This window comes from Nicotiana tomentosiformis, chromosome 1, assembly GCF_000390325.3.
Source record: "Nicotiana tomentosiformis chromosome 1, ASM39032v3, whole genome shotgun sequence".
In the NCBI taxonomy this organism is placed as follows: Eukaryota; Viridiplantae; Streptophyta; class Magnoliopsida; order Solanales; family Solanaceae; genus Nicotiana; species Nicotiana tomentosiformis.
Window position 1 is genome coordinate 70,166,121 of NC_090812.1, and position 72,089 is coordinate 70,238,209.

The 72,089-nt window shown below is 37.5% G+C and overlaps 3 protein-coding genes and 1 long non-coding RNA gene across 4 annotated transcripts; all 4 read right to left on the reverse strand.

The window, feature by feature from the left end:
- Positions 1 to 7,605: 7,605 nt before the first annotated feature.
- On the reverse strand, positions 7,606 to 10,812 carry LOC104088244 (cysteine proteinase mucunain-like). The gene is made up of 5 exons (XM_009592889.3): positions 10,155 to 10,812; positions 9,093 to 9,328; positions 8,834 to 8,974; positions 8,176 to 8,628; positions 7,606 to 7,921 (listed from the first exon to the last, which is right to left on the reverse strand). Exons 1-5 carry the CDS (start codon positions 10,630 to 10,632, stop codon positions 7,823 to 7,825), a joined length of 1,407 nt encoding a protein of 468 aa, XP_009591184.1. The 5' UTR covers positions 10,633 to 10,812; the 3' UTR covers positions 7,606 to 7,822.
- Positions 10,813 to 35,512: 24,700 nt separating this feature from the next.
- LOC138909047 (uncharacterized) lies at positions 35,513 to 40,956 on the reverse strand. The gene is made up of 2 exons (XR_011415559.1): positions 40,868 to 40,956; positions 35,513 to 35,598 (listed from the first exon to the last, which is right to left on the reverse strand). It is a non-coding gene; the product is annotated as an uncharacterized lncRNA (long non-coding RNA).
- A 10,423-nt stretch (positions 40,957 to 51,379) lies between these two features.
- LOC104097705 (scopoletin glucosyltransferase-like) lies at positions 51,380 to 53,334 on the reverse strand. Its single transcript, XM_009604318.4, has one exon. It carries the CDS (start codon positions 53,221 to 53,223, stop codon positions 51,772 to 51,774), a length of 1,452 nt encoding a protein of 483 aa, XP_009602613.1. The 5' UTR covers positions 53,224 to 53,334; the 3' UTR covers positions 51,380 to 51,771.
- A 5,700-nt stretch (positions 53,335 to 59,034) lies between these two features.
- LOC104116450 (scopoletin glucosyltransferase-like) lies at positions 59,035 to 60,887 on the reverse strand. The gene has a single exon (XM_009627309.4). It carries the CDS (start codon positions 60,691 to 60,693, stop codon positions 59,236 to 59,238), a length of 1,458 nt encoding a protein of 485 aa, XP_009625604.1. The 5' UTR covers positions 60,694 to 60,887; the 3' UTR covers positions 59,035 to 59,235.
- Between the last annotated feature and the right edge of the window lie 11,202 nt (positions 60,888 to 72,089).

Below are 72,089 nucleotides of genomic sequence, written 5' to 3' on the forward strand. Positions count from 1 at the left end.
AGGTAATACAACCACAACATAACATATTTTGTCTTTCCCAGTACCAATACACAACCCACACTATGCCTACAGAGCCTCTATAGATAAAGAAGAGTACAATGATAATGTCGGCAATAAGGCCCCGGCTATACCCCAAACAAAATACACAAAGAACAAAGGATTCATGACCCCGTAATGAAGTGGGGCTCACCAAGTCAGTTGGGAAGAAGGTGTACTGCTATCACTGAACAATGTCTCCTACTGTGGAACCACCTGCATCCATTTAAAGGATGCAGCGCCCCCGACAAAAGGGACGTTAGTACCGTCGAATAGTACTAGTATGAAAACTAAACACCAATTTAAGAATTTAGAAATACAAGATAATTATGATGAACTAGTGTGACAATAGAATAATGTAGATAACTGTCTCAACCATAGCAAGCTTATTAAAATCTATTAACAATATTTGTAGGATTTAAGATGAGATCCTATGTAACCATCTTCACACAAAGCGGCCCTGCCGCCTCACCCGATGTATGCAGATGGAGCTGTACGTATAATACCACAACTCTAATCAAGCAGCCCTGCCGCCTCACCCCAATGTATACGGGTGGATATATAACCACAGTACTAAGAACTTACACAAGGCGACTATGCCACCTCACCCCAATGTATGAGGGTGGATATGCATCAACGATATCAATACCAACACAAAGTGGCTATGCCGCCTCACCCCAATGTATGCGGGTGGAAATGCATCAACGATACCAATACCAACACAAAGCGGATATGCCGCCTCACTCCAATGTATGCGGGTTGAAATGCATTAACGATACCAATACCAATACAAAGCAGCTATGCCGCCTCACCCCAATGTATGCGGGTGGAAATGCATCAACAATACCAATACCAACACAAAGCGGCTATGCCGCCTCACCCCAATGTATGTGGGTGGAAGTGCAGTCCCACAATACCATAATCCCTACACAAAGCGGTCATGCCGCCTCACCCCAATGTATGCGGGTAGAGGTGTATCATAATCATAATCTCTATACCATAATCCCCACACAAAGCGGTCATGCCGCCTCACCCCAATGTATGCGGGTGGAGGTATATCACAATCACAATCTCTATACCATAATCCCCACACAAAGCGGTCATGCCGCCTCACCCCAATGTATGCGGGTGGAGGTGTATCACAATCACAATCTCTACACAACTTGACATAATACCTTTTACATAAATCACGACTAGAAATTATAACATGTGGATACGTAATCCATGGTTTGGGACACATCCCCAATTTATAATGCAATATGATAAGAGCATTTAAAATACGAATTTGACATATATCTTCATCACAAAACTTATCGGAATACTCGATTTATAATCAACATCTCGGAACTCACAAGGATAATGAGAATTCCAACTCTTAAAGAAGAGTTTAGCCAACATACCTCAAATTCTTCTCTTAATGATACTACAATGATGCACTACACTAATCAACTTCAATCTACAATAACAACATCTAATGAGACCAATATTAGTAACAAATCCCATAGGTTCAATGTATTCATAAATTTCATCGCCAAGATTACCATTCACCTTCTCCCTTATTTTCTCAAAAGTACTATTCATGCCATGAACTAGATTTTTATAATCCAATCTTTCAACCCTTAAAACTTGTAATAAATGCTTCAAATACTTCTAACTACTCATATTAAATGAGTTTGAAGCATTGGAATTACCTCTAGTAGATCAATCTTGAAAAACTACAACTTTGGTGATTTTTGTGTTCTTGAGGATTTGATGATGAAATCTTGTATTTGAATGTAAGAATGATATTAGAAATCATGTATATTGAGTAATAATCAACGCAAAACATCATTAACAACTTACCTTGGTTGATTGGACTTGATTTGAGCTCAAAATCGTCCCTTCACCTCAAGAACCCTAACCCCCAAATACTCAAAATATCCCCCTTCCCCGACCTTGTATTTATAGGCCCAGATTTCTGCTCCTCTTTGAAGCTCGGATGCGGACCTGGACGCTATGGCAACACTTCACTGCCAGCCTCTCTTTCGGACGCGGCTTCGGATGCTTCGCATCCGCAGGCTCCTCCGCCAGCCTTTGGTAATTTGATCATAACTTCTTGTAGGAATGTCCGAATGACAAACGGTTTGAAGCGTTAGAAACTAGACTCAAAGAGCTTTAATTTTATAGGTAGATCACCTCATAAATAGTTATAATTTGGTAGCATCATACGTTTGAAGTAGGATCTTGTACGAATTGAGACATCCTTTCCACTTAATGTATCCTACTTGTGCTACACGAATTCTTTCCATTCACAAAACTCCTTAGTATTTTTCAACACACCTTAAACATATACGTTTCATTTCGAAATAATGTGGTTCTATCCCATGGGTCTCCTTTAATACTCTAACACGTTATTCCCAAATACCGTTGGCGTACTTTAAAATATTAAATCGTTAGAAAAGTTTTTCGGGGCCTTACACCTTTGACCTGATATCATCATAGTAATTGACAAGTTATTTATAGTGCTTTGATACTAGACACCTATGGCCCTAGGGCGATAGTTAAAAGGATATTGGGTACGATTAAATACTTGTAGAATTAATGATTGATCAAGATGGAATCTGTCAACTCTTGGTAATGAGTTTAAGCTCCATGTTGTCATAAATTATAACCGACCAAATTAAGACCTTGGCCAGGGCGATTGAATGAAAGAAGAAAAGAGTTTCTTAGGTCATTCAATGGTCGATTAATTTTGACATGAACACATAGTCGGCCGCCTATTAGGATTTGACAGTTGAACCATATCCTAGGGTGACCCAGAGCTATAAGGACAGAAGGAATTAATACATTATTCTTCTATAGGTTCTTGAGAGTAAATTGTATACTTCATGCTATCCGGTCGCTAAGGAGTGTTGCTAGACGCCACCCTTGATTAGTATATTGATATATTGATGTGATCAATTTACTATCGGTTTAGTATTGAACCTATGGGATTGCACACTAACGAGTGTTCTAATCTTTGCTAAAGGATTAATTACTTTATTATTTGATAATTAAATTAAAGAATTTAATTAGTCAAATAAATTTAGTTATTAGTCCAAATGAAATATTATTATATTCTATGGTTTTATGTGAACCTTTCTTTTGGATGTTTCAATACTGATGGGTTTGGTTTTACGGTTTGGATTTTTAGTAGTGATACGTGAGTTGCATGAGTAGTCACCGTTAGATTTTAACCTCCAAAAATGCTTAGCTTTAGTAAACATAAGGGACTAAAGGTGCTCGGGGTGATATTTAAAGGATAAAAATATACCTACTCTCAAAGATAAGGGACAATTTTAGTTAAAAACTCAAATCTACTACGCAACATTTATTCCAAAAAGCTCCTACTTCAGTCTCTCCATTTTTTTGCTTTTTTGGGTTTCTCACCCATATCCGTTTTTGGGAGCCAATTAATCCCGAGTTTTATTTTTTGTTCCATTTTTGGGAGTCAGGTTAATCTTGATTCGCATTGAGGATTCTCATTTTAGACGTAAAGTATTTTTTTTTGGTTAAATATTAAAAATAATTTCATTTTCAAAGCTCGAATATAAAATCCTTGATTTAAGTTGGAGGAACACCTATCACCCAACCACAACGGTCCCTTTTTAGTTCAGTCTTCACTAAGGATATGTTCTTTTAAATAGAAAGAAATTGAGAAATGCAACATAATAGTAGAAATAAGAGGAGGTCATGGGATAAATATAGAGAATTATAAAGGTTCGTATTTTAATATAATTATATAGTCAGTAAATAATATATAGAAACATTATTCATAAATTTAGACAAATTGAAGAATGTGAATAATAGAAGGCTTCTTTCTTTAGACTTTTGAATAAATATGATATAATTTTATAATAAACTAGTAGTCGTACCCGCGTGATACGCGATCAGTATTTAAAAATATTCATTAAATTAAATTATAATCGGGTTTGTTTGAACATATTAGATCGTATTGCTTTAATAAATTTCAATTGTCTCTTATTTATCAATACGATACACCCAATAATAAAATCTTTATTAAATTAAATGGAGTTATATAATCATCGAATAACTTTTTTATTCTGTAATTTTCTTTGTTATATTATGCAATGTTTAGTATTATTACATTGTTAATATAAATTTTTATTAGCATATTATTTTGTTTAATATTTTTTCTCCTTACTTTCTTTCTATAATATAATAGAAGATATATATTTTATTACTCTTGAAATATTATTTTATTTTAAATTTTATTATGTTGTTTTCAATAATATTTTCTGAATTTTAAAGGGAGTTGTATAGTCATCGAATAACTTTTTTGTTATGTATTTTTTTTTATTATATTATCCAATGTTTAGTATTACAATATTATTAATAGAAACTTTTATTAGCATATTACTTTATTTAATATTTTTCTCTACTATTTTCTTTTTGTAATATAATAGAATATACATACTTTATTACTCTTAAAATATTTTTTTATTTTAAATTTTATTATGTTGTTCTCACTAATATTAGCTGAATTTTAATGATTAAAATCTATATTAAATTAAAGGGACTTATATAGGCATCGAATAACTTTTTGTTATGTATTTTTTTTTTATATTATCCAATATTTAGTATTATTACATTGTTAATAGAAAATAGAAACTTTTAGTAGCATATTACTTTATTTAATATTTTTCTCTACTATTTTCTTTTTGTAATATAATAGAATATACATATTTTATTACTCTTGAAATATTTTTTTATTTTAAATTTTATTTTGTTGTTCTCAATAATATTATCTGAATTTTAATGATTAAAATTTCTATTAAATTAAAGGGACTTATATAGGCATCGAATAACGTTTTGTTTTGTATTTTTCTTTATTATATTATCTAATATTTAGTATTATTACATTGTTAATAAAAATTTTTATTAGCTTATTACTTATATATATATATATATATATATATATATATATATATATATATATATATATTTATTACTCTTGAAATAATTTTTTATTTTAAATTTTATTCTGTTGTTCTCAACAATATTTTCTGAAATTTAATGAAGAAAATCTCTATTAAATTAAATGGACTTATATAGACATCGAATAACTTTTTTGTTATGTATTTTTCTTTATTATATTATCCAATATTTAGTATTATTGCATTGTTAATAGAAACTTTTATCAGCATATTACTTTATTGAAGTTTTTGTATTTTTTATTTTTAAAAATGAAAACAAAAATTATTTTAAAAAAGAAATTTTAAATTAGCAGTTTTTTATTTTTTGTAATTTTAGTTTTTTATTTTAAAATAATTTAAAAACTCCAACTTGAAACTACTTTTCAATTTGAATGGATAATTTTTTTAAATTTTTGTTTTTATTATAAAATATTTTATTTTATTATTTTATAGATATTTAAATTCAAAAACATTAACCAATAACTAATTATCAACTAAATAACTAATTATTAACTACTTATGCCATGTGACTTTTTTGTAGACTGTCACTTGGCTTAAGGAGAGGGATTTTTCCTCTCCTTTTAATAATATATAGACTATTAAATTAAATGGACTTATATAGGCATCGAATAACTTTTTTGTTCTGTATTTTTCTTTATTATATTATCCAATATTTAGTATTATTGCATTGTTAATAGAAAATTTTATTTGCATATTACTTTATTTAATATTTTTGTCTTCCACTTTATTTTTGTAATGTAATGGAAGATATATATTTTATTACTCTTGAAATATTTTTTATTTTAAATTTTATCCTATTGTTCACAATAATATTATCTGAATTTTAATGAATAAAATTTCTATTAAATTAAAGAGAGTTGTATAGTCATTGAATAACTTTTTTGTTCTGTATTTTTCTTTATTATATTATCAAATATTTAGTATTATTACATTGTTAATAGAAACTTTTATTAGCATATTACTTTGTTTAATATTTTTGTCTACTATTTTATTTTATAATATAATAGAAGATATATATATTTTATTACTCTTGAAATATTTTTTTTATTTTAAAATTTATCCTATTGTTCTCAATAATATTTTCTGAAATTTAATGAATAAAATCTCTATTAAATTAATGAGACTTATATAGGCATCGAATAACTTTTTTGTTCTGTATTTTTCTTTATTATATTTTTCAATATTTAGTATTATTGCATTGTTAATAGAAACTTTTATTAGCATATTACTTTATTTAAATTTTTGTATTTTTTATTTGTAAAAATGAAAACAAAAATTATTTTAAAAAAAGAAATTTTAAATTAGCAGTTTTTTATTTTTTGTAATTTTAGTTTTTTATTTTAAAATAATTTTAAAACTCCAACTTGAAACTACTTTTCAATTTGAATGAACAATTTTTTTTTAATTTTCGTTTTTATTAATTTTTTATTTATTTTATAGATATTTAAATTCAATAACATTAACCAAAACTAATTATTAACTAAATAACTAATTATTAACTACTTATTTCATGTGATTTTTTTTCTAGACTGCCACTTGGCTTAAGAAGAGGGTTTTTTCATCTCCTTTTAATAATATATAGATATAGATATAGATTATAGCTAATTATAAGATATCTATATTTATTAATTCAAATAGAGTAACCAATTAATTCAAGATTTAAAATTCAAAAGATTTTTTTAGTTAGAAAGATTAGTTTATTTTATCTTAATAATGCCACTTGGCTTTTTGTGATTATGCCAATTGTCTAAATATTGTACTTTTACTTCTCCTTTTATTATATATAGATAATGTGACTAGTTAAAATCTTATTAGAGAAAAGACCTCCAAAAAGTTCTTAGTAAAGAAAAAAGGATACATATGTTTAATAATATGTGTTGCTAGCTGATATATTAAAATCTTACTATGGAAGCTCAATAGGACAAACCTTGATTAAATTAAATATATTAGAGATTATTTACGATAATTTATAAATGATCAACTAATCAGCTTTTTCATCCTGACAACAAGGAATATGCAGTATTCAAAGCCCAATGGCTAATAGCATAATACTCACTTGTACAAGGCAAAAGGAAGTCTTATTGACAACTCAAAGTGGGAAAGTGTCAAATTAAGATACTTCACTAGGTATAAACAAAGCAAACTTAATAGGAGTATAAATTAAAAACACATTTTTACAATTAACACCAGTCAAGTAATGCCTGAAATGTTAAACATATTTACAATTAATAAGATATTTATATTTTTTCAGTCATACTTCACCGGATTTTAATACTCGTTTTTTGAGTTTTTAAATCTAAGCTTGCATCAATATTGATAAAGCATGACAATGTTTCTAGAAAAAGTTACTAGTAAATTTGCATTAGGAACAACATTCCGCATTGTGTTAGCACATTTTCCCTTAGTTGTAAATTTAGTTTAATAAAATAAGGCTTTAGATAAAACTTCATTTTGCTCCAAAATACTAAAATTATATTTTATTTCTCGCCTTCCAAATCATCATAAAATAGATTGACTAAAAATCACTTTGTCGTAGACATGAAAGTGCCTTTCAATAAGTAATGATCGTAATTATAAGTAAAACAATACAATATCCACAATCAGTACTTGAATTTTCATTCAGAAATTTAAAGATGAATATTTACATTAAGTAAAATTTGTCCAAAATAAAAAATAAAAATGAAAAAGCGTTACTAACTAAACCAATCAACATATGCCAGAAACAGCCTTTCTCTCTCTCTGTCTCAGCCACACATTGAGCATCTCTTCTAAACACGAGCCTTTGCCTTCAACTCCAGTTCCTAAATTACTCAAACGTAACTCACTTTCCTGTTAGATTTCATCCCTGACCAGTTTACTCTAGCTGGACCTCTCTTCAATGCTTTTACTTTTAATGGATTGTCCTTGCTCTGTCACATAAAAAGAAAAAAGATTGTGATAAGTAGTCTTGCATTGATGATTAAACCTATAAAAGGTTGAATCTGTACGTGGGTCTAGCGGTCAATAAACGAGTGAAGACGAAGGTTTAAATATCTGCCAAAGTTTTGGTAGACAGAGTTATCTAATTAATCCTGTGCTGGTAGAATATTACACGTAATAAGTGAAATTGACGATCATTATTATAAAGGAGAAAAAAGCAGAATGGGAGGGAAAAAATATTTACCATAAGGCAAGTGCCAGCATCAACATCACATACAGGATAATCATGGGGACAGCAGCTGTAGTTATCATCACAACAGGTAGCAGACTCATAAGGACAGCATCCCCAGCCAAAACAGTATTCGCCATATTGATAAATGCAGCAGCAAGTAGTGCCCTGTGGGCAGCTATAGTACTCATCGCAAACAGTTGATGGTGTTACAGGAGTAGGAGGAGATGGACCAGGATTAGGAGGATTTGCGCCAGACTTAAGAGGATAAGATGCCTGCATTGCAATTCCACACTTTCCAGTTGTAGAATTAGCGAAATTGCGCTGAAGCTTGATGTAACCACTTTCTCCCCAGTTAGCACCCCATGAATTCCTCACAATCCAGTAATCTTCGCCATTTTCTGTTCCATAGCCAACTACAACTACACCATGGTCTAGTTGCGTTCCACAATATCCAGTGAAAACACCCTGCATGATTTGATAAAAATTGGAAGGGTAAATGAGTATACTAGCTTTAAGTAGTAAAACAAGGCACAATGCAGCCGTGTTTGCAGATTAGGGACACAGGCATACTAAAATGCAATAACGAATCCAGAATTTAGGGCCAGTGAGTTCAGACACAAATAACATATATATTCAGAAGGATATATTAGTCAAGATCCGCCCACCATACCGAAGAGTAGTGCTGGAAAGCTCTGCCACCACCTTCAATAGCAACACTAACTGGTTGATTTGCCACTGCCTTCATCAACGACTTCTCATCGTTTTCTGGAACATCTTCATACCCTTCAATGGAGACAACACGGGCATTTTTCTGAATGACCAAATTTTGTCAGCAAATACTATTAATTACTTGCTATATAGACTTACATTCTGAAATAGTACATAATTAATATTTGGATGTTTTCTTGATAGTATGGTTAATTACTTACCCTGTATGGATCACAAGTGCCATCTTGAGCATGGTAAGGGTAGTCATCTTCAGTGTCAATGCCACCGTTATTTTTGATGAAATCAAAGGCGTAATCCATGAGACCGCCATTACATCCCTGGTTATAACTCCTATCACAATCAACAAGCTCTTGCTCTGACAGACTAATTAATTCACCCGTTACAATTTTATTTATTCCTTCAACAGCGCCAACCGTTGAGAATGCCCAACAACTCCCTTCATAAGAAAATCTCAAATTTCAAACGAGGATTCTATACATAACATAGATATACTGATATCTAACCAATCGAGATATGGGTTTCGTCATAATCAAAGCAAGATTAAACATCAATTCCCTAGGACACTTGGGTTAAAATTTATAACACCTAGAATAGCCAAATATATCTTCATGGCTTAATCTTAAGTTATACCGCTTTAAATTCTGGTCGATTCCGATTTAGAATGGAGAAAGAAACTGATCAACTTGCAAAAGCAAAATATATACTGTGTCCGTTCAATCTAATCTTTATGCTTTTTGATTACCCCTTATCAGCGTATTAAACAAATTAGGGGAAGCTTAAATAATTTTTTAAAGTTTGTACATGGAATATATTAAGATATACACCAGGTACCTCTAAATTTTAGATCTTTTTATATTTACCCTAGAGAGAGAGAGAGGAAACACTAGCAAAGCAAATAAACATTCCAATTGGAGACACCAAATACTAAATCAGGATGTAAGCTTTAGGTGTATATCATGAAGATTAACTACCAGACAGAGCAGCAATTAATTTATTCTCCAATTTGTTGACTGAAATAAACATGAAAACAGAATCATTAGTTACCCAATAACAGATCATTGACCGTATAAGACGACAACATAGGTCAAAAAACAACCTAAAAATCAAAAACTTTTGACCTACATATGACTCCTTTCAACAATCTATCCATACTCTTCCTCTTGGTCTCACTCCGTAAGCAGACAAAACAAAAGTACATGTTTACGATAAAGAGCAGAGCTTTCCTTTATAGTAGGAAAGTTTTGAAGAAGAAAAAAACTCACCGCATTGGCCTTGATCTTTAACAGGGGCAACGGCGCCTTTCTCTCTCCAATCAACGGATTCCGGCAACTTTTCGCCGGCCTGAAAAGCGTAACGGTTACTTTTAGGGCTCTTCATCAACCTCGTCTTTCTATCCAACCGTCCACCTACGAACATGGCACGGTATTCCTCGTTGGTAAGATCAGAGAATCGATTCAACCCAAGTTTATATGGGCGGTTCTCAGCGTTGTGCTCGTCGATGAATCTTAAATTATCGTTAAAAATCTCAAATCTTCTCTCTTTCTCTCCGATGGCATTGTAATTCTTTCCGTGCTTAACAAGCCACGATTCGTACAATCCTCTGACTTCATCGTCAGTACGATGATGTGTTGTCCCCATCTGGCCGTGCTGTTCGTCGTAACTAATGATGGACTTGTCGAGTGCAGATGAAATAACAAATAAGGTGAGAAGAAAGAATAAGAACGACCTGAAAAAAGCCATGGTGTTTTTGTTCTTGTTTTGATCTTTTTTTGGGTTATTGCAGAGTCTTTATATGTATATATACAGATATTGAGGGAAGCAGAATTTGTGTAGGAGGAGGAAGAGAGGTAGAAATTAGAAAACAAATTGAAGAAGGATGTGAATGGGTAAAATTGATTTTTAAAAAGATGGTGGAATGGTAAAGAGAAGATTGAATGAGGATATGGGGTTGTCTATATACAACCACGGCGTTGAAATAGGGAATTTAACAAGTTTCGTGCAATTCGTGAATTGTGCGAAGCTTTAAATGAGCTACTAATCCTTTCATTAATAGGATTATGAAAATCTTGACCATTCACATTTTTAATTGAATTGTACTTATCCAAGTTTATTTTTGTTAGGATATTTTCCTTTGATTACTTGCTTTGCTTTCACACCAGCGTTACACGAGACTTTGTTTCTATAATTGCTGCATTTATTTTCTTGTTTTTTTTTGTTATTTTGAAAGGGATGATTTATCAAAAGTTTATTATAGCAAGAGAATAGACAGATGAACATTATTTTCTATTTTGGTGTAGTGGGGTATTTTGCTTATCCTATAAGCATACAATTTGATTAAAATGCTTGCGTAATTATTTTACACTAAGAATTTTTAGAAAAATTGAACAAGCTCTACGTGCATATATTGAAAACAATTGCACAATAGAATATGAAAATGAAATAAAAAAACTATGGCGGTATGGGGAAATTCCCTTTTTTAGGAAGTAAGCATTAAAATCGCACTTATCTAATTTGATTTTATTAACATAAGCGGAAAGTAATCGTTATTTTTTGTTGACTTGCTGTATAAAATAGTACAAACCTAATATATTGGATTTAATGATATATCAAGTGACATTTGCTTTAATGGTAATATTATTTTACGATCAATTAATAAGTTAGATGTGCCTGATGGAGAATAAGTGAATACACATTACATAGTGATGACTGATGATCCTCATTTTTTATTTTGCTTCGATTTTCTTATTGATTGTTGATGTTGTTGCTTGTTGTTATTCATTTTTTTTTTGAACCGAAAATTTATCGGAACTGGTTTCTGTATATTCTCAAGGTAGGGTTGGTTTATTGTTGTTGTTAATCCTCTTCTTTGATGAGTACGGGATAAAAAAAGTATGAAATAAATTTTACAAGGTTAAAAAAGACGAGGAAGAATATGGGGGAATAAATTTTCCGTTCTTCACTTTTCTTCTAGCCTACGTATTCCTTTTTATAGGTGAACTGATTCACTTTAGTACGTTCTTTTTCTTTTTATTCTTCTCCTTTACCCTCTTTTCTCAAAAGGAAAAATGTAGTATTTCAATCAGTTTCAAAAATCTTATCCTTTTAAGTTTTAACCATTGTATACTTTTTTCCAGACGTTCATATGTATTTTTAATAAGTTTTTCCCCCCTGATTCAAGAGTTTCCAGAAAAGTTCATATTTTCATTCGTAGGATTTTCTATATTTAGGAATAGGTAATTGCCTATGGATGTTCAGCGTGACTAGTGTCTCGTTGATGAAATTGGTAAGATAATCTCTTTCCTACTCCATAATTTTGTAGCACATAATTCACTTGAACTCATTTTTATTTTGAAGTTATCTTATATGTTTGATACAATCTTACCACTATAATTAAACAAAATTTTATTACTATTAATTTAATAATTTCTTCAACTAACTTTTAATTAAACTTTACGATGTAGCGACAAGAAATTGAGGTAAAAATGTATTTTACTCTTAGTAATTCTTAACGAAATTTTACTTTATTTCACACCGATATAATAAAAGTGATGAAATCCATATAAAAATTAAATATTCATCATCAATCACCTGATTCGTTGAGTAGAGTCTCACGAAATCTTTCGGTTTTTTAGTTACATCACATAATAACTTGTAAACTCAGGTCACGCACTTAACATTTGCAGCAAATCATAGTAATATCACAAAATAACTTGTCAACTCACGCATACTCACATTTGCAACAATTCATAGTATTTTATTTACTATAATTAAGTGATAAACTTAGGTGAAAACATGTATTGATTCATCTTGATTTAGTGATAGTAATTTATGAAAAGACCTATATTATGCATTCATTGGGAGTTGTATAAACACGAGATGTGAGTACAATTTTTCCAAGAGATAGCACATACATAGGATTTTTGTGTTAAATAATTTCCCTCATTTGTCTACTATTCTTATTTTGTGGAAGAAATTATCTCTTACGCTCACAATGACCTATAAATTATAACGATCTCCTTTATTTTATTTATGGATCATTTTACTAATCTCCTGTAAATGAAACATCATATAAAATGGGCTACAAAACAAAGTCGTCTTTTTTTCCTGGACAAAATAATAAAATAGAGTTATTATTTGAGTAAAGGAACATAGATCCAAATTTAGTCATCTACTTTCGAATATTGTCTACATCTAACCTCCGTTATATTATTCGCCCAAATTTATTCCTACCGTTATATTATCCGACCAAATTTACCCCTACCATCAACAAACTTTTAAAAATTGCCACTCAGTCCGTTAGGTGACCCAGAATCTTCGAAATTATTTTAATTAAGTCACTTATTCTTCTTCTTGATCCACTATTTTCGAAGTAGTTGACATTTACCTGCTTTCTTAATTAGAAAAAAAATAAGAGAAAGAAATATTAAAATAATACAACGGTTAGTAAACAAAGTATACTAAACTGAACAATCTAAATTAGGTAGCTTGTCTAAATTTTAAAAGTATTTACAACACCCCAACTTTAATGAATTCGTTGCACCAAAGTTATGGAGACTTTACAAGTATTGGCGATAGAAGTTGAAGTTCTTTGGAGACTATACATTGTCGAATTCAACTTTACTTTAATCAAATACCTACACATTCTGCACTCTATACTAACCAGGCAATAATAAAATTTATTCGAATATACATGTGCATACATGATGAACATCTGTATATAATATACAATAAATAAACCCGCTGAATTCTACGTTGTGTATTTTGAAAAATAAATAAAATTTTAAATCAATTTCTAACTCATCATCACAAGAAGAGAAGTGGGTGCAATGATAATTAAAAATATCCATGAATAATTTCTATAGTGTAGTACCTTTAGCAGTCATATAAATATTAATTTCTAAAAATAGTGGAGCAAGAAGAACAACAAGTGATTTAAATAAAAGAAAATTGGGAGATTTTGCATTACCTAACAGATCAAGGGGATTTTAAAAGTTTGCTGATGGCCGAGATAAGTTTGACCGGATAGTATAAAGGTAGGGATAAATTTGACCAGATAGTATAACGGAGGTTAAATGTATACAATATCCGAAAGTAGAGAGGTATATTTGACCATTTTCCCTTCTTTTTTTGGTATTTATTTTCTTTCTGCTAGTTTGGCAGCAGTTGTATTTTGGCTTGCAACAAAAATTGGTACTCTATTAATATAAATGGTGGAAGACATGGATTCTTCAAATCCAGTAGAGGAATCAAACAGTGGGACCCTTCATCTCCATCTCTCTTTGTTATTGGTGCAGAGTTATTATCTAGATTGTTAAATAATATGTTGGATTCAGGTTTTATTCCTTATTTTTTTAAAAAGAAAGGACCTAACATACTCATTTGTGCTATGCAGATGACACAATCCTTTTCTCATCTTGTGATCCTATGTCCTTAAAGTTGTTAATGGCTAATCTTAGCTTGTATGAACAAGTGTTTGGACAGCTAATTAACAAGAGCAAATTAGGTTTCTATGTATCTTTCAAATAAGATGATCCCAGAGTTGCTGACATGCACAGGATCACTGGTTTCTCCCTTTGCTCCTTCCCTATGATTTATCTGGGATGCCCTATCTATTTGGGAAGGAAGAAGATTGTTTTTTTCAACAATATGGTGGCCAAAATCTCTAATAGATTGCAAGGATGGCATGGTAAACTAATCTCACATGGTGGAAAAGTTGTACTGATCAAATCAGTATTACACTCTATGCCTATTCGCCTTTTGTCAGTGGTTCAACCTCCTAAAAAGTCCTTGGAGCAAATTGATCAGATTGTGGCTAATTTCTTCTGGGGCAAGAATGATAACAGGTGGTATGCATGGAAAGAGTTATGCTTTCCGTTTCTTGAACAAGGAGTTGGTTTTAGAGCTCTACAGGATGTGCGTAAGGCTTTCTCGGCCAAACTTGGGTGGAACTTTAGGACTCATAATAATTTTTTGAAGGAATATTTTGAGGTTAAATACTGAAAAAGATCCCACCATATGGGGAAAAATGGAATTACGACCACTCTCATACTTGGAGGAGGATGATGGACATCAAGAAGGACGTTGAACCTCATATCTTATGAAAGATTGGTACTGGAGATGTGGCATTCTGGTGGGATAATTGGACAAGTTTGGGTGCTCTAGCATTTTTTTTATCCATCTAGAGAGGGCTTCTAAGCATACCAAAGTGAAAAAATTCATTCAGAATGGGACATGGAATTATGACAAACTTCATAATTTACTCCCTATGAATGTTGTCAACACCATTGAAAAGTTGGAGATTAATGGAAGCAGTAAAGACTGCCCTTACTGGCTCCCTGAATCTACTGAATTTTTTTCCACCAAATCTGCTTGGCAACTACTTAGGGAAAGAAAAGGGAGCACTCTTCCTAATAGGAAAATTTGGCATAAAGGCTTCCCCTTTAAAAAAATAAATTCTTTGTGAAAAGGCTTTTACATATAAAAAATTGCTACATATGATGCCCTCAAAAAGTATGGTGGTAATTCCATCCAGATGTTCTTGTTGTTCCATCTATAAGGAAGAAGATGTCGACCACCTTCTTAATGGGAGCCAGATTGCTGATATGGTTTGGTCCTACTTTTGCAAAGCTAGCCATGTTCAACACAACAACCATCACATCAGACATAGACTTATGATGTGGTGGCTGACCAAACCCAAGATGATATCCATGCTAGTATGGTTCAGTGTCTTCTTTTGATAATTTGCTGGGAGATATGAAAAAATAGATGTGCGGCCAGGTTTGATAACAAGAATATGTCTAGTTGGTATATTATCCATCAAGTTACCCACTATATCAACCTTATTCTTAAAAGTCACTTTCCTACCTTACAACTTCCTACTTCATGGCTTGATAAATGTAAAGCTGTTGATAATTTGAAATCTGCGATCCAATCACATATTATTATTTGGGAAAAGCCTTCTCAAGGATGGGTCAAACTTAATGTGGATGGTTGTAGCAAGGGTAATCCTGGATTAGCTGGTGGAGGAGGAATAATCAGAAGTCACAATGGCAATTTGCTCAAGGCTTTCTTTGATTTTTATGGGCAATGTACCAATAATATTGCTGAAGCAAAAGCCATACTACAAGGTCTTCATATGTGCAAGACTATGGGCCTCACAAATGTTATGATTGAATCTGATTCCCTTATAGTTGTTAACATGATCAATAAGATGAGTCAGACTCATTGGCAGATCAAACCCATTGTGGATCAGATCTGGAAGGTCATAACAACTGGCAACTTTTTGTTTGTACATATCTTTAGAGAAGGTAACTCTATTGCGAATTTCTTGGCAAACTTGGGGTAATTACATGAACTCATGATGTCTTCAATGAAGCTATTTCTATGCCTAGTCAAGTTAGAGCTCTTTTGAAGTTTGATCAAGATGGGATGCACATGTTCAGGTTCAAAATAAGAAAGAAGCGATATATCATTACTAATGAAGTCTAACAGTAGTAGTAGTAGTTTTTGGTCCCTTGTTACATATCTATATGTAATTCCTACTTGCAAACTCTCTAAGTTTCCTACGCTTAGGGAAAATACCCTCAATCTTTTGTATATTAACTTCTCTTAGTTTTTACAAAGGCTGGTTTCAATCAACCTTCATCATGTAATAGAGGCCAATGTGTATGTCCTCCTACATGTAATTATGATCTTTTGGAATGAACAGGTTGGAGTCTAGTCTAACTCCTCCATCATAAGGATAGAATTTATTTTTTAAAAAAGTTACTTTATTTTTCAGTTGAAGGGTGGAGAGTGAGGAACTTTTCAAAACTTAGCATCAACAGGAATTGAATGCTGGCCAAGGTTTGTTTATCATTCTTTCAATTGCTGCTGTTTTTACAATTATATTTCTTTATTTTTCTCAGATAAAAAATTATTATTCAGCCTTAATGTATCCACTGTAGATGTAGTCTTTCCACTTAAACAGTGGTTTGTTTTTGCTCCCGTATAAGACTGGATTAGAATCACTTAATCTAGCTGTAAGGCAAATGCATTCAGTATTAGGCCTTTTCTTGTTCCAAAGCCCCATATTAGCAGTATGAACCCAATATCATTTTTTTTCCTGGCTGCATTTCCTTGGGCAAATATGGTCCGAGGATGCTTCATGATGTTCATCAATTTTACGCGCTAGTTGCTCTAGTTCTTATTATGGAACTTAGGAGTTTAAAGAATTTAAGTCTAGGCCTCGCAATAATGGGGACTTTGTAATTCTAGTTTAATGTTGCAAACAGTCACAGAGTAAAGTTTTATCAATGAATCTTCTTTCAGTTTATGAATGATGTAAGTGTATTTCACTTCATACTTAAAATGATAGATTACATCGAGAATATATACACAAAAGCTAGACACATAAGTCAATAATACATCCCTGAGATCATGCCTTCTACCTATAATATTTGACTATCTATCTGACATACAATCTAATATTTGAAATACTCTCTAACAATATCTAACAATCCCTCTCAAGCTGGAGCGTACATGTTATATGCTCCAAGCTTTCTACAAATGTGTTCAATCCGAGCTCCTCTAAGGGACTTAGTAAGCACATCTGCCAATTGGTCATTTGAACCGACGGAGCTGGTGGCAATGCATCCAGACTCGATATTCCGCCGAATAAAATGACAATCCACCTCTATATGTTTCGTTCTTTCATGAAAAACGTGATTAGAAGCAATATGAAGGGCAACCTGATTGTCACATATAAGCTTTCATCTGTTTGAATTCGACACATTTTAACTCTCAGAGGAGTTATTTCAACTAAATAAGCTCACATGTGGCAAGGGCCATAGCTCGATATTCTGCTTCTGTACTAGATCTAGCAACAACGTCTTGCATTTTACTTTTCCAAGAGATTAGATTCCTTCCTATCACGATACAATACCCAAAAGTAGAATGTCTATCTGACGGAGAACCTGCCCAATCTGCATCAGAATATCCAACAATGTTTTTGTGACCTTTGTCTTCATATATCAGTCCTTGTCCTGGAGATCTTTTTATGTATCTCAGAATATGAATTACTGCATCCCAATGATCTTTCACGGAGTTTGGAGAAACTGACTAACCACACTTACTGCAAATTAAATATTCGATCATGTGATAGTGAGATAATTTAGTTTACCGACCAGTCTTCGGTATCTGCTAGGGTCTTCCAATGGCTCCCCCTGTCCAGGCACGAGTTTGATATTTGAATCCATAGGAGTGTCAACAGGTTTATAGTTTAACATGCATGTCTCTTCAAGTATGTCAAAATTGTATTTTCTCTGTGAGATAACAATGCCCGTCTTAGATTGTGCTACCTCGATTCCCAAAAAATACTTTAACTTTCCCAAGTCTTTGTTCTGAAAATATTTGAATAGATGTTGTTTTAGCTGAGATATTCCTTCTTATCATTTCCAGTTATGACAATGTCATCAATATAAACAACCAAATAAATATTCTTTTCTGGACCATTATGTCGATAGAAAACAGAGTGATATGCTTCACTCCGTGACATCCCAAACTGTTGGACAACAGAGCTAAATCTACCAAACCATGCTCTCGGAGATTTCTTGAGGCCATATAGTGAACAATTTAGATGACATACGAAGTCTAACTCCCCTTGAGCAATAAACCCTGGAGGTTGCTCCATATAAACCTCCTCAGCGAGCTCGCTATGCAAAAAAGCATTTTTAATATCCAGTTGATAAAGTGACCATTGATGCATTGCTACTAAGGAGATAAGCAATCGAACAGATGCAATCTTGGCAACTAGAGAGAATGTATCACCGAGTCAAGGCCATAGATTTGGGTGTATCCTTTGGCAACAAGGCGAGCCTTCAATCGATCAAGTTTTCTATTTGATCCCACTTTTACTGTATAGACCCATCAACACCAACAACAGATTTTCCCTCTGGTAACTTGATCAAATCCCAAGTGTTACTGGTCTCTAGAGCAGTCATTTCTTCGATCATAGCATCTCTCCATCCTGGATGTTCCAATGCTTCACTAATAGTCTTTGGTATAGGTACATTAGATAGGGTAGATACAAAGGTATAGTATAATAGGGACAACCGATGATAATTTAAACAATTATATCTTTCTGGTTGTCGAGTAGTACGTATACCTTTGCGTATGGAAATTGGTGGAGTCGCTGCATCTGATGAAGGAATGACTGGAGTAGGTGACAGAGGAGCAATATATGAGTCATCAGGAGTTACCAATGTATCTGGATCAGGAGTAGTGCTATTATTGGTATTAGCAATAGGGCCAATACGTCTAGAGTATACTTGAAGAGGAGGGGGAAAAACTTGAGGGGTGTCTGGAAGACTAACCTGTGGCACGGGAAATATAGGCACTGGCAAAACTTGAGGAACCAAATTCTTGTTTGTAATGTCTAGTGAAAAATAGGGAGATGTTTCAAAAAAGGTTACATCCACAGTGATAAAATATTTACGTGCTTTCAGATCATAGCACTTGTAACCTTTCTGGTAACGAGAGTATCCAAGAAAGTCACACTTAATAGATTTTGGTTGGAGTTTGTCATTACCAGGACTGTGATCATGAACAAAACGGGTACATCCAAACACTCTCTGTAGCACCTCCTTTGAGAGGGTGCTACTTACGAAACAAATCTAATTTACTACTTACAACATTAAGAAGATATTAATCCAAAAACACATTCAGAATAATTTGATAGCGGAAATAGGCCCATGCAATAAAGGTTCAAAGTGCAATATTTTTATTTTTAAAAATACTCTTCATAATTTAAAAAATAAAAAATAATGTCAAAATATCAACATAAGGTAATATAACCCTTTTTTTAAATAATCAACACGTTAAAGCAACTTCCTAACAAAATTATACTTTCATTCAACATCACTGCAAGTTTGTATTGTACATAAATTTTAAACTATCGGGTATAAAAAGAAAAACTAATTTACTCCTTTGTACATCTTTACAAGACAAAGTGTAAATTCAGCATATTACAAGACTTGAGTTATTAACATACCCTAAAATAACAAAATAAGTTACCAAATTCAAGTTACAAGATTTTTGGTCTTAAGATCCAATAAGCCTCCAAATAACATACATAAGTATCACACACACACACACACATACACACACACACACACACACACACACACATATATATATATATATATATATATATATATATATATATATATCATGGACATGTCCCAAAACTATACAAAACCAAGGTGCATATGCAAATGTGATCTTCATAAGTGCTCTCAAAAAGACTACTTCATAAGGCCCTCTTCAAATTTTATCCCGTACATTACCTATGATAGAAAATAGCTATCGCCAAGCATAAAGCTTAGTAGCGTATAAACTTTGGGCTTAGAGCCATTAACTTCTCCAATTCCCATTTTCAGTCATAGGTAGCTCTAATTAAACATATTTTAAAACATGTGAACAAAAATATATCAAAATTATCGAATATCAAATCTTGAAGTATTTCTAAATATCAATAACAATGTTCAAGATTCAAGAGTCGAGAAAGCGTATACTATCAATACAAGAGAGTTTGCCAAATATCTATTTTTCGCCCAATGTGTACGTCATGCCATCACACTAAACAAAATCAGATATCAATATGGACCGAAGCCCCAAATAAAGTAGGGTCAAAACCCAATAGTCAAGAGAATCAAGAACCATATTAAAAATGGCTTCCTAGTTTGTACTTAACACGGACAAGTTTCATAATTTAAGACGAACTACAAATCCAAAGTCAAGATGGCAAAAGATCCAAATCAAGAGGCATGCCAAGATGAGTGACAAAGTCACTGCCACAAGAAGGACAACGTCCCAACAAGAATGCAAAATGATCAAACAATTCGTACGAGGGGCGATTTAGCAAATATCTTGCAATACTTGATATAACATGAATACAATGCTATTAATTGAAGACAAAAAAAATAAAATATCAGGTTATTTTAAAATATTCCAGCAAGTAAAAAGAGTACAAAGTTTATACACAAACCTTGATATTTTACCACAAAATAGTTCAACCACAACTTGAGGACGTTCGAATCGTCTACACCATAGACAAACCAAATCCGTCCACTTCCTCAAATACTTCACCTTAGATTTTACAAGGCTATATATACTTTAAATACATAATCAAATATTTATATAAGTTCAGTGATTTAAAATGTCAAACTAAACATGATATTGGTGAAAATTACCCAAAATATTTGAAATAGAAATTCTGGACAGTATCACTGCCTCGTGTTGTGACTCAGATTTGAAGATAAAAAAGGACAAACTAGACTGTGTGGTCTTCTTTACAGATGTAGATATGTGTCGTAGCATTTTAGAACATATTAAATCACTCCCATATCAATTTTGTACAAAACGTTATGCTAAAATTACTAACAATAGTACATGGAGGGTTTGTAAAATAGAAAATCTGGGCAGCACCTGCCCTGTACTTTATTACCTAGTTTCGGGTAAATAAAAGATAAATCAGGTTTTGATTACTTCATAAGAGTTATAGATATATGATATATATTTCTAGAAAGTCTTGGATCACTTAAAACAGAGCTCTATACAAAAAGATATGAAGAAAACACTAATAGCTATCTAGTATAATTACCACAAAAGAGAGGAGCAACTTGAGCTTCACCAAGAACGAGTTTTGTTGGTTGGTTTAGTGAAAATTTATGATGGTTTTCATGGAGTTTTTTAGGTGATAAGAAGGAGAGAGAGAGATGGTGTTTTCTTTGGCATTAAGGACTGAAAATGAGATGAGGTTATAAAAAAGTATCTCACAAAAGAAATATAAAAACTTTGGATAAATATGAAAAATGTGGCTGCCCAACCTATTAAATATCTTTAGATAAATACAAAAGGAAGGCAGCCCAAAACCTTAATAATATATAATGTATTTAATAATAATTTAAGTGTTACACATAGCAACACCATGGAACTTCTTTGTCAATATTAACACAACCTAAAGTAAGGAATTTTCATGTATTGTCAATTTAATTTCACGTTTAGGAAGTGCGAAGTAAAAAATATCTCCTCTTTATAAAGATGCTCAATCGAAAATGTAAATATTAGTAAAAATTTGGGGTGTTACACTCTCAAAGGTAGATGATAGGGATTTTGACCAGGAAAGAGAATTGAATGAGGACTTTGATATTGCAACACGGTAGAGCGCATTCTATTGATCAGATAACAAGTAGTGAGAACAACATCTGCCCAAAAGCGAAGAGGAACATGATGGTGTATAAGTAAGGTACGAGCAGTTTTAATAGGATGCCGATTTTTACGTTCGGCGATACCATTCTGTTGAAGAGTATATGCACAAGAAGTCTGATGAGTAATCCCTTGAGATGACATGAATTTGGAAAATGAAGATGATAAATACTCCTTGGCATTGTCACTACGTAATACCTTTATTGAAACACCAAATTGATTATTTATCTCAGTACAAAACTTTTGAAAGATAGAGAATAATTCAGAACGATTTTTCATTAAAAATACCGATGTGCAGCGAAAAAAGTCATCAATAAAGGTAACAAAATATTGAAATCCTAAACTTGAAACAATACGACTAGGACCCAATACATTTGAGTGAACAATGTCAAACATAGACGAGGCCCTATCATTGACTCTTTTGGGAAACGAAGTACAAGTGTGTTTCCTAAGTTGACAAGACTCACATTCAAAAGGAGACATCGTGGAAAGACTAGGAATTATTTTTTGAAGCTTTGCAAGATCCGGGTGGCCTAAACGGCTGCGGAAAAGATCAACTGAGGCAGCGAAAGTGAAGGCAACCGGCGGTTGTGATTTGGACATGTGATATAGTCCCTGTGACTCATATCCTGCTCCAATCGTCTTTCCTATACTTTGGTCTTGTACAACAATAGAGTTAGCATAAATTTGACAAAGCAACTAAGATTTTTGGTTAATTTGATAATGGAAATTAAATTGAATGGGCATTCGGGAGCAAATAAGACCGAGTTTAAAGAAATAGAGAGAAGAAGTTGCACTTCTCCTATTCCTTTTACTACAGTTCGTGAACCATTAGCAAGGGTAACTGCAGGGAGGTTTGAGGAATAAACAAGATTTGAGAAAAGATTCTGATTACCAGAAATATGATCAGATCCACCAGAATCCAATATCCATGAGAAAGTGGGTGAAGTCTTGGTCAGACAAGCAGAAAAATTACCAGTTTGTGAGGTACCAGATGAAAGTGATTGTTGTTTGGCCGTTTGATACTGCAAGTAATCACTATAATTCACTCCAGACAGAGTAATAGAATCAGCATATTGACTATTTGTATCTCCATGAGTTTGAACCATGTGGGTTGTACTTCGATTGTCAGTACGTGATGGTCGACCATGCAGTTTCCAACATGTTTGTTGAGTATGGCCTGGCTTGTTGCAATAATTGCAATAGGGTCTAGAGCTTTTACCTTTACCCCTTTGTGAGACATTTTGTTCCTGTGAGTTTTTATTTTGCACAACTAACACAGAAGTCTCAAGTTTAGTAGTATCAAGTGTTTCTGAACCAACATGCAATAAATCGGGCAGACACTTCAACTAAGGAAGGAACCGTAGAACTTGCCAAGATTTGATCCCTTACAGGACTAAGATCATATCGAAGTCCTTTCAGTGCCAAAACCATAAGGAACTTATCCCTTTGTTGCTCTTGCATGGTGACACTTGCAGATGGTGGTATGAGAGAGTCAAATTGATCTTTTAAGGTATCTATTTGTCCTATATAACTCATCATATCTTGATTATTTTGCTGTTGTTGGACTAAATCTGATACAACTTTATATATATGTTGTATATCATTCGTGTACAAAGTCTTAGCTTTAGTCCAAACTTTATAGCAAGTTTTACAAGACTGAAATAGGTTGAGTAATTTAGGATCCAAAAAATTTCATAAAAGATTGCACAATTGTGCATCAATTCTATTCCACTTAGTCTTCTCAGTAGCAATAATATCACTATAATATTTTTATTAAATGTTCTTCATATCCCTGACCCATAAAACATATTTTAACTGATGAAGACTATGATATGAAACTATTACTGCCTTGTAATCTAACAGTTCTAATAGTGGGAGAATTCAAAATTGAAGAAAAGAATGGTTTGACGTCACCTGTCCGTGAAGAACCATCTTGCTCCGATATTTTGAGATTCTAATTTCGGAAAGGTCAAATAAGCAAAAAAAAAATCTGTTGCAAATAACGTCCACTAGAATCCAGAATAAGCCAAAATAATGGCTTGATATAGAAGAAAAACAGACATCAATAGTGAACTCTTTGAAAATGCAATAAAGAGGTGGGACAAATAACCCACTAGGTGTAAAAGAAAGGCAATAAAAGTGGGACTTGAAATAGCTTAAAGGAAAAACTTATCAGAAACCCAATTACTCTGTTCCTCTCTCAAAATACAAGACCCAACAACTCATCTTCCTATCTCATTACATCTTCAGCAACAACAAGAAGAAGCAAAAGTAGAGAAATATCTTACGTGTTCCAAAAATAGCAAGATTGGTGACGATTCTTTCTGAACTCAAGTGTTTTCTTGTGGAAACAAGATCTGGTCGGGAAAGGAGACTACTAATGGAGTCGGGGGTCAGAGGGTAACAAGATCTAACCCGGAGTAGTGACTGCCAAAAAAAGCAGCCGGAAAAAGTATGAGTCTCTACCGAGATTGTAGAGGCTCTGATACCATGTGAATGATGTAAGTGTATCTCACTTCATACTTAAAATGATAGATTAAATCGAGAATATATACACAAAAGCTAGATACATAAGTCAACAATGCATCCCTGAGATCACGCCTTCTACCTACAATATTTGACCATCCATCCGACATACAATCTAATAATCGAGGCCATGACTGAGGTCCAGGCTCGAGTCTGTGATTGAAGCCACGATCGAGGCCTAGGCACGAGGGCCATGATCGAAGCCATGATTGAGGCCGAGTTCCGAAGGCTGCCTGGGCAGATTTATAAAAGAGGGCATTCATCCCATTCGCCATTTTTAACAAACTGGAGTTTGAGCAGAGGTGATTTTGATAGATTTTCAAGAAAAGACATTGGGATAAGTGATTCTAATTCGGATTTGATCTATATACACAAATATATCATTTATTTTCACCATTTAATTAGTGTTTTGAGATTGAAATTTGGGAAATTCTTGAAATCTCATAGAAACGAATTTTCGAGATTTCGGTATCGATTCAGAGTCGGATTTGAGTGAAACTGGTATGGTTGGACTCGTAATTGAATGGGTTATTGGATTTTATGAGTTTTTCTGGAATCCGAGACATGGGTCTCACGGGCAATTTTTGATCTAATTTCGGATTTTATTGAAAAATGTAGTATTTTCTAATAAAATTGATTCCTATAATTTTTGTTGACTATATCGAATTAATTATGACTAGATACGAGTTGATTGGAGTCGAAAAATCAAGGAAAAGATATATTACTTGGTTAAATTGGAGCAAGTCGAGGTAAGTGACTTGTCTAACCTTGTGTGGGGAAAATTTTCCCTAGGATTGGTATTAATTGTAATGTGATGAAAGTCGTGTACACGAGGTAACGAGTGTGTACACGGATTAAATGTGAAGGATTATGTTTTTAAATTGTGTAGATCACTATTGCATATTAATTAAATTATTAAATCTTGTTATATTCTCCATCATTGATTTAATTTATATACTTTAAATTTGCTTGGCCTTTTTCCTGCTAATTGTCTTACCTGTTTAGTTGGAACTTAGTTTCTTTTATTCTGTGCATTATTTGAAGGTTGATTTTCATTAAAATAAATATTATTAATATGAAGTATTTGACATTTTAAATTTCGTATTGAAGCAACGTATTAAAGAATTTGAAATATTATTTTGCTGAATTATTTATTCCTGAATATTTTTGTAAGATTTTCGTACTCATTGTAATGGAGCCGTGAGATCTTTATTGTGAAAAAATATTATTGATGATTTATTTTGGTATGATCCGTGAGCTCGTGATTGTGGAAAATATTGTTGTTGAATTATTTTGGCAAGTTAAATTATTTGAGCACTTGAGGTGCAAATTGTGATATAGTGTGATATTGATAAGCATGCGGTGGTATAAGGTCTGTGTATTGAAACGCATGCGGTGAGATAAGGGTGGCTTGATACGCGTGGCTAGTAGGGGGAACTACTAGAAGTAATGCGGTATGATAAGGATGGCTAAAACGCGGGATGCTATTTCGGGAAAAAATATTTTCTTTAAAATAAATTGTGAAGGCTCCCGCGGTGAGATAAAAAAATGAGATATTGTGAATTTATTTATGATTTGGGACTATGAGGCAGTACCTCGGGAGTGCCCTTGTTGATATTGATCTATGGCCGCAGTTGCCTTTAATTCTTTATTGTGATTTTTCTTAAAGTTGAAAGGAATCCTGTTTTGATTCCACGAGATATTATTTGCCATAATTTTTTGTAATTAAATGGTGACATGCTACTTGATTCATTTTCATTGTCATTATATTTTATTATATTGTTAAACATTTTACCATGCAATTATTACTTTCCACTACGGCCTGACCTGACCTCGTCACTACTCTACCGAGGTTAGGCTTGGCACTTAATGGGTACTGCTGTGGTGTACTCATACTACGCTTCTGCACATCTTTTTGTACAGATCCAGGTACACCTTACCAGACCAGGCATCAGTAAGCTAGCTGTACGAGGAGACTTCGAGGTATATCTTTCAGCGTCCGCAGACTACGGAGTCCCTTTCTATCTTACTATGTTGTATTCCTTATTTGCTTTAGACTCTGATGTATAGAGACATAAAGAATAAATTCGTAGAAGCTTTTGACTTATTTTTACCGGGTTTTTGGGAGTTGTAATTATTTGAATTGTAGTTTATTTATTTCAGATATTTATGATTATTGCGCATTGATAGGCTTACCTAGTCTTAGAGACTAGGTGCCATCACGACCTCTTACGGAGGGAATTTGGGGTCGTGACAAGTTGGTATCAGAGCACTAGGTTCATAGGTGTTATGAGTCGCAAGCAGGTTTAGTAGAGTCTTGCGGATCGATACGGAGACGTCTGTATTTATCTTCGAGAGGCTATGTAACTGTTAGTAAATATTCACTTCTTTGATTCCTTATCGTGCGCCTTTGTTGATTTCGAAGTTCTAAACAATTGTCTTTCTACTCTCTCACAGATAGTGAGTACTTGCACAACTGGATTCGATGATCAGACACCCGTGCCCCCCTGTTGGAGCCGCAAGAGGCCGGGGTCGGGGAAGAGGCCGAGGAAGACCACGTGGTGCAGCCTGAGCACCTGCACGAGCTGCTGCAGCAGAGCCACCAGTAGCTCCAGTTGGAGAGCAGGCACCTGAGACGCCTGTTACTACTCCTGCACTTCAGGAGACTCTTGCCTCGTTTTTGAGCATGTTTGGCACTCTAGCTCAGGCAGGGTTAATTCCACTTGCTCCTGCCACATCTCAGGCCAGGGGAGGAACACAGACTCCCGCTGCCCGTACTTCAAAACCACGAGCCCAAGTTGACCATGCCCTAGAGGTTGTACCAGTGCATCCAGTTGTCCTAGTTCGGCCTGAGATTAGGACAACAGTTTCAGAGGGGGAGCAACTTAGGCTTATGAGGTATAAGAAGTACCACCCTCCCACTTTCAGCGATTTAGCTTCAGAGGATGCTCAGGTTTTTCTGGAGGAATGTGACCGTATCCTTTGTACTATGGGTATTGTGGATTCCAGTGGTTTTTTTTTTTTTTTTACGGTATTCCAGTTTAGAGGAGCAGCCTACAAGTGGTGGCGGGCATATGAGTTGGATAGTCCGGCTAAGGCAACTTCACTCACTTAGACTCAATTTTCAGATATGTTCTTAAGGGAGTATGTTCCTTAGAGTCTTAGAGATGCATGGCACACAGAGTTTGAGCAGCTGCGCCAGGGTTCTATGACCGTATCAGAGTATGCAGTTCGATTCAGTAATTTGGCTAGGCTTGCACCGACCTTTGTTGCTACTGTTCGAGAGCGAGTTCGCAGATTTATTGAGGGTCTCCACCTTAGTATCAGATACAGTATGGCCCGAGAGTTAGAGATGGACATCACATACCAACAGGTGGTGTTAATTGCTAGGAGATTGGAAGGTATGCGGACTCGGGAGAGGGAAGAGAGGGAAGCTAAGAGACCCCGGGATTCTGGAACATATAATAATTCTCATGCCCCCAGTTGCAGCCCGTCATGGTAGAGGTTATATGAGCCGTCCTATTCATTCAACACTTCCAGCTTTTAATGGTATTCCGACTACTCCCAGACCTCAGGTTCCATCATATTATGCACCGCCAGTGTCTACTGTACCTCCTGTATGGGGTGCTTTCAGCGGACAGTCTAGTCGATCAGGCCCTATCCAGTCCCAGCAGCCATGTCCTCCGAGGGCTTGTTTTCAATGTGGTGACACTCATCATATTATGAGAGATTGCCCCAGATTTAGGAGGGGTGCACCTCCACAAATTTCTCAGGCCCTACCTATTCCACATGGTCCTCAGGCTTCTCAGGCCATGATTACTGCACCAGTTGCCACTCCACCTGCACAGCCAGCTAGAGGTGGAGGTCGGGCAGGTAGAGGTCGCCCTAGAGGGGGAGGCTAGGCCAGCTATTATGCCCTTCCTGCTAGGACAGATGCCGTTGTATTTGATTCTGTTATCACAGGTATTATTCCGGTCTGTCATAGAGATGCATCAGTCTTATTTGATCCAGGCTCTACTTATTCTTATGTGTCATCTTATTTTGCCCCGTATTTGGGCGTATCACGTGGTTCCTTAAGTTATTCTGTTTATGTATCTACACCCGTAGGTGAATCTATTATTGTGGACCGTGTGTATCAGTCGTGTTTAGTTGTTATCAGTGGTTTTAAGACCATGGCCGATTTATTATTGCTCCATATGGTGAATTTCGATATTATTTTGGGCATGGATTGGTTGTCGCCCTATCATGCTATTCTTGATTGTTATGCCAAGACGGTGACGTTGGCTATGCCAAGTCTACTGTGGCTAGAGTGGAGAGGTACCTAGGATCATGTTCCTAGCAGGGTTGTTTCATTTCTTAAAGCTCAACGAATGGTTGAGAAGGGGTATGATGCATATCTGGCCTATGTAAGAGATGTTAGTATTGATATTCCTACCGTGGAGTCAGTTCCTATAGTAAGGGATTTTCTTGATGTATTTCCAGTGGATCTTCCGGGTATACCACCCGACAGGGATATTGATTTTGGTATTGATTTGTTATCGGGCACTCAGCCCATTTCTATTCCACCATATCGTATGGCCCCAATAGAGTTGAAAGAATTAAAAGAACAATTACAGGAATTGCTGGATAAGGGCTTTATTCGGCCCAGTGTATCGCGTTGGGGTGCTCCTATTTTATTTGTAAAGAAGAAGGATGGTTCTATACGGATGTGTATTGATTACCGCCAGCTAAACAAGGTTACAGTGAAGAATAGGTATCCATTGCCATGTATTGATGACCTATTTGATCAGCTTCAGGGTGCAGAGTATTCTCTAAGATCGACTTGCATTCAGGCTATCATCAGTTGAAGATTCGGGAGCAAGATATCCCGAAGACTGCTTTCAGGACTCTGTACGGTCATTAAGAGTTCATTGTGATGTTTTTTGGACTGACCAACGCCCCAGCAATATTTATGCACTTAATGAATAGTGTATTTCAACCCTATCTTGATTCTTTTGTCATTGTGTTTATTAACGACATTCTAGTGTATTCCCAAAGCCGGGAAGATCATGAACAACACATGAGGACTGTGCTTTAGACTTTGAGAGAAAAGAAGTTATATGCAAAATTTTCAAAGTATGAATTCTGGCTTGATTCAGTGGATTTTTGGGCCATATAGTTTCGTGCGAGGGGATCAAGGTAGATCCGAAGAAGATTGAAGCAGTGCAGAGTTGGTCCAGACCGTCCTCAGTTACGGAAATCCAGAGTTTCCTTGGTTTGGTAGGGTATTATCGCCGATTTGTAAAGGGTTTCTCTTCTATTGCTACATCTATGACCAAATTGACCCAGAAGGGTGCTCCGTTCAGGTAGACCGAGGAATGTGAGGAGAGCTTCCAAAAGCTCAAGACAGCTTTGACTACAGTCCCAGTATTAGTATTACCTACAGGTACATGGTCTTATACTGTGTATTGTGATACGTCGTGTATTGGTCTCGGCGCAGTGTTGGTGCAAGACAGTAGGGTGATTGCCTATGCGTACAGACAATTAAAGGTGCATGAGAAGAATTATCATGTACATGACCTTAAGTTAGCAGCTATTGTTCATGCCTTGAAGATTTGGCGACATTACTTATACGGTGTCCATTGTGAGGTCTACACCGATCACCGGAGTCTACACTATCTGTTTAAATAGAAGGATCTTAATTTGCGGCAGCGGAGATGGTTGGAGTTGCTTAAGGATTATGATATCACCATTCTCTATCATCCCGAGAAGACCAATGTAGTGGCCGATGCCTTGAGTCGTAAGGCGAAGAGTTTGGGAATCTTAGCATATTTACCAGTAGCAGAGAGGCCTTTAGCCTTGGATGTTCAGGACTTGGCCAACCAGTTTGTCAGGTTGGATATTTCCGAACCGAGCTGAGTTTTGGCTTGTGTGGTTTCTCAGTCTTCTCTTTATGATCGGATTAGAGAGCGTCAGTACGATGACCCCCATCTGCTTGTCCTTATGGACACATTTTAGCATGGTGATGCCAAGGAAGTCGCAATTGGAGATGACAGTGTATTATGGATGCAGGGCAGGCTATGTGTGCCTAATGTAGATGGTTTGCGTGAGTTAATTCTCCAGGAGGCTCACAGTTCGCGGTACTCCATTCATCCGGGTGCTGCAAAGATATATCAGGACTTGAAACAACACTATTGGTAGAGGCAGATGGAGAAAGACATAGTGGAATATGTAGCTCGGTGCCTAAATTGCCAGCAGGTGAAGTATGAGCATCAACGACCGGGTGGATTGCTCCAGAAGTTAGAAATTCCAGAATGGAAATAGGAACGAATCATTATGGATTTCGTTGTTGGACTCCCACAGACTCAGAGGAAATTCGATGCAGTTTAGGTGATTGTGGATAGATTGACCAAGTCAGTTCATTTCATTCATGTGATTACTACTTACACTTCAGAGTAGCTGGATCAAGTATATATTCGCGAGATTGTCAGACTTCATGGTGTACCGGTATCTATCATCTCTGACCGGGGTACACAGTTTACCTCACGGTTTTGGAGGGCTGTACAGCGAGAGTTGAGTACGCGTATGGAGTTGAGTACAACATTTTACCCTTAGACGGATGGACAGACCGAACGCACTATTCAGATACTGAAGGATATGCTCCGTATGTGTGTGATAGATTTTGGGGGTGCTTGGGATCAGTTCTTACCACTTGCGGAGTTTGCTTACAACAACAGTTATTAGTCAAGCATTCATATGGCTCCGTATGAGGCTTTGTATGGTAGGCGGTGCCGGTCTCCAGTGGGTTGGTTCGAACCGGGCGAGGCTAGACTATTGGGTACGAACTTGGTTCAGGATGCCCTGGAAAAAGTTAAGTTGATTCAGGATCGACTTTGTACAGCCCAATCTAGACAGAAGAGTTATGCAGATCGGAAGGTTCGTGATGTTGCATTCATGGTTGGTGAGCAGGTCCTACTCCGGGTTTCGCCTATGAAAGGGGTGATGAGGTTCGGGAAGAAGGGCAAGTTGAGCCCTAGGTATATTGGATCTTTTGAGATTCTTGAGAGAGTTGGAGAGGTGGCTTACAGACTTGCACTACCACCTAGCATCTCTGCAGTTCATCTGGTATTCTATATTTCTATGCTTCGGAAATATCACGGCGATCCGTCTCATGTGTTAGACTTCAGTTCGGTTCAGTTGGACAAGGATCTATCTTATGTTAAGGAACTAGTGGCCATTTTAGATAGGTAGGTTCAAAAGCTGAGGTCAAAGAATATTGCTTCCGTGAAGGTTCAGTGGAGGGGTCATCCAGTCGAGGAGGCGACTTGGGAGACCGAGCATGATATGCGCAGCTGTTATCCACATTTTTCACCAGCTCATGTATTTTTTCTAAATCCCTTCGAGGACGAACATTTGTTTTAGAGGTGAATAATGTGATTACCTAAAAATGTCATCTTTAAATTCAATAATTAATTCTGTGTTCTAAGACCTCGAAAAGTACTATTTATCATCACTCGACTTGCGTGCGTAATCCGTAAAATTTTCCGAAAAGTTTTTATATGAAAAATGGATTAAAATGTGAATTAGAGCTTTAAAACCCAACTGAGTTGACTATGGTAAACATTTTGAGAAAAAAGACTCGGATCAGTGTTTTGACAGTTCTGGTAGGTCCGTATCATGATTTGGGACTTGGACGTATACCCGGAATCAAATTCCGAGGTTCCTAGTCCGAGATATGGAATTTTAATAAAAAATTAAAAGTTTAAGTTTAAATAGTGACCGGATGTCGAATTATGTGCAAACGATCCCAAAATAGAATTTTAATGATTCCAACAACTCCGTATGGTGATTTTGGCCTTAAGAGCGTGATCGAAATTTTATTTGGAAGTCCGCAGTGAAATTAGGCTTGAAATGGCTAAAATAGGAATTTAAAGTTTGGAAGTTTGACCGGGGAGTTAACTTTTTGATATCGGGATCGAAATCCAGTTCCAAAACTTTTCATAGCTCTGTTATGTCATTTATGACTTGTGTGCAAAATTTGAGATCAATCAGACTTGATTTGACAGGTTTCGACTTCGAATGTAGAAGTTGGAAATTCTAAGTTTCATTAAGCTTGAATTGGAGCATGATTCGTGATTTTAGCGTCGTTTTATGTGATATGCGGTTTCAAATAAATTCGTATGATATTTTAGTACTTGTTGGTGTATTTGATTGAGGTCCCGAGGGCCTCGGGTGAGTTTCGGATGGTTAACAGATAAAAAATTGGACTTAAAAAGCTGCTGCAATCTTTTCTCTTCTACTGGATATTCTGGGATGTGATCGAGCCCAAGATCAACCCCAGATATCGAGCCCAGGGTCGACGGCCAAGGTCGAAGCCAGAGACGAGGCCCAGCCTCGATGCCATGATCGAAGGCCATGATCGAAGGACCAGGCTCGAGGCCATGATCGAAGGACCAAGCTCGAGGCCATGATCGAAGGACCGGGCTCGAGGCCATGATCGAAGGACCAAGCTCGAGGCCATGATCGAAGGACTAGGCTCGATGCCATAATCGAGGCCATGACCGAGGTCCAGGCTCGAGCCTGTGATTGAAGCCACGATCGAGGCCTAGGCTCGAGGGCCATGATCAAAGCCACGATCGGGGCCCAGTTCTGAAGGCTGCCTAGGCAGATTTATATAAGAGGGCATTCGTCCCATTCGCCATTTTTAACAAACTGGCCCTTGAGCAGAGGCGGTTTTGATAGATTTTCAAGGAAAGACATTGGGGTAAGTAATTCTAACTCGGATTTGGTTTATATACACAAATATATCATTTATTTTTATCATTTAATTAGTGTTTTGAGATTGAAATTTGGAAAATTCTTGAAATCTCATAGAAACGAATTTTCGAGATTTCGGTATCGATTCGGAGTCGGATTTGAGAGAAACTGGTATGGTTGGACTCGTAATCAAATGGGTTTTCGGATTTTGTGGGTTTTGCCGGATTCCGAGACTTGGGTCCCACGTGCGATTTTTGAGCTAATTTCGGATTTTATTGAAAAATGTAGTATTTTCTTATGAAATTGATTCCTATAATTTTGGTTGACTGTATCGAATTAATTATGACTAGATACGAGTCGATCGGAGTCGAAAAATCGAGAAAAAAATATACTACTTGGTTAAATTGGAGCAAGTAGAGGTAGGTGACTTGTCTAACCTTGTGTGTGAGAAATTTCCCCTAGGATTGGTATTAATTGTAATGTGATGAAAGTTGTGTACACGAGGTGACGAGTGTGTACACGGGTTAAATGTGAAGGATTATATTTTTAAATTGTGTAGATCACTGTTGCATATTAATTAAATTATTAAATCTTGTTATATTCTCCATCAGTGATTTGATTTATATACTTTAAATTTGCTTGGCCTTTTTCCTGCTAATTGTCTTACCTGTTTAGTTGGAACTTGATTTATTTTATTCTGTGCATTATTTGAAGGTTGATTTTCTTTAAAATAAATATTATTAATATGAAGTATTTTGACATTTTAAATTTGGTATTGAAGCAACGTATTAAAGATTTTGAAATATTATTTTGCTGAATTATTTATTCCTGAATATTTTTGTAAGATATTCGTACTTATTGCGATGGAGCCGTGAGCTCTTTATTGTAAAAAAATATTATTGATGATTTATTTTGGCATGAGCCATGAGCTCTTTATTGTGAAAAATATTGTTGTTGAATTATTTTGGCAAGTTAAATTATTTGAGCGCTTGAGGTGCAAATTGTGATATTCATACGCATGCGGTGGTATAAGGTTTGGATATTGATACGCATGCGATGAGATAAGGGTGGCTTGATACTCGTGGTTAGTAAGGGGAACTACTAGAAGTAATGCGGTATGATAAGGATGGCTAAAACGCGGGATGCTATTTCGGGAAAAAATATTTTCTTTAAAATAAATTGTGAAGGCTCCCGCGGTGAGATAAAAAAATGAGATATTGTGAATTTATTTATGATTTGGGACTATGAGGCAGTACCTCGGGAGTGCCCTTGTTGATATTGATCTATGGCCGCAGTTGCCTTTAATTCTTTATTGTGATTTTTCTTAAAGTTGAAAGGAATCCTGTTTTGATTCCACGAGATATTATTTGCCATAATTTTTTGTAATTAAATGGTGACATGCTACTTGATTCATTTTCATTGTCATTGTATTTTATTATATTGTTAAACATTTTACCATGCAATTATTATTTTTCAGTAGGGCCTGACCTGACCTCGTCACTACTCTACCGAGGTTAGGCTTGGCACTTATTGGGTACCGCTGTGGTGTACTCATACTACGCTTCTGCACATCTTCTTGTATAGATCCAGGTACACCTTATCAGACCAGGCATCAGTAAACTAGTTGTACGAGGAGACTTCGAGGTATATCTGCCAGCGTCCGCAGACTCCGGAGTCCCCTTCTATCTTACTATGTTGTCTTCCTTATTTGCTTTAGACTTTGATGTATAGAGATATAAAGAATAAATTCTTAGATGCTTGTGATTTCTTTCTACCGGGTTTTGGGAGTTGTAATTATTTGAATTGTAGTTTATTTATTTCAGATATTTATGATTATTCCGCATTGATAGACTTACCTAGTCTTAGAAACTAGGTGCCATTACGATCTCCTACGGAGGGAATCAGGGGTCGTGACAGATAATGTGGGCTCTTATTGTTCAGCATATATAAATAAAGTTTGTTGTCCTTTCCATGTTTAAAACCAGAAACATTAGGTTTCCACCCTCTGGCCTTGACTAACACTTTGAGAATATAGGTTATTAGATAGAATTTTCTAAATATAACTGAACTGCACGTAGCTTTGTCTCGATTTCTAACAAAACACAGAAGATATCACCAAATCTGCTATATCATTAGACATTAACCCCATAAGAGATTTAACAATTTTCCTGCGATAGTGACTTGTTATTTATGTTGCTTTTTTTCTTTAAAGGGTGTGAATGAGAAATGGAAGAGCCATCTTTTGGATTGCACCTCTCCATCTCACCCTTTCTTTGTCTATAAATTTAGAGGCATGGCCTCATTTTTCAGATATGAAAAATCTGAAAACTTCTCCCCTCTTTTCTACATTGTTGCATTATTTTTCAAATAAATATAAGTGTCAAGTGTGATTTGCTCTGTTTGTTGAGTTGTTGAAGTTCTGTGATTTGTAGTGCCGCTATCAAAGAATAGTTATTCCGTTTTATCCTGGGAGAAATTAAATTCCGTTCTCACCTTGGGCAACAGTGAGAGAATTAAATTCCTTAAGGACATACTCGGAATTATTTTACAATTTGTTTATTTAACTAACGTTTGTTTGCTTATCTGATTTTCTGATTTTGAACACAGTATTAATAATAATCTTAAGGAATTTATATTTATTTTCTGTGTTCATATTATCATCTGTTGAAGATCAAATGAAAAAGAGGAAGTAACAGACTATTGATTTTACAGTCTTGTTTTTTCCTCGTCTGCGTATTTCCGTTGTTATATACTTATATGGCAATGGCTTTCTTGGTGAAACAATGCAATTGTGTGGAACTGTACGGTGTGATGCCACATGATGCTCTGGAATGTTTATAAGTGCTATTCGGTATTTATTAGTGTTGATATTCCAAAAGTTTCCAACTGAAAAGAAACGATTTTGACGGCATAACTAATAAATCATTCATGGAATATTTTGTCTTTTCTGATTACTAAATATTTATATAGTGTTCAAAAGGGATAAAAGACTGGAACAACAGTTCTAATGTAATTGAGAAGGAGAAATTTTGCAAAGAAAATGGGGCGACAGTGTGATAAGTGTCTCGATTATGGGTGTTATCAATGTGGAAGAATTAACTGTGTTGGTAATTGTGACTGTTGTGAAATTCTGTTTTCCCACTGTCTTCTCTGTCGATATGCCTTTATGGCAAATGGTCCATCAAAGTGTTGCTTGAGTTTGTTTTTCCTGATTTCACTAAGAAACGACGTTATGATGCCTATTCTAGACTCAATTGGTAAAAATATGAAAAATGCTCGTTGGACCAATTTTGTATTGAAGTTTTCTTTAAAATTAAATTTTGTTTGTTGGACCTTTTCGGGAAAAAGCAAAGAAAACACTTTTCCGTTCCGGTCCAAATTGATTTTAATTGGATTAAAGTACTCTTGCCTTTTGAGCCATAATAAAAAGAAGGCACCATTCACTTCTTGAGTCATCGGTGTAGAATGAGGAAAAGAGAACAGAAGACAACGTTTTACAAAAACATAGTCGGTTCATGAGTTGCCAGTGGTGGCTTCTTTGAATTAGTGCCAAAATTATTTCTTGGAAACAATTATTTTGTTTAGAAATAGTAAATATCGGTTCATATAATGGAGGAATTGGTAAATTGGTGGGAAAAATCAGGTGTCCTTTGGACAAGCTCTCCTTCAAGGAAGTAACTCAGCATATATTTGTTTGATTAGAGTAAGTGATCAAACTGTTTAAATATTATAATAGTTTAGTTGGAAAATCATTTGAAGAGATAAAATTCTTGTGATTTTCTACTCTTATTTTGGAGACTAAAATCTTCGTGGTTTTTTTACTCCTGCTTCGAGTTAAAATCTGCGTGATTTATTACTTGTTTGTTGAGACTAAAGTCTTCGTGACATTCTATTCATTTGTCGGAAATTAAAGTCTAAGTGACTTTATACTCGTTTTGGAGATTAAAATCTTAGTGATTTTCTATTCTAATTTATTATTCGGTTTGAAGCCTAAAAACTTCACCGTTTATTAATTCTGAATGTGTCAGATTGGTTTGAAAATTTAAAACTTCACTATTTATTGATTCTGGCTCTGTAGTGACACAAACAACAGTTCTTGTGGTTGGCTCTATAAAGTAAAAAGGGGCGGTGAATGTGAATCTCCTTTTGAAGAAATATGTTTGGAATATGGTATTATTCATCAAACGACAGGCCCTTAGTCACCACAATCTAATGAAATTGCAGAAAGAAAAAATAGAACGTTAAAGAAGATGATGAATGCCTTGTTGATAAGTTCTGTTTTACCCCAGAACTTGTGGGAGGAAAGTTATTCTTTCAGATAACCGTATACTCAGTCGAGTTCCCCATAGCAAGACACAATCCATTCCATATGAAAAATGGAATGGAAAGAAGCCCAACTTAAATATTTTAAAGTGTGAGGGTACTTAGCTAAAGTGCAAGTTCCTAAACCCAAAAGGGTAAAGATCCGACCGAAAATTATTAATTACGGTTTCATAGAATATGCAACAAATAGTAAGGCATATCATTTTCTGATTCATAAATCAGAAAATCCAGATATTCATATTAATACGGTAATCGAATAAGATAATACTGAATTCTTTGAGAATATTTATCCGTATAAAAAGGAATGTGAGTTGTCTAGTGAAATATCTAAGTGACCTCGGAAAGAAAAAAAGAAAAGTACACCTAATGAGGTGAATCCAAGACGTAGTAAGCGTCAAAAGACAACTACTTCCTTTGGACCAGATTTTCTAATATTCTTGTTAGAAATTGAGCCTCAAACATTTAAAGAAGCAATGTCTTGCTCGAAAGCACAATGTTAGAAAGAGGTAGTCAATAGTGAGATAGAACCCATATTAAGTAATTATACTTAAGAATTGGTTGATCATCCTCCAGGAAATAAACTTTTGGGTTCTAAGTGGATTTTCAGAAGGAAAATAAAAGCTGATGGTACTATTGACAAATATAAGGCAAGATTGATTGCCAAAGGATTAAGACAACGAGAAGGTCTTGATTACTTTGACACATACTCACCTGTAACGAGAATTACATCTATTCGGATAGTAATAGCATTAGCCACCGTATATGGCCTTGAAATCCATCAGATGGACGTAAAAGACAGCCTTCTTAAATAGAGATTTGGAGGAAGAAATTTATATGGAACAACCTGAAGGGTTCGTGGTTCTTGGAAAAGAAAGAAGGTGTGTGGACTTGTTAAGTCACTTTACGGACTAAAACAAATACTCAAACAATAGCATGCAGAATTTGACTAGAAAATGTTGTCAAATGGTTTCAAACTAGTGTATTTATATTAAGAATACTCTAAATTATGTAGTCATTATTTGTTTGTATATGGATTATATGTTGATAGAAAAGGCACATGAAACATGTGAAATGTGGGGGCATTTAGCTTATGCATAACAAAAGCTAATGCTAGACGGGATGTATATATTATCTAGAAGAATTAGATGATATGATTCTTCGAATCCCACAAATCCTTAGGGATATTGATACGGTAGTCGGTGAATTCATTACTTGTTCAGTCTTAGTAATGACTAGTAATGAAACTACAAATTCGAAAGTTGTTTACGTGCCGTTCCAGAAATAATTTGTTCTTTCTTGAACATTTATAATGTTTAGCTCTTTATGAAAGGGTGTCACCTGGAAGGCTGTGACTTTTCATGAAAAGTGCGTTTATATATTTTGTATAAACATGACCGTTCATAATAAATGTGTTATATATTAAAAAGTTGTGGCCACAACTGATGCCAATCATTTCAGCTGTTGTTATAATATACTATTACTACATTAAGTGTAGTCAATAATTTGATATGCAATCGAAAGTCGAGGCGTATTAATCTACGACATAAGAAAGTTTGCATTGAACTTTCATGTCAATGAAATGAGTTTTGAGATATTTGAAATATACTCCAAATTATGCTTTTGCACTACAATAAGTATCCCGCGATAATAGGGGGGGTATAGTGATGCAAATTAGATCACCGGTTCAACCGATTCTAAACAATTGGTGGAGGAATGATGTCTTGGAAATCGTCCAAACAACTGTGCATTGACCGCTCTACAATGGAGGCTGAGTTTATAGCCTTAGACAAGGCCGGTGAAGAAGCTGAATGGCTCTGGAATTTCTTGGAAGATATTTCATTTTGGCCCAAACCTTTGGCACCTATATGTATACATTGTGATAGTTAAACAACAATAGGCAGGGCAGGGAGCCTTATGTATAACGAAAAATCTCGTCACATTCGACGGAGACACAATACCGTCAGACAACTACTCTCTAGTGGTGTTATCACGATTGACTATGTAAAGTCAAGAGATAACCTGTCGGATCCACTTATAAAAGGCATATCTAGAGAGGCAGTTGAAAGATCATCGAAGGAAATGGGGCTAAGGCCCAGGACAAGTCATCATGGTGGTAACTCTACCTAGCAGACTGGAGATTCCAAGAGCTAGGTTCAAAAAGATCAAACAAAGTTATGAATGGTGGTTCAACATTGTCAAATAACACAACCTATTCTCGTGATGAAGACAATGTCCAGAAATCAAGGTAAAGCATTAAGGCTTTTTGATGAGTCAATAAAGCTTTTAATGATTTGCTAAGTTTGGCAGGATATGACCAGATAGTGTGTCTATAAGATTACACGTTTAGAAATCACCTATGTGAGTGTGAAGTATAAGCCGCTTTAAGGGGAATGAAAGTAAATGCCCATTCTCTAAGCACTCATGAAACCAAGCGGTGTTCATGGCTGAAACGAACACAACCATGAGAACCAAAGACGGTTAAGGATTGAATGTGTGACTTATGGTTGTCTAGGTATACACCAAAGCTCGACGGTTCAAAGATATCAAATTTACCGATTGACCGAGTATATCCGACATAAGTTCACTACAGAAAGTTTAAAGGAAAACCTACTTATCCAGATGCAATTAATCTTTATTTGCGAATCACACAGTATTTTCATGCATGTTTTTTCACATATGTCCATTCCCCAATCATGTAGGGGATTGTTGTATTTTTTCTTTAAAGGGTGTGAATGGAAAAATGGAAGAGACACCTTTTGGATTGCACCTCTCCATCTCACTCTTCCTTTGTCTATAAATTTAGAGGCTTGGCCTTATTTTTCAGATATGAAAAATCTAAAAACTCTCCCCTCTTTTCTACATTATTGCATTATTTTCCAAATAAATATAAGTGTCAAGTGTGATTTGCTCCGTTTGTTGAGTTCGCTGAAGTTATATAATTTATAGTGCCGCTATCACAGAATAGTTATTCCGTTCTATCCTGGGAGGAATTAATCCATAACCTTGAGGGGATTAAATTCCTTAAGGACACACTGTAAATTCAGTAGGCTCAGAATTATTTTACAATTTGTTTATTGACCTAACATTTGTTTTCTTATCTGATTTTCTGATTTTGAACACAGTATTGATAACAATTTATAACTTGCACTCTTCTAATCAATCATAAGGCAAATGTGTTATTCATACAAGAGAATCAGTCTTTTGGGTATGACTTGAATTTTTATTTTTGTTCGTGTTTACCCGAAAAATGGATAGAGTTGAATTTATACGCAGTTCCGAAGATATGTGGCGCAACTTAATACAAAATACAAGGATAGATAAAATGTGAATATAGATTGGAGAGAGTGTAATCTAGACAAGGCAATCAAGAACAGTGAACCTTAGGATTCAACAAATAGAATCAATCTAAGAAACTAGAATAGCCATTCTTTACTGTAGAAGAATATAATACTTTCATTACAATGTAAGTCTCAGAAAAATCTGTGCTGCAGAAATGATAACCAAGCCCTTTTATAGTGGAGGGATTCGGCACCGAGCATAATAAAATAAAACATTCAGTGGGAGACCCATGATAAGTCAGCTTTTCCATAGTTTCTGCCAAGATTCCCTCTAGTGGGATTGCAACGGCTTTTGTCTGCGAGCTCGATCTCGTTTAGAAAACTTGATTTTGGTTCGAGCTTGATTTTGGCTCGAACTAGTGATCTTGGTTCGAGCCCGATCATGGTTCGAGCCCTCGAATTGATTCCAGATCAATGTTGGTCGGTCTTCAGATTATCAGCACGATAGGTCTACCCTGCGTCATGGTTCGATTTTTGTTCGAGTTCGATTACGATGTCGATCTCGACACAGACCGGTCTCCCCGGGTTCGAGGTTAGTTCGTCCTCTCTTCGGGATCTTACTTCGATACATCACCCTTCGAACCATACCGGACATGCCAAGGCTGAAATCTATTTTGACCGTATACAGATAGTCCCCTCGTTTCTCAGAAAGAATGCGGAGAGAAATGATATGATTTTCAACAGCTCGATCGGATTATATCTTGTCGTTTCCATCGGGTTCGACTATGACGCATCTGGAAGCTGTCCCATCAGTTTAGTCTTTCAAGGCATTTAATGCATGCCAGGCGGTGGTCGACCACTACTGATACTGAACCGCCATCGTTTGAACCTATAAATAACTCTTATCTTTATCCTTTACCATTTTTACATCTTCTATCTTCCAAAATTTCCCAAGTTCTTCTTCGTACTCTCCAACTTACCAGTAAAGCTGTGATTTCTTTCCGAAAAATCCCTTCTTCAATTATACCAAACCTCTGTTACTTCCTTCTATTCCTTACTTTTGTATTCAAAAATGGCGAAAACATGGCAAACCATTCCTCAGAAAGAGAAGGCTTCATCTTCACAGTGTGTCGCCGATGAGGCACCGACAGAACCACGGCCTGAGGAGTGTGTTCCCGAGGCATGCGTCCTTACTTCAGATTTTAAGGTTGATAAAGGTTCATCGGTCCTTGGCCGGTGTGAGCCGGTATCGAGGTACATGTGTTCGATAACCGAGAAGCACCTCGATCTGTTAAAGAAGGATTGCAATTGAGGTGAAAAAGAAGTAATAATACCTACCCATGACGAAGATATCACTTCTTACGCGAAAGGGATTTTGAACGTATATACTTACCCTTTCATTTTGGGTCCCCTTGATTCCGTCATTATCGACTTCTGTCGACAATATCAGGTAACCCTAGGCCAGGTCCATCCTTCCTTATGGCGGATCGTTATCCTGATCCGATATTTTGTGAGCAAAATCGAGGGGATGCCGTTCACCCTCGATCATCTTATCCGGCTGTACCGTCCCTGACTTTTTCGAGGAGGGTTAATAAAACTCCAGCGTCGGGCTACCAAGTCTCTGTTCTCGAGTATTGACGAGAACAGAGACCGGGGTTGGATGGGCAGGTTCGTTCGAGTAAGGACTTCGGACTTGATCCCGACTGAGAAGATGCCCTTTCCTGAGGAGTGGAACATGAAACGTAAGTATGATCTTGTTGTTGCTTCTATTTTGTTCTTCCATTTATTCTCTTATCGACACTCATCCTCTTGTGATGCAGCGGTTCCCTGGATGCCCGGAGCGATTCCCGATCTCAAGAACTGCGTAAGGGTTCTTGTTTCGACCTCCACATACGCCGAGGGCTCGTGGCGTGATTTGTCAAAGGGTCGGTGGGAGGCCAAAAATTATGGTAAGCTCTTTTCTTGGACTCTGATGATCCGAACGAGGGTTTTTTTCAAAATATTTTTTATAAAGTTTCCCATATGCAAGTTTGGGTAAAGACGCGATCTTGAGGCCTCTGTCCAATGAGGAGGATGTTTCTACCTCTGTCCCAAAGCCGGTGAAGGAAAATAAAAAAAAAAGAGCCTCGGCTCCGGAATATCCAAATCCGAAGAAGAGGACGGCTTGTAAGCCGAACAAGAATGTCATTCTTTTGACTGTGGAATCTGTTTTGCATTTAAGGGATGGAGATGAAGAATAAGTAGAAGAGGACAATGAGTCCGCGCTGGCGGTCCGAACGAAGAGAGCCACCGATGCCTCATCGCCGGCTGGATCGATGATGTTCTATGAGGCTCCGCCTAGAACTGAAGATATACCGGAGAAAGATCCAGGTAGAGTCCCCGAACTATTGGATGTCGGAGACGCCCCTCATAGGAGTCAACCGACAGGGGTTACAATCGAAGAGCCCCTCGAACCCCTCCGAGCCGAGGGGAACGCTCCAAGCGAGTCATTTGGGGCAGCAACGATCGAGGATTCGCCTACCTTTCCCGCTTTTTACGCAGGGGTGATTCGTGAAGCTCAAGCTCTGGGAGCCCTCGATCTAGACAGGCCCCATGATGGAGAAGATCCGTTTCGTGACCTATTTACCGGTATCGAGGATGTTGTCGGTGCCAGTGAAGAATCAGATCTTTTTCACGGATTGCGGCAGGCTTTGAATCAGGTGAGCCTTTAAATTTTTTTTATTTTTTTTTGTCGGTACTGTCTTTATGTTCATTTTTCATTAACTTCGCTTCTTGTTTCTTTGTAGGCTGCGATAGTCCATCGAGAATAATGTTCTCATTCCCAGAATGAGTTGCATCGATACGCGACAGACCTACACCGTGCTACTGACGAGAGGAACTCCTTTAGACTTTCCTTAGGGCAGAGAGAGGAGGATATAAAAGACCTCCGAGCTGAGCTGGCCAAGTCTTATCGAGATCAGAGTGATTTGTCTGAGCAGGTAATGATGCTTTTGAAAGCCTATGGGCTTGATACCGGAACGATAGCTAACATTTCGGTCTCACAGCTGCAACAAAAAATCGAGATAATCGGGAAGCTTCGTGAGGAGGTCGATGTGATAAGGATAGAGTTCTTGCGGTGGAAAGAAGGTATGGACCGCTTTGCTGCAGAAAAAGAGACCGCTCGAGCCCAGTTATCGTCGTCCGAAACCCAGCTTCAGAAAATGAAGGAAAAAGGCCTGGTTCAGGCAGGAAGAATTGAGGAGCTTGAGGCTCGGTTGGCCTCTGTACTTGCCAAGGCCGAATCCGATGCTGAAAAGGCAAAGGCCGACGCGGATGCGCTCGTGGCCATCTATCGGGCTGACGCTAAAGCTGCCCAAGTCCAAGCAAGAGAGGCGGCCAAATCAGCCGATAGTCGAGCGCATTGGATTGCCGAACTTGCTAAGTGCCGATCCAGAAGGGAAACTCTCGAGGAGATTCATGCTCGCGGCTTCGATCTCGCGGAAGAGATAAAAAGGGCAAAAGAACTTGAAGCTGATGCTGAAGCTCTGGTTTCTGACGGTGATGACGACGACGATGGGAGCAAGAGCGGATCCGAAAATGGGGGGGGGGAACCTGATAAAGAAGAGACCGCTCCCGGTCGAGAAATTTAGTTCCTAGTTTTTACATTGTAATCACCCATGTAGATAAATTTGTGTATAAACATATCTCCCCTTTCGCTGATTTGCTTCTGTTTTTGTTTCCCGCCTTGCGAGGACTTTATTGGCCTTATGAATGTTTCCAAATTGTTTTAAACAGCTTAATCAAATTTGGACCTCATAGCCTCTGCAACCGAGCGAGCGTTTACTCAAACTTGGGGCAATGTAGCCCTTTAGGTTCATTAGTTGTTAATGATTCGATTTTGAAGAAATATGGCCCGTGGGCGTAATGAGCGAGTTTTTTCTCGGACTTGAAATTGTAGCCCATAGGCTTAGTGGTCGAGTGAGTGTTTGCTCGAACTCGAAATAGAAAATAGCCAGTAGGCTTGGTCGAGTGAATGGTTCAAAACTCGAAGTAATGTAGCCCATAGGCTTAATGGTTGAGTGAGTGTTTTGCTCGAACTCAAAATAAAAATAGCCCGTAGGCTTGATCGAGTGAATGATTCGAACTCTAAGTAATGTAGCTCGTAGGCTTAATGGTCGAGTGAGTATTTTTCTCGAACTCGAAATAAAAACAGCTCGTAGTCTTGGTCGAGTGAATGGTTCGAACTCGAAGTAATGTAGCCCGTAGGCTTAATGGTCGAGTGAGTATTTTGCTCGAACTCCAAATAAAAATAGCCCGTAGGCTTGGTCGAGTAAATGGTTCGAACTCGAAGTAATGTAGCCTGTAGGCTTAATGGTCGAGTGAGTGTTTTGCTCGAACTCGAAATAAAAATAGCCCGTAGGCTTGATCGAGTGAATGATTCGAACTCGAAGTAATGTAGCCCGTGGGCTTAATGATCGAGTGAGTATTTCAAACTCGAAGTAATGCAGCCCGTAGGCTTAATGGTCGATTTGTATCTCAATTCTGATTGCGCAATAAATCTCTAAATAGAGGAATTTTCATTGGATATAAGATGCCGATAAAAAAGAGAACTTTCTTCGCACGTTATTACACGCCTGGGTTTGGGCCAATCTATATGAGCATGGTTCGCTTTGACCATTTGGCTCTTTACAGTTTTTCCTATTGGGACCCTGTTGTTGTGAAATAACTTTCTTGCGGGACCTCGGATATTATTATAAATGCTGCACGATCAATGGTTGCCTCATTAAAAACCTTTCCAAAAAACCCATTTGGGATAAAACCGGTCTAAGGGAAAAAGAGTGCAACGCGTGCTTTCTGGCGAGAGATCCGTCCCTTGTTCAAACTTCTGCAGGGGTCAGTTTCGATATATAAATGAATAAGGAAAGGTTGTACCTTAACAGTAGTACCGCTTTAGATGTGATACATTCTAGCTGCTTGATAGCTGTTTGCCGTTTATAACGCCGATCCTGTATGACCCCTTTCCGATGTCTTCGAGTACCTGATATGGACCTTTCCAATTTGGTCCTAGCTTCCCTTCATTCGGATTTTGGGTATTGATGGTAATTTTTCTCAACACTAAGTCCCCAGGCTTGAAATGGCGGAGCTTGGTTCTTCGATTATAATATCTTTCGATTCGCTGCTTTTGGGAGGCCATTCGGATGAGAGCAGCTTCTCGCTTTTCGTCCGATAGTTCGAGGCTTTTATTCATAGCCTCGTTATTTGATTCTTCCATTGCGAATCAAAATCTGGCACTGGGTTCACCAACCTCGACTGGTATCAATGCTTCGGATCTATATACTAAGGAGAACGGGGTCGCCCTCGTACTGGATTTTGACGTTGTCCGATATTCCTAAAGGACTTCAGGCAGGATTTCTCTCCATCTCCCTTTAGCGTCGTTCAACCTCTTCTTTAAGTTTTGAATGACGGTTTTGTTTGTTGATTCGGCCTGCCCATTACCACTGGGGTGGTATGGCGTCGACAGTATCCTTCTTATCTTGTGGTCTTCGAGGAATCTTGTTACTTTGCCGCCAACGAATTGTTTTCTATTGTCACATACTATTTCGGCGGGTATCCCGAACCGGCATATAATATGATCCCAAATAAAGTCTATAACTTATTTCTCTCTTATTTTCTCGAACGCCTACGCTTCAACCTATTTAGAAAAATAGTCAGTCATAAACAAAATGAATTTGGCTTTACCTGGGGTCGATGGCAGAGGGCCGACGATATCTATTCCCCATTTCATGAACGGCCACGGGGATAGGACCGAGTGGAGTTGCTCTCCTGGCTGGTGGATCATCGGTGCAAACCTTTGACATTTGTCACATTTACGAACAAATTCCTTCGTATCTTTGCCCATATCGATCCAATAATACCCTGCTCTGATTATTTTTTAGACTAATGTGTCGGCTCTAGAGTGGTTCCCGCAAGTACCCTCATGCACTTCCCGTAGGACGTAATTGACATCCCCTGGACCCAAGCATACCGCCAACGGTCCATCGAACGTTCTTCGGTACAGCGTTCCGTCCGAAGCCAGAGTGAATCGAGCAGCTTTGGTCCGTAGGGTTCTGGAATCTTTAGGGTCCAATGGGAGTTTTTCGCTTTTCAAATATTCAATATACTTATTTCTCCAATCCCAGGTTAAGCTTGTAGAATTTATTTCGGCGTGACCTTCTTCGATTACTGATCTCGAAAGTTGAACAATATTCCCCGAGCCCGTATCATCTACCTTGACCGACGATCCCAAATTCGCCAGCGTGTCGGCCTTATTATTCTGTTCCCATGGTACATGCCGTAAAGTCCATTGTTTGAAATGGCGCAAAGTGATAAGCAGTTTATCTACATACCTCTGCATTCTACCTTCTCGAACTTCGAAGGTTTTGTTTACTTGACTCACCACCAGTAAGGAGTCGCAGTTGGCTTCAATGACTTCTCCTCCCAAGTTTCTAGCTAGCTCGAGACCTGCAATCATGGCTTCATACTCGGCCTCGTTGTTAGTCAACCTGATAGTTTTAATAGATTGCCTAATAATGCCACCCGTGGGTGGTTTTAAAACTATGCCCAGCCCGGACCCTTTTACGTTCGAAGCCCCGTCCGTAAAAAGGATCCATACCCCTGATGATGTACCTGATTTCAACAGTTTTTTTGACTTCGGGTACGAGGGCTGGTGTGAAATCGGCCACGAAGTCTAATAAAACTTGAGACTTGATGGCCGTGCGGGGTTGATATTCGATATCGTACCCACTGAGTTCGACGGCCCATTTGGCCAGTCGGCCTGATAACTCGGGTTTGTGCAAAATATTACGAAGCGGGTAAGTGGACAATACACATATGGGATGACATTAAAAGTGTGGCCTTAACTTCTATGAGGTGCTTATCAGTGCAAGCGCCAAATTTTCTAGGAGCGGATATCTAGTTTCCGCCTCTCCTAAGTTTCGACTCGTCTAATAAACGGGAAATTGCGTACCTTGCTCTTCTCGAACTAGGACACCGCTTACGGTGACTTCCGATACTGCCAAGTACAAACAAAGTTTCTCGTCTGTTTTTGGAGTGTGAAGCAGTGGTGCGCTTGATAGATATCTCTTTAGTTCTTCTAATGCTTGTTGGCACTCCGGGGTCCAAGAAAAATCATTCTTCTTTTTGAGTAGAGAGAAAAATTTATGACTTCGATCAGATGATCTTGAGATGAACCGGCTTAAGGCGGCGATCCGACCCGTTAGCCTTTGTACGGCCTTCACGCTGTCTACAACGACGATGTCTTCGATGGCCTTGATTTTATCGGGGTTAATCTCTATTCCCCGATGTGATAGCATGAAGCCGAGGAACTTGCCCGAACCGACCCCTACAGCACATTTCTCGGGGTTGAGCTTCATTTTGTATTTCCTCAAAATCTCGAACGTTTCCTGCAAATGAATTAAATGGTCCTCTACGCGCAGGGACTTGACTAACATGTCATCAATATAAACTTCCATTGATTTTCCTATTTGTTCTTCAAATATTTTATTCACTAGGCGTTGGTAAGTAGCCCCTGCATTTTTTAGCCCGAAGGGCATCACATTATAACAATACGTTCCATATTTTGTGACAAATGAGGTTTTTTCCTGGTCCTCTGGGTTCATCTGTATTTGATTATACCCGGAATAGGCATCGAGAAAAGTGAGGATCTCGCGGCCGGCCGTGGCATCGATCATGCGATCGATATTGGGCAATGGAAAGGAATCTTTGGGGCATGCTTTGTTCAAATCCTTATAGTCCACGCATATTCTAAGTTTGTCCCCTTTTTTAGGGACTACAACTACATTGGCTAACCATTCGGGATATTTCACCTCCCGAATGGACCCTACTTTGAGAAGTTTGGTTACCTCGTCCTTTATGAATGCGTTCTTTCTATCGGACTGGGGTCTTCTCTTTTGCTTCACCGGTCTGAACCTGGGGTCCAAACTTAGCTGATGCGTCGTTATGTCCGGCGGGATCCCTGTTATATCTAAATGGGACCAGGAAAAACAATCGATGTTATTGATAAGAAATTGAACGAGTTTCTTCCTGAGTTCAGGGATCAACCCCGTTCCCAAGTATACCTTTCGCTCGGGCCGGTGCTCGATTAATATGACTTGCTCTAGCTCATCGATCGTCGATTTTGTGGCGTCGGACTCATCGGGAATCACGAAAGATTAAGGGACCTTTTGGTCTCCATCCTCTTCGATTTTCTGGTTGTCTGGCTGGGTTGAAGCCGATGTCTGTGATTGCTATTTGGTGTCCCGTTCTCCTTCCGGGCCTGATCTTTTTATAGGCGAAAGTGAGGACACTGGTTTAGCTTCATCGACGGCGAACATTTCTTTCACGGCTGATTGTTCTCTGTACACCGTTTTGACACCTCCCGACGTCGGGAATTTGAGGGCCTGGTGTAGGGTCGAAGGCACAGCTCTCATGTCGTGGATCCATGGCCTTCCGAAAAGGGAGTTATATCTCATATCGCCTTCGATCACGTGAAACTTTGTTTCCTGGATGGTTCCAGCCTTCGATCACATGTGTTAATCGATCCAGGTAGCTCGGCCAACATCATCCGATTGAAGGTAGTGGAGCAGCTCGGCCTACAGGATCAGATCGTACCCGTAACTCTGGTCCTAAACGGGTTCAATATGGCATGCGAAACCACCAAAGGTGAGATAGTCCCCTTTGGCCGGAACCAGCATGTGCTTTTACGAATGAATCTGCTAACATGGCAAAAGAATCGATGGAATTCGGCGGTAAATTGTGGTACCAGATCATAGCTCCTTTCGAGAGGGTCTCCCCGAACTTTTTCAACAGCACGGATTCGATCTCATCGTCTTCCAAATCGTTGCCTTTTATGGCACATGTGTAAGAGGTGACATGTTCTTTAGGATCGATCGTACCGTTATATTTGGGAATTTCGGGCATACGAAATTTTTTGGGGATTGGCTTCGGTGCCGCACTCGACGGAAAAGGCTTTTATATGAATTTTTTTGAATCAAGCCCTTTTATCATTGGTGGAGCCCCCGGGATTTGGTCGACCCTAGCATTGTACGTTTCCACCCTCTTGTCGTTGGCTTCGACTCGTTTTGTGAGTTCTTCGAGCAATTTAGTAATTCCGGGAGTAGTCCCCGATTCTTGCTCGTTAGATTTCACTATGGCAGGCTCTGTTCTGGGGGTGAATTCTCGAAGTGGATTGGAAACCGGCCTGCTTTGTGCGCGAGTTTGGCTCTGTAGCTGAGCTATCGCTACTTGTTGGGCTTGCAACATCTCGAAGATCATGCGTAAGCTGGCCCCGATTTCCCTTGGGTTTTGGGTGTGTTGGGGTACGGATCGAGTACCGCCATGAATGCTTCTTTCCGGTTCTGAACGCTGATTCACTTCCAAAGCTATTTGTGAATTGACATCCAGTGGTATTTCGACTTGAATCTCGGGTACTTCGATTCGAGCCTCAGGTGGTGCCAAGTTGTTTGTTTCATCTTGAAGGCCGGCTTCGTAATCGATCGGTGAAGCCATTCGATCGGTGGCTATTCGTAGCTGACCCTGAATTGAAGATGTTTTCGGAAATAAGTGCGAGGCACAATGGCGTGTTCTTTTTTAGATTTGTATCAAATGACCACTGTTATCCTCGGCCCCACGGTGGGCGCTAAACTGTTTACCCGAAAAATAGATAGAGTTGAATTTGTACGCAGTTCCGAAGATATGTGGCACAACTTAATACAAAATACAAGGATAAATAAAATGTGAATGTAGATTGGAGAGAGTGTAATCTAGACAAGGCAATCAAGAACAGTGAACCTTAGGATTCAACAAATAGAATCAATCTAAGAAACTAGAATAGCCATTCTTTACTGTAGAAGAATATAATACTTTCATTACAATGTAAGTCTCAGAAAAATCTGTGCTACAAAAATGATAACCAAGCCCTTTTATAGTGGAGGGATTCGGCACCGAGCATAATAAAATAAAACATTCAGTGGGAGACCCATGATAAGTCAGTTTTTCCATAGTTTCTGCCAAGATTCCCTCTAGTGGGATTGCAACGACTTTTGTCTGCGAGCTCGATCTCGTTTAAAAAACTTGATTTTGGTTCGAGCTTGATTTCGGCTCGAACTAGTGATCTTGGTTCGAGCCCTCGAATTGATTCCAGATCAATGTTGGTCGGTCTTCGGATTATCAGCACGATAGGTCTACCCTACGTCATGGTTCGATTTTTGTTCGAGTTCGATTAGGATATCGATCTCGACACGGACCGGCCTTCCCGGGTTCGAGGTTAGTTCGTCCTCTCTTCGGGATCTTACTTCGATACATCACCCTTCGAACCATACCGGACATGTTAAGACTGAAATCTATTTCGACCGTATACAGTTTGTAAATCAGGTCCATCTTTTGAGGCCACCAATTAGCATTTGCTATGATATTTTGCAACAATAATAGGACTGGTCTATTCCTAAGAATTTTGCATGCTTAAAAATGGTAATATGGTATTACATTAATTGAATTTAATAGACTAGTAACACACACTTATCACTATTCGAATTGATGTTAATGCTATGGGAAAAACAATTTTTTCTCCAGTGTTCATCTAATGCTTACGGATATATCATTTCCATATTCTTTTCTTCTTGCTTATGTCGTCCTTCATGTTCATAAGGTTGATTTCTGTTGAGCTGAGTTTTCACGAACACAAAGATGTCTAGTGGATACACCTACTTATTTTTATAGTGGTCTTGTTTTATCACATATAAACAAACTCCCATCAGTTGGAGCTGCTTTTCCTCTTCCTCAATTCTTCTAGTAAGGAACCCAAGCTGTTGTCAGAGGATCCACCTTTCTCCACAGCCATTTTAGCCAAATTTCCTAAGGCAGCTGCGCGGCTTCTCATCTCATCAGCTTCCTGACCAACCATCAGTTTGGTGATTGCTCTCTGTATGTTTTCCCTGTTTATTGGGACTGTACTATCTGTTTTGTAAGACCAAGCTTGAGCGCCTACTGGAACTCCTATCTTTAAAATCTCCGTGGGCAGCTTTTCATTAAAAAATTGTTCTGCTGACAGTGGCCACGTGACCATTGGCACTCCAGCAGTTACTCCCTCCAGCAACGAGTTCCACCCGCAGTGAGTGACAAAACCTCCAATGGCTTCATGATCAAGGATTAACACCTGGGGCGCCCATCCTTTGATTATCAGTCCTCGTCCCTTCAGCTTTTCCTCAAATCTTTCTGGCATCCACGTTTGCTCTTCATTGGTTGTATCTTGCGTCACCGCCCAAATAAATTGCTGGTCTGATGCTTCAAGAGCCATTGCTATCTCAAGCAACTGAGCGGATGAAAAGACAGACATACTGCCGAAACATATATAAATGACTGATTTTGGTTCCTTGGTATTGAGCCAATCCAAACACTGATGCTCACAATAGGAGATGCCATGTCCTCTTTGGGCTTTATCTTCATTGTCTTTGTTGTAGAGGGAAACTGGACCGACGTGCCATGCTTTTCTCCCTTCCAATTCCCTGTGTGTTACATAATTTGGTTCCAGCTCATAAAAGCTGTTTACAATAGCTCCATAACTAGTCATTTCTGCTCTCATAATATTCCTAACAATTTCAGTTATTATGCTTTCTGTTTCATACTTTAAATGGTCCGGAAGTTGCTGCCTTGACATCTTTATTGTGTCAGGAAGGCCAGGGATGATGAACTCTTCTGTGTCAGATTCAATCTTTAAATGAGGTTTGTGTTCCATCAAACTATGTATAGCACAAAGAGGGAAAAAACCAGTGCCATTGAAAAATAGTCTTGGAATCCCCAGCTTGGCTGCAACATCAACAGCCCATGAAAATTGAGGGGCTGCTACTAGACAATCTGGATGATCTTCTTCTAGGAATTGTTCAAATGGTTGTTGAAACAGGGATAGGCTCATGATGAATTTCAGATACATCTCTGTACTAGTAGTAGAAGCTATGTTTTCACAGCCATCTGGCAATCCAGCTTCTTTGCAAGGGAACTCGGTCGTACGGATGCTAATATCACTGCCCAACTCTCTGTCTCTTTGGATCGCTTTGGAGAATTTAGACGCGTTGAGAGGAGTCGTGATAATGGTTGCCTTCGCCCCGCGCCTAGCAAATTGCCTGGCTATGTCTACTAGTGGTATCATGTGGCCAGGAGCCATCATTGGTAGAAAGAATATGTGAAGTTGATCAGTTCTTCTATCCATGGTAGCCAGGGATAGATGAGAAGAAAAAAAAAAAGCTTTATCAGCTGACGAGCTAAGAAAGAACAGTAGCTGAAATAAAATAGGAGGTGTTGTATATTTAACCTTCTTTGGTCATCATGTTTTTATAGACAAATGGTGATTTTTGATGCCTCTGATTTTGCTAATGTCTGGGACCAGTACTTGTGAAAGGTATGTAAGTTGCCACTGCTGACCTTTTGTACTTTGACAATTTTGATGCAAGAAAAGTAAATTAGACCTGTGGTTATATATCATATTATTATGTGGAGGATCTAGTCTTGAATTTGAATTGGCGAATTAATTCTGGACGGGTTTTAAGCATATCTATTGCTGACTTGTTGCAGATACATTGGTGGATCTTTCTTTCTTTCTTTCACCTTCTCTGCAAGTCTTTGAAGTCTTTTAAATATGCTGACTCATGCTACAAAGTTTTAGTATGACTTCCTTTCGTCCTGCCATTTCCTCTTACTTTCCTTTTCTATAAATTAATCTGGGAACAACTAAGCACGGCGTTAACAATACATGGAATTTTGCCAAGGTGGAGATTTGTTGAAATTGGCAAAAGTACCACATCGGTGGATGACAATTTTGAATGAGAATTTCACCCTATAAAAGGAGGCCTAATGTTTAGGATTTAAATACACCTCTCATTTGCCTTTTATCTTCTTAAGGCATTTGTATCTTCTCTCTTTAGTATTATTTCACTTGTAATTTTGGAGTGGAATAAAATATTGATTGTGTCCGAGGAAGTAGGCAAAATTGGCCGAACCTCGTAAATTCTGGTGTTCTTTTATTGTTGTCTTATTGTCTTGTTTATTATTTAGTGGTTGTCATAATTTTTGGTATAGTAGTTGTGACTCATTCACACTATATACATTTGGCTTCCGCAACAATTGGTATCAGAGCCAAGGTACTGTCTAAGTATGCTCTGTGGTTGCAGCATAGTCTGATCTTCCACATCAGAAAAGATCTATCTTGGTAACTGAGTCAAGGTTCTGTCTGAGTATGCTCTGTGGTTGCAGCTTAGTCTGATCTTCCACACCAGAAAGGAAATAATCTTGATTTGTGTCGTCAGCTACTAAATAATATTTGTGTCAAAATGGGAGACAGTAAACAAGAAGAATCTACATCAAGTGTCAATAATACGTCATCGTTGGCATCTTCGCTTATGACAAGAATTGTGTCAAATGCGAAATTTGCGGTAGAAATTTTTGACGGGTCAGGATATTTTGGGATGTGGCAAGGCGAGGTTCTAGATGTTCTTTTTCAACAAGGGCTAGATCTTGCCATTGAAGAAAAGAAGCCAGATGTTATTGGAGAAGAAGATTGGAAAATTATCAATCGTGTTGCTTGCGGTACCATTCGATCCTACCTTGCTAGAGAGCAGAAATATCCATACACAAAGGAAACTTCTGCAAGTAAATTATGGAAAGCACTGGAGGATAAATTTTTGAAGAAAAACAGTCAAAATAAATTGTACATGAAGAAGAGACTGTTTCGCTTCACCTATGTTCTTGGTACCACAATGAATGAACATATCACCAGTTTCAATAAGTTGGTCACAGATTTGCAAAACATGGATGCAACTTTTGATGATGGTGACTTGGCCTTGATGTTGTTGGGGTCACTTCCTAATGAGTACGAGCACCTTGAAACTACTCTACTCCATGGAAATGACGAAATTTCTCTCAGAGAAGTTTGTTCGGCTTTGTACAGCTATGAACAAAGAAAGGGAGAAAAACAGAAGGGCGGAGAAGGAGAAGCACTAATTGTGAGGGGTCGTCCTCAAAATCAAACGAGGACTAAGAAGGGAAGATCCAAGTCGAGATCTAGACCCAGCAAAGATGAATGTGCCTTTTGTCGAGAAAAGGGGCACTGGAAGAAAGACTGTCCGAAGTTGAAGAATAAGGCCAGACATAACAATGGAAAGGCCATTATGGATTCAAATGTAGCTGATTGTGATGATTCAGACTTCTCATTAGTTACAACAGAGTTATCAACATCATCAGACATATGGTTGATGGACTCGGCTTGTAGCTATCATATGTGTCCCAACAAGGACTGGTTCGTGAATTTTCAAGAAGGAGAATATGGAGTCATCCACACAGCGGATAACAGCCCTCTTACCTCATATGGCATTGGTTCAATAAGATTAAGGAGCCATGATGGAATGATCAGAACATTAACAGATGTTCGATATGTACCGGGTTTGAAGAAGAATCTCATCTCTGTGGGAGCCCTAGAATCAAAAGGGTTCAAAATCATTGCAGAAAATGGAGTGATGAGAATATGCTCCGGTGCACTAGTGGTAATGAAGGCCAATCGGAAGAACAATAACATGTACCGCTATCGTGGTAGTACAGTTATTGGGACAGCAGCAGTGACATCTAGTGATGACAAAGAGGCAGAAGCAACCAGGCTATGGCACATGCGCTTGGGACATGCTGGAGGGAAATCCTTGAAAGCTCTATCTAATCAAGGATTGTTAAAAGGCGTAAAGACTTGCAACTTGGAGTTTTGCGAGCATTGTGTCAAAGGAAAACAGACAAGGGTTAAATTTGGTACAGCGATCCATAATACTAAAGGCATTTTGGATTATGTACACTCTGATGTTTGGGGTCCTTCCAAAACACCTTCATTGGGTGGGAAGCACTATTTTTGTAACTTTTGTTGATGATTTTTCCCGAAGAGTGTGGGTGTATACAATGAAGAGGAAAGATGAAGTGTTGGGAATTTTTCTCAAATGGAAGACGATGGTGGAGAATCAAACAGGCAGGAGGATCAAGTGTATTCGCACAGACAATGGAGGTAAATACAAAAATGATCATTTCTATAAGGTCTGTGAAAATGATGGCATCGTCCGACACTTCACTGTCAGACATACACAACAACAGAATGGAGTGGTAGAACGTATGAACCGGACTTTACTGGAGAAGGTACGGTGTATGTTGTCCAATGCTGGCTTGGGCAAAGAATTTTGGGCTGAGGCAATTACATATGCATGCCACCTCATTAATCGTCTACCATCTGCTGCTATTGATGGCAAGACACCATTTGAAAAATGGTATGGAAAACCTGCTGTAGATTATGACTCTTTGCACGTGTTTGGCTCAATTGCATACTATCATGTGAAAGAGTCAAAATTGGATCCGAGAGCAAAGAAGGCTATATTTATGGGGATTACTTCTGGAGTCAAAGGATACCGCTTATGGTGTCCAGAGACAAGGAATATTATATTCAGCAGAGATGTTACCTTTGATGAATCTGCCATAACAGATAAGGTGACAGTTGAAGATGTCAAACAAACTGGTGGTGCATCAAAGCAGGTGGAGTTTGAGGGAAAATTTATTTTTCCTACACAAGAAGCAGAGGAGGAAACTCATGAAGATTACCCTCTGGAAGAAGAGTCAGTAGAGAGGGATATTCCAACTCAGGAACCTCGACAACAACTTGAATCAATAGCAACCAACAGGCCAAAAAGGACAATAACGAAACCTGTTTGTCTCATAGAGACGGTTGCTTGTGCAACCTCAATTGTAGCTGATGGTGTTTCTACTACTTATAAAGATGCAATCCAAAGTTCAAAAGAAGATAAGTGGAGGATTGCCATGAATGAAGAAATGCAGTCCCTTCATCAGAATCATACATGAAAATTAGCCAATCTCCCGAAGGGAAAGAAAATAATTGGGTGCAAATAGGTATTTGCAAAGAAAGAAGGATTTCCTAACCAAGAAAATGTTCGCTACAAAGCAAGATTGGTGGCCAAAGGATATGCTCAGAAGGAGAAAATTGATTACAATGAAGTATTTTCTCCAGTTGTAAAACATTCCTCCATTAGAATTATGTTGGCTTTGGTAGCACAGTTGGATTTGGAACTAGTTCAGATGGATGTAAAAACTGCATTTTTACATGGAAACTTGGAGGAGGAAATCTACATGAATCAGCCAGAAGGATTCAAAGTTGCTGGAAAAGAAAATATGGTATGCAAACTTGAAAAATCGTTGTACGGATTGAAACAATCTTCTAGACAATGGTACAAGCGATTTGACAAGTTTATGTTGCGGCAAGGGTACAAGAGAAGCAAATACGATCATTGTGTGTATTTGCGCAAACTTAATGATGGTTCCTTTGTATATCTTCTCCTATATGTTGATGATATGTTGATAACTTCCAAGAATTCGGAAGAAATTGATAAGTTGAAGATTCAACTGAAGGAGGAGTTCGAGATGAAGGATCTGGGTGAGGCAAAGAAAATTCTTGGCATGGAGATAATAAGAGATAGACGTTCAAAGAAACTCTGTTTATCTCAGAAAGAATATTTGAAGAGAGTACTACAGCGTTTTGGCATAGATAAGAAGACTAAGCCAATTAGTACGCCACTTGCTCCCCATTTTAAGCTAAGTACTACTATGTCGCCAAAGGATGAAACTGAACAGGAGTATGTGTCAAGGATACCATACGCAAATGCTGTTGGTAGCTTGATGTATGTAATGGTTTATACGAGACCTGACATTTCACAAGCCGTTGGAGTTATTAGCAGATATATGCATAATCCAGGAAAGGAGCATTGGCAAGCTGTGAAATGGATTCTACGGTATATTCATTATACTGTAGATGTTGGGTTAGTTTTTGAGCAGAAAGGCAATCGGTCTGTAGTTGGATATTCTGACTCAGATTTTGCGGGTGATATGGACAAACGAAGGTCAACTACTGGTTATGTGTTTACTTTTGCAAAGGCACCAGTTAGTTGGAAGTTTACTTTGCAGTCAACAGTTGCTTTGTCTACAACAGAGGCAGAGTACATGGCTATTACAGAGGCTGTGAAGGAGGCAATTTGGCTTCAGGGGTTGCTAAAGGAGCTCGGTATTGAACAAAAAAATATTATAATTTTTTGTGATAGTCAAAGTGCTATTCAATTAGCGAAGAACCAAGTTTATCATGCAAGGACGAAGCACATTGATGTTCGGTATCATTTCGTACGAGAAATCATAGAAGAAGGTGGAGTCACGGTGAAGAAAATTCATACTACGGAGAACCCTGCTGATATGCTGACAAAAGTGGTGACTGCGGTCAAGTTTCAACATTGTTTGGATTTGATCAACATTGTTGAACACTAAAGATTGAAGATGAAGACACAACCAAAATTTGTTATTGAGAGAAAATTGAAGATGTGGAATTTTGCCAAGGTGGAGATTTGTTGAAATTGGCAAAAGTACCACATCGGTGGATGACAATTTTGAATGAGAATTTCACCCTATAAAAGGAGGCCTAATGTTTAGGATTTAAATACACCTCTCATTTGCCTTTTATCTTCTTAAGGCATTTGTATCTTCTCTCTTTAGTATTATTTCACTTGTAATTTTGGAGTGGAATAAAATATTGATTGTGTCCGAGGAAGTAGGCAAAATTGGCCGAACCTCGTAAATTCTGGTGTTCTTTTATTGTTGTCTTATTGTCTTGTTTATTATTTAGTGGTTGTCATAATTTTTGGTATAGTAGTTGTGACTCATTCACACTATATACATTTGGCTTCCGCAACAATTGGTATCAGAGCCAAGGTACTGTCTAAGTATGCTCTGTGGTTGCAGCATAGTCTGATCTTCCACATCAGAAAAGATCTATCTTGGTAACTGAGTCAAGGTTCTGTCTGAGTATGCTCTGTGGTTGCAGCTTAGTCTGATCTTCCACACCAGAAAGGAAATAATCTTGATTTGTGTCGTCAGCTACTAAATAATATTTGTGTCAAAATGGGAGACAGTAAACAAGAAGAATCTGGAATTGCTGTAAATGAGATGAAACTGATTCTTTAAAAGATTTCATTTGATGCTGAAGAATTTATCATATCCATATTTTCCTTTTCTTCTTGCGTCTTCCTTCCTGCCCATAATGTTGAATTCTCTTGAACTGTGTTTACACAACTACAAAGATGTCTGGTAGATACACCTACTCATTTTTATTAGCAGTCTAGTTTTATCACATATAGACAAATTCCCATCAGTTGGAGTTGCTTTGCCTCTTCCTCAATTCTTCTAGTAAAGACACCAAGCTGTTGTCAGAGGATCCACCTTTCTCTACGGCCATTTTAGCCAATTTTCCTAAGGCAGCTGCACGGCTTCGCATCTCCTCAGCTTCCGGACCAACCATGAGTTTGGTCACTGCTCTCTGTATGTTTTCCCTGTTTATTGGGACTCTGCTGTCTGTTCTTTGAGACCAGGCCTGAGCACCTACTGGAACTCCTATCTTTAAAATCTCTACGAGCAGTTTTTCATTAAAAAATTGCTCTGCTGACAGTGGCCACGTAACCATTGGAACTCCAGCAGTTACTCCTTCGAGCGACGAGTTCCATCCGCAGTGAGTGACAAAACCTCCAATGGCTTCATGATCAAGGATTAGCACCTGCGGTGCCCATCCTTTTATTATCAGACCTCGTCCCTTCAGCTTTTCCTCAAATCCTTCTGGCATCCACTCATTCTGCTCTTCATTTGTTGTATTTTGCTTCACCACCCAAATAAATTGCTGGTCTGAAGCTTCAAGAGCCATTGCTATCTCAAGCAACTGAGCCGATGAAAAGATCGACATGCTGCCGAAACAGATGTATATGACCGATTTTGGTTTCTTGGAATTGAGCCAATCTAAACACTGATCCTCAGAAAAGCAGATTTCTTGTCCTCTTTGAGCTTTATCTTCATTGTCTTTATTGCAGAGTGAAACTGGACCAATGTGCCATGCTTTTCTCCCTACCACTTCCCTGTAATGTTTTACATAATTTGGTTCCAGCTCATAAAAGCTGTTTACAATAGCTCCATAACTAGTCATTTCTGCTCTCATAACATCTTTAATTATTTCAGTCATTGGGTTTTCTGTTTCATCCTTTATATGGTCAGAAAGCTGTTGTCTTGACATCTTTATTGTGTGAGGAAGGCCAGGGATGATGAACTCTTCTGTGTCCGATTCGACCTTCAAGTGAGGTTTGTGTTCCATCAAACTGTGATAAGCACAAAGAGGAAGTAAACCGGTGCCACTGAAAACTAGTCTTGGAATTCCCAGCTTGGCTGCAACGTCAACAGTCCAAGGGAAGAGAGTGCCTGCTATTAGACAATCTGGATGATCTTCTTCTAGGAACTGTTCAACTGGTTGTTGAAACAAGTAGAGGGCTTTGATGAATTTCAGGGTCATTTCTGTACTAGTAGTAGAAGCTAAGTTTTCACAGCCATCTGGCAATCCAGCTTCTTTGCAAGGGAACTCGATTGTTCGGATGCTAATATCATTGCCCAACTCTCTGTCTCTTTGGATTGTTTTGGAGAATTTAGGTGCGTTGAGAGGAGTCGTGACAAGGGTTGCCTTCACACCACGCCGAGTAAATTGCCTGGCCATGTCTACTAGTGGTATCATATGGCCTGGAGCCATCATTGGCAAAAAGTATATATGAAGTTGATCAGTTCTTTTATCCATGGTAGCTAAGATTAAGGGGAAATAATGTTTTATTAGCTGATGAGAAAGAAAAAACAGCAGTTGAAAGTAAATAGGAGTTGTTGTATTTCTAGCCTTTGCTCATCCTGTTTTTATAGGCAAACGAGGATTTGTAAAGCTTCAAGATTTAAGAAAAGTTTATTCTGATTTTAGCTTAATGTATCTCATGCAGAAAACCTTGAGGTTTTGTTTTTAAGATGAAATAGTCTTAAAATGAGGGTGAATGGGAAATGGAGGGAAAATGAAATTTTGAGTAAAATTTTAAGTTTCCCCCTCTTGACAATGAGACATTGTCCCATATTGGAAGAGGAAGAGATTTTTGGTGGGTATATATATAATTGCTCTTCTTGTAGCTCTTAAAGAGTTAAGAAGAAAGCAAGCCTTGCACCGTCGTCGTCGCTCGCTCGGCTACGGCTTCGACTACGGCTACGGATAGTAAATATTAACGTAAGATTATTCGCATTTGTAACGGATATTTTTCAATCCGTGTATTGACAGCAATATTGGCGGGACTAACAATCTTAAGGAATTTAATATTTATTTCTGTATTTGTGTTATTCTTATTATTCTGCAAACTAAAACCTTTATGGTTTTGTGTACTCTCGTTTTGGAGAGTAAAGCCTTCGTGGCGTTTTGTTGGAGATTAAAATCTACGTGATTTTTTACTCCAGTTTGAAAACGTGTATTAAACGTTTGTTTGTGTCATTTTTTTTTTTAGAAAAAAAAAGACGACTGAAAGCGAAAATCAAGTTGTTTCGATGGTGACTGCCAACGCATCGACAAGCCGAACACCGGCGTTGGCACCGGCAGAAAAACCCGAAAAATTTTCTGGGATTGATTTCAAGCGCTAGCAGCAGAAGATGTTCTTCTACTTAACTACTTTATGTCTACAGAAGTTCATCAAGGAAGATGTTCCTGATCTGCCAGATAAAACTCCAGAGAATGAACGCTTTCTCGTGATTGAAGCGTGGAAGCATTCTGATTTTTTATGCAAGAATTATATTCTTAGCGGACTGGATAATAATCTGTATAATGTATACAGTAGCGTGGAGACGTCAAAAGAATTGTGGAATGCGCTTGAAAAGAAATATAAAACTGAAGATGCCGGGATGAAGAAATTCGTTGCCGCAAAATTTTTGGACTACAAAATGGTAGATAGCAAGTCTGTTATTACCCAAGTCCAGGAATTGCAAGTGATTATTCATGATCTACTTGCTGAAGGTCTTGTCATCAACGAAGCATTCCAAGTAGCAGCAATGATTGAGAAGTTGCCTCCGTTGTGGAAGGACTTCAAAAATTATTTGAAACACAAACGAAAGGAAATGTCCCTTGAAGATCTCATTGTTCGGTTGAGAATCGAAGAGGACAATAAAGCTGCTGAAAGGAGAGGCCGTGGAAATTCAACAATAATGGGAGCAAATATTGTTGAAGATAACAAAAAGAGGAAGAAGGCTTCTGGTCCGAAATACAACCCAAGCAAGAAGCGGTTCAGTGGAAACTGCTACAACTGTGGAAAAACCGGACACAAATTTACGGAGTGTCGTGCTCCGAAGAAAGACAAGAAAAGGGGTCAAGCAAACATGGTAGTAAACCATGATGATGTTGATAACTTGTGTGCCATGCTTTCTGAATGTAACTTGGTGGGAAATCCTAAACTGTGGTGGTTTGATTCAGGAGCCACTCGCCATGTTTGTGCAGTTAGAGAAGCTTTTGCTACTTATGCTCCTGCTGGACCCGGAGAGACAATTTATATGGGAAATGCTTCAACAGCAAAAGTTGAAGGATATGGGAAGATATTTCTGAAAATGACTTCTGGCAAGGTCATGACTTTGAACAATGTCCTTCATGTTCCTGAAATGAGAAAGAATTTAGTCTTTACTGGACTTCTTGTTAAGCACGGTTTTAAGTGCGTTTTTGTGTCCAACAAGATTGTCATTAGTAAGAATGAAATATTTGTAGGAAAAGGTTACCTCACCGAGGGCCTTTTCAATCTGAATGTAATGGTTGTGGAAAACAATAATAATATTTCAGCTTCTTCTTACTTACTTGAGTCAAATGATTTATGGCATGTACGTTTGGGTCATGTCAATTATAAAACCTTGCGGAAAATGATTAACTTGGAAGTACTGCCCAAGTTTGAATGCGAAAAATCAAAATGTCAAACATGTGTGGAATCTAAGTATGTTAAACATCCTTATAAGTCAGTTGAAAGGAATTCAAATCCTTTAGACTTAATTCACACAGATATTTGTGACATGAAGTCAATACCATCTCGCGGTGGAAAGAAGTATTTCATAACTTTTATTGACGATGGTACTCGATATTGCTATGTTTACTTACTGAATAGTAAAGATGAAGCAATAGACGCATTCAGGCAATACAAAAATGAAGTTGAAACGCAACTTAACAAGAAAGTAAAAATGATAAGAAGTGATAGGGGTGGTGAATATGAATCTCCTTTTGAAGAAATATGTTTAGAATATGGAATTATTCATCAAACAACAGCCCCTTACACGCCCCAATCTAATGGGATTGCGGAAAGAAAGAATCGCACATTAAAGGAGATGATGAATGCGTTGTTGATAAGTTCTGGTTTGCCACAGAACTTGTGGGGGGAAGCCATTCTTACGGCTAATCGAATATTAAATCGAGTGCCCCATAGCAAAACACAATCCATTCCATATGAAAAATGGAAAGGAAGGAAGACCAACTTGAATTACTTTAAAGTGTGGGGGTGTTTGGCAAAAGTGCAAGTTCCTAAACCCAAAAGGGTAAAGATAGGACCGAAAACCGTTGATTGTATTTTCATAGGATATGCGACAAATAGTAAAGCATATCAATTTCTGGTTCATAAATCAGAAAATCCCGACATTCATAATAATACGGTTATAGAATCAGATAATGCTGAGTTCTTTGAAAATATATATCCATATAAAAAGGAATGTGAGTCGTTTGGTGAAGGATCTAAACGACCTCGGGAAAAAATAAAAAAAAGTACATGTAATCAGGAGGATCCAAGACGTAGTAAACGTCAAAGAACGTCTACTTTATTTGGACCAGATTTTGTGACTTTCTTATTGGAGAATGAGTCTCAAACATTTAAAGAAGCTATGACTTCTTCGGAATCATTGTTTTGGAAAGAGGCAGTCAATAGTGAAATAGAATCCATATTGAACAACCATACATGGGAATTGGTTGATCTTCCTCCTGGAAATAAACCTTTGGGTTCTAAATGGATTTTTAAGAGAAAAATCAAAGATGATGGCACTATTGATAAATTCAAGGCAAGGCTCGTAGTCAAAGGGTATAGACAACGAGAAGGTCTAGACTACTTTGATACATACTCTCCAGTTACAAGAATTACGTCCATACGGATGTTAGTAGCATTAGCTGCAGTGTATGGTCTTGAAATTCATCAAATGGATGTTAAGACGGCCTTCTTAAATGGAGAGTTGGAGGAAGAAATTTACATGGAACAACCTGAAGGATTTGTGGTTCCAGGTAAAGAAAAGAAGGTATGTAGACTTGTTAAGTCTCTTTACGGACTAAAACAAGCACCCAAACAATGGCATGCGAAATTTGACCAAACAATGTTGTCAAATGGTTTTAAGATAAATGAATGTGATAAATGTGTATACATTAAAAATGTTCCAAATCACATAGTCATTGTTTGCCTATATGTGGATGATATGCTGATAATGAGTAATGACATTGCCAACATAAATGCTACTAAGCATATGCTCAATAGCAAGTTTGATATGAAAGACTTGGGAGTTGCTGATTTAATTCTGAGAATTAAGATCCATAAGACTCCTCAAGGTCTGGCATTGTCACAATCTCATTATATTAAGACAGTACTTGAAAAATTCAAGCACTTGGGCTTTAAAGTTGCAAAGACTCCAATTGACGTGAATCTTGCATTAGCAAAGAACAAAGGCCAAAGCATATCACAATTGGATTATGCTGGTGTGTTGGGATGCTTAATGTATATCATGAATTGTACACGACCAGATATAGCTTGTGCTATAAGTAAAATGAGTCGATATACGAGCAATCCAGACCAATCTCATTGGATGGCAATGAAACGAGTTTTGGGATATTTAGAACATACCCAGAACTTTGACATGCACTACAGTAAATTCCCTGCGGTGATTGAGGGATACTGTGATGCAAATTGGATCACCGGTTCAACTGATTCTAAGTCCACGAGTGGATATGTATTCACTATTGGTGGAGGAGCGGTATCTTGGAAGTCGTCCAAACAAACATGTATTTCCCGCTCTACAATGGAGGCTGAATTCATAGCCTTAGATAAAGCCGGTGAAGAAGCTGAATGGCTCCTGAATTTCTTGGAAGACATTCCATTTTGGCCCAAACCGTTGGCACCAATATGCATATATTGTGATAGTCAAGCGGCAATTGGAAGGGCTGGGAGCGTTATGTATAACGGTAAATCTCGTCATATACGACAAAAACATAAAACCGTTAGGCAATTATTCTCTAGAGGAATTATCACTATTGATTATGTAAAGTCAAGTGATAATGTGTCGGATCCACTTACAAAAGGCCTAACTAGAGAGGTAGTTGAGAAATCATTAAGGGGAATGGGGCTATGGCCGAGAACAAGTCATTATGGCGGTAACTCTACCTAGAAGACTGGAGATCCCAAGATCTAGGTTCAAGGAGATCAAACAAAGTCATTAATGACGGTTCAACATTGTCAAATAAAATTTTAGTCCGTTCTCGTGATGAGACAATGTTCAGTACCAAGGATAAAGTATTAAGGCTTTTTAATGATTTCTAAATTTGATACGGGGTATATCAAATAGTGTATCTACAGGATGACACGTTTAGGAATCACCTATGTAAGTGTGAAGTGTTAGCCGCTTCAAGGAGAACTTTGTAAGGCCAGTTCTCTACGCACTTATAAAATCAGGCGGTGTTCATGGCTGAAACGAACGCAACAATGAGAACCAAAGACGGTTAAGGGTTGATTGTGTGACTTATGGTTGTCTAGGTATATACCAAAGATCGACGGTTCAAAGATATCAAATCTACCGATTGATCGAGTATATCCGACATAAGTTTACTACGGAAAGTTCAAAGGGAAACCTACTGATCCAGATGCGATTAATCCTTGCTTGTAAATCACACAGTTTTTTTATGCATACTTCCGTGATATAGCCATTCCCCATTCATGTGGGGGATTGTTGAGGTTTTGTTTTTAAGATGAAATAATCTTAAAATGAGGGTGAATGGGAAATGGAGGGAAAATGAAATTTTGAGTAAAATTTTAAGTTTTCCCTCTTGACAATGAGATATTGTCCCATATTGGAAGAGGAAAAGATTTTTGGTGGGTATATATATAATTGCTCTTCTTGTAGCTCTTAAAGAGTTAAGAAGAAAGCAAGCCTCGCGCCGTCATCGTCGTCGCTCGCTCGGCTCGGCTTCGGCTACGGCTACGGCTTCGGCTACGGCTACGACTACGACTTCGGCTTCGGATTTGGATTTGGATTTGGATTTGGATTTGGTCAAATGATCGATTGATTGATTAATTTTTTGGACCAAATTTATTTATTAATAGTAAATATTAACGTAAGATTATCCGCATTTGTAACGGATATTTTTCAATCTGTATATTGACCATTTGGCAGCCGCCTAATGCTCTTCCCACCATGAATATGCTTGCTGCACAAATAAGCTAATGCTTGCTCCACCATGGAGGGTGGACGATTGGTCTTCTTCAACACTGACTGCTGTTGAAGAAAGACACACAACACACAACACACAAGACCAACAAACTGAAAATCGCTCAACAGATTTGGCTATACATTGCACTCCTTCCTCTCAGCATTTCCATACGATTTTCTGAGTTTCTACTCCTTCGTTCTGCATTGTTTTAACTTCAAACAAAGCAACTGTAAGTGTGATTTGCTACCGAACTTTGTGTTCGCTGAAACACTGGGGTTTGAAGTACCACTACACCAGTGTGTTATTCATTCTATCCTGGAAGGAAATAATCCATAACCTTGGGTACTAGGAGGGGATTAAATTCCTTAAGGAAATACTGTGAATTCAGTGGGCTCGAATTAATTACTGTTTCATTACGTTAACTTATATTTTGCAGAATTATTATTTACAAATACAGCAATTTTGACGGAACTAACAGCATTTACTTGGAAAATGTATGTAGGTTGCCATTGCTGACCCTTTTCTTTGTTGAAATTTGAGTGATGTGCAAGAAAAGTAAATTGTCTATAGTTATAAGATTTTTTATGTCTAGATTGGGTTGATCTTTGGCCTTTTCTTGTCATCGTGTTTATTTTTTCTGTCTTGCCGAGGTTATTGTGGTGAGTTTGAATTGTTTAATATTTTGGACTGCTATCAAGCACATGTATGGTTGACTTGTTGCTCAGACTTGAGTGGATTACACTAGAAGCAAATCCAGAGTCTATACACGCATCTAGAATTTTTTGAATATGAGTCCATCACTACGAAAAATAGGAAAAAAAATATTAAGTAGAAATCGATCCATATCCCTGAGGATAAATAACCCAATATTCAAGCAAGTGCACAATTCAATATTTTTGGAGCATGGGTGCCAACAAATTATATTAGACTAATTCTAAAAAATACCCACATAAAATACCTAGTTTGACGGTGAAATCACGGGTTCACGTACCCCATGATTGAGGCTATAAATCCGCCCCTGTCGATACATATGCATACATCGGTTTGAGTCGGGCTAGATCTTACTTGTTCCTTTATTCTTCTTCCCTTTTTTTAAATTCCCTTTGTGACTCTTGGAAGTCTAATAGCCGAACAGGGGCGAAGCTACATTATTCTAAGGGTGGTCGTCGAAAAATTACACTGCGTATATAGATAAAATATTAAATTTTAGAGGTACATTGTATTGAACACTCTTTGTTCGCCACTAAGCCGAAGCATGGCAGGAAGGGTCAGTCTGTCTGCGGTTTCCTCCTGTCTTTTCTTCTTGCTATAGTCTTAGCAACGTATATATTAAAATTAAAATATGATTATATGATTTTCTTTCAAATTTTAGTTTTTATTAACGAAGCTATACTGCTCAAATAAAACTTTATTTAAGAAACTTTTGTTGCTATTGAAAATTGAAATCATTGATGTTCCATTGGAAGTTTAAGAAACATTGATGAATCACATGAAAATGAGAGACCAACCACTTCAATTTGTACTACTTGACTAAAAGTATTTTCTACTGCTAATGTTTTTCTTTGCACTCGGTCACTATCAATGTAAATGTTTGCCCTTCTTTCTGACTAATCAGTAGATGTAGATTGTCTTATTCCTGGTGCTTACATATTTGTTGACTATTCATTTGGAGAACATAAGAACAATCAGTAAGTATGCTGCTGTCAAGGCTCGGTGTTCACATGGTATCAAAACATTAGTTTTCAAGGGGATATCCGTGATTTGTGTTGGTCCAAGAAAGAAAATAGTTTTGAAGATTGACAAAGAAACTCCGATATGAACCAGGTCCATCACTGACAGACATAGACACCGGCAAAGTCAAGGCACGTGAGGTGCACATGCAGGAGATAAGCGTATTCTGGTAGAATGAGATATCTCCTGATCGAAAAGATTGCAAAAACGATAAGGAGAAGGACTCCTTATTCAGTAAGAACAGTATCTAAGATAAAGAAGGATTTAGGAGTTGAGTTCAACTAGAACTCTTCCACCAAGGAAGAGTAGCATTAGGATTCTAGTTAATTCTCTATCTACTAACTCCTATATATTGCAGAATGTTCTTATTGTACAGTTACACACACAAGCAGAAGTTAAGCAAGAATTGAGAGAAAAATAGCGACGCAATTTTGCAAGCAGTTCGAGTTTATTATTGAGTGTGCGAATCTGACGCTACTTGAACCAGCTAGAAGAACCAGTTCCAACTGTTGTCTTTTAGTCTAGTTATTTATAGTAGGTGGTTTTAACTTGTACCTTTTTAGCTTTATCTAGAAGCGTCTGTAATAGGTATGTTGTATTTCAAGTTAGAGTTAACTTGAAGTTTGTCGCAAATAGCTAGAGGCTAGTTTGCTACAAAGGGTTAAAGGTAATCCTAGGTTTACAAAAGAGTTTTTGTAAATGCTGTTTTGGCTCACTGATTTAGTAAAGAGTTTTAGAAAAATCCTACTAGGAAGTAGGTCGTGGCTTTTTCACCTTTTGAGCCAGGTATTTTCTACGTAAAAATCTCTGTGTTCTTTATTTTCTGTACTTATTATGCCGCAACAGTAGTAGTTGGAATACATAGAAGAACCAGGTCCTTCTATAATTTGTGCACGTAAAAAATTGGACACTACACAAATCACCCTCCTCTTGTGTGGTATTGACGTATAAAATATCAATTGGTATCAGAGCAGGTTATCCTTGAAGAGGCTAACACCTTAGGAGAAAATCAAGATGAGTGCACCACCTGGAAACTGGGAAGGATAATCCACTGCTAGGCCACCACTCTTCAATGGCCAGTACTACTCCTGGTGGAAAAACAGAATGAGAGACCACATCATAGGAGAAGACTATAAACTATGAGACATTGTCACAGATGGTCCATTGTCTACCATGAAGATAAATGACGAAGGAGAAGAGGTGCCAAAAACAAGAGCTGACTGCACTGCTGACGACTTGAGGAAATGGGAGAAGAATGCTAAAGCCAAGAAATGGCTTGTGTGTGGACTTGGTCCAGACGAGTGCAGTAGAATTCAAAGTTGTACTACTGCTAAAGAAATTTGGGACACCTTGCAAGTGGCTCATGAAGGAACTGCTCAGGTGAAGAGGTCCAGAGGTACTTTACTGTATTCTTAATATGAGAATTTCTCTATGAAGGAAGGAGAGACTATCCAAGAGATGTATACAAGGTTCACCACACTGACTAATAAACTGAAGTCTCTTGGAAGGACTCTTCTTGAAGAAGACAAAGTTGAGAAGATTCTGACTAGGGTTCTACCAGTTTCTTGGGAAAGCAAAGTCACTGCAATTCAGGAATCTAAGAACATTGCAACTCTTAGGTTGGATGAGCTAATTGGAAATCTCACTGCTTATGAACTTAGAAGGCAGACCATGAAGATGGATGTTCCCAAGAAGGAAAGGGGTTTGGCACTCAGAATCACTGAAGGTGCTGATCTGGAGGAAGATGAAATGGCTATGATCACCAAGGACTTCAATAAATACCTTATGAGTGGAAAAGGTTCTTCAAGAGGTGGAAATTACAACAAAGTAAGGGTTCTTGAAAAAAACGACCAATGAGGGCTGCTACAAGTGTGGGAAGACTGATCATCACATCAAGAACTGCCCTCAATGGAAAATTGAATGGAAGAAAGAAAGATCTGAACGAAGGAACAGGAAGAAGGAACAGGTTCATCCCAAGAAGAACAAAGGATCAACAAAGGCTATGGTTGCTGCTTGGGGAGAAAGTTCAGATGAAGAATCAGATGATGAAGATGGAGATGAAAAATCACTTATGGCAATTGGAGAATCAGATGAGGAATCTGAGGTAAGTATAATTCATCTCAAAGACAAGATTAAGTTTTTGTCTAAAGAAAAACTCTCTGAATTATTGCTAGATTTCATTGATGAATCTAAGGTAATAAATAAAGAAAAAGAACAATTGTCTAAGGATTGTGTGATTTTAAAAGCAAAGTGTAAGAACCTGGAGCTCAGAGTTAGTGAGACTGTGAGTGAAAATACTGCTCTGACGAGCCGGGTTCATACATTTGAAGCAAATGTTCTTGAGTTAAAATCTAAAAATTTAAAACTGAAACTAGGAACCAGTAAGAAGACAGCTGATTGCACACAACTCACTTTAGAAGAAAATGTAGGCAAACTGACAGATGAGTTATATAGGAAGGATGAGCGGGTAAGAGTGCTAAAGGAGGATCTAGGAAAGGTCAAGCATGAACTAGACAGAACTAGTAAATGGAACAGGTCCTCCGATGCTTTGTCATGGCTACAGGAACATCACAGTAGCAATAGAAGAGGACTTGGCTTTGGGAATTAGCTACCTAAGTGGGATCATAAAAACAAGTACCTCACTCTTCCTAAGAACAAGATTTGTACTCACTGTGGTAAGACAGGTCACTATAAAAGTGAATGTAACGCAAAAGAAAGGGCCAGTCAAAAGAACAAAAATTTTGTTCAAGGGAAGAATTGGTTACCGAGTTGGGCTAAAAGGAATTTAATTCATCCTTTTGCTTATAGAAAGGGACCCAAACTAGTTTGGGTTCCTAAGACTAACCCCTGATTTTCTTTTGTAGGTTCAAGTGAAGGGGAGCAGCCAAATATGGTACATGGACAGTGGCTGCTCAAAGCATATGACAGGAAGCAAGGACCAGTTCCTTTCACTTTAGGACCTCAAAGGAGGAAATATCTCCTTTGGAAATGGAAAGAAAGGTGAAATCATTGGGGTTGGTAAGGTAGGTAAGGATGACTCTCATTCCATTGAAAATGTCTACTTGATAGACGGCTTGAAGTATAGAGTAGGCGCGTCACAATTGTGTGATAGAGGTAAATTGGTAGCATTCACCTCTACTAAATATTTTGTGATAAATCTTATCACTGGCAAGATTGTTTTGCAGGGTAAAAGAGTGAATAATATATATATATATATATATATATATATATATATATATATATATATATATATATATATATATATATATAGATCTGTCCACACTCTCAGAGAATGAACTAACTTGCTTAAGTGTGCTGGATAGTGATCCCCTCATTTGGCATAAGAGGTTTGGACATGCAAGTCTAAGTCAACTCAATAAATTAGTCTCCAAGGACTTAGTGATAGGACTTCCTAACATTAAGTTCAAGGAAGACAAAGTTTGTGAGGCTTGTGCAAGGGGGAAGCAGGTAAGATCCTCTTTTAAATGCAAGAAAGTGGTAAGTACCACCAGAACGATGGAACTAGTTCATATGGATCTCTGTGGAACATTAAGTAGAGGTGGTAAGAGATATATGATGGTGCTTGTTGATGCTTATTCTAGGTTTACCTGGACACTGTTTTTAACATCTAAAGATGAAGCATTTGACATGTTCTCTTTCTTTGTTAGAAAAACTCAGAAACAATTATGAAATCAGCTTGCATCAATTAGGTCTGATCATGGTACTGAATTTGAAAATGCTAAATTTGCTGAATTTTGTGATGTGCATGGTATAGATCATAATTTTACTGCCCCTAGAACTCCACAACAAAATGGAGTAGTTGAAAGAAAGAATAGGACTCTTGAAGATATGGCTAGGACTATGCTTCTTTCTAGTAAACTGTCCCATAGCTTCTGGGCAGAAGCTGTATATACTGCATGCTATATCATAAATAGGTGCATGAAAAGACCTCTAGT

Coding starts and splice junctions, on each gene's coding strand:
- LOC104088244 (XM_009592889.3), bottom strand. CDS start 10,632: ATGGCTTTTTTCAGGTCGTTCTTATTCTTTCTTCTCACCTTATTTGTT. Junction 9,329..10,154: donor TAAAGATCAAGGCCAATGCG/GTGAGTTTTTTT, acceptor TTTCTTATGAAG/GGAGTTGTTGGGCATTCTCA. Junction 7,922..8,175: donor ATGCTGGCACTTGCCTTATG/GTAAATATTTTT, acceptor TTTATGTGACAG/AGCAAGGACAATCCATTAAA.
- LOC104097705 (XM_009604318.4), bottom strand. CDS start 53,223: ATGGATAGAAGAACTGATCAACTTCACATATTCTTTCTACCAATGATG.
- LOC104116450 (XM_009627309.4), bottom strand. CDS start 60,693: ATGGATAAAAGAACTGATCAACTTCATATATACTTTTTGCCAATGATG.